The 72089-nt window shown below is 39.3% G+C and overlaps 1 protein-coding gene across 1 annotated transcript; it reads right to left on the minus strand.

Annotated features, from left to right (window-relative positions):
- Positions 1-2677: 2677 nt before the first annotated feature.
- On the minus strand, positions 2678-53041 carry IL17REL (interleukin 17 receptor E like; the record flags this gene model as incomplete). The annotated part of the gene is made up of 17 exons (XM_082493028.1): positions 2678-2705; positions 3687-3741; positions 6176-6233; positions 7273-7332; positions 9931-10076; positions 10415-10472; positions 11111-11158; positions 13480-13643; positions 17012-17066; positions 19348-19419; positions 19582-19721; positions 20607-20651; positions 22274-22388; positions 23823-23932; positions 24702-24851; positions 31698-31725; positions 52940-53041. 17 exons carry the CDS (start codon positions 53039-53041, stop codon positions 2678-2680), a joined length of 1434 nt encoding a protein of 477 aa, XP_082349154.1.
- Positions 53042-72089: the final 19048 nt, after the last annotated feature.

Consider the following 72089-nt stretch of genomic DNA (forward strand, 5'->3'; position numbering starts at 1 on the left):
AAAACTGCTTTAATTTATGTGATAACTTTAAATGTTAGTTTCAGGTTTGTGCAATGCACTAGACACAACTGAAAGTCTTTTGAAGAGATTACTACAAAGCATCTATCAGTGCTTTCGCTGTACCTCGATATTCTGATATATGCTAGTATGTCAGAAGAACTGGGTCATTGATGCTCTGTGATAATAGTAAGAATGTACATGTGAAATGAAAACCAAATAACTGTGGGTTGTCTCAAAATAGGGTGATTGGACTGGGCCCATAATAAGCAAGATGTGAGTTTCCTTCAACAAAAGAATGGAGGCTCTATAGAATTAGCCAAGCCTATAGGCAATCACATAGGGGATTTTCACATTTGACTGTTATTACAGCACGTTTACTTGTGTGTTTGTCAATATTGCAAAACTATTTCATAGTTTGGGTAAGAAAAAGAAAACATTTCAGTCATCAGCAGAGTGAAATGAATACTTTTAGAGTTGGGAAAAATTCTCATACCTTCTTTCAGGATGGACTTACCAATGTTTAAAATGCCTTGTGAAAAAGGGAAAAAAAAAAAAAAAAAAAAAAAAAAAAGCCAACACTTTATTTTTACAGCTGTAATGTCACAAGGTCAGCAGTGCCTGGTAGCTTAGTAGTGCAGAACTCTAACTTCTCTAGAAAAGGCACCACCTGAGTGGAACTCCTTCCAGTGCATCACATGTATAGGGTGGTCCAGTCACTATTTGAGAGAGTGGGACGAGCTGGTCTCAGCTGGAGCAGGAATTTTGTAATCAGAAGAGACAATGGTGACCTGACGTAGTGTATTGGAAACAGGACTCAAAGATCAGGTTGGGAGTCAATCAGAAAAGCTACCAACAATTTTCTCACTACACCATTGCAAACAGGCAGACCTGAGCCAAGGTATGAAAATACTATTAAGGCTTATTTGCAAACATTGCCGTAAGCAGGAATGTCTCAAAGGTAAGCATTAAGGTTTAGTGTCTAGGATCCCTCTAAAACCATTTTTTTTTCTATCCAAGCAGAATGAAATACGCTGGGGAAGTACCTGTCTCTCTGCAGTGGCCATCATGGGAGCCTAGACTACTACCTTTGAATGAACACTTTACTTTCAGGCAGTTAATTTAAGTGACGTCTGCTGTGTTCACCATTCAAGCTTTCCTGTAATGCGGTACCAAAGCGATCAGGGCCATGGCTGGTCACATTCGCTTTGGTATTTCCATTGCTGCAGCCAACAACAGAACATATACTGCAGAAGATTTAGTGTCTGTGCAGATGAAACAGGATCTTATCTGATGATATATTCAAAAGGTTGATTTTAAGACTTTGCTGCAATAAAAAACACACTGTACGATTCAACCTCTCCTACAGAAAAGACTTTTCCACTGGAGGGGAGTGAAGAGAGTAATGTTATGATGCTCTCTCAGTTGAATGGCTGAATGTCTTGTTTCCGGCTGCAGTCTGGAGGGTATTAAAGGAAGAACAGATGTCTGAATAGATCAGTGCTTCTACTTCACAGCCAAAGAAGTAACTAAATTCTTTAGGAAAGCTGCCTTGCCGCCTCTGCTTTTGGAGCTGTAGCACTGCTTGGAATAGGGATATATCTAATGGATGTGCGGTCTACACAATGAAGCTTTGATATCAAAGGACCCAAGCAGACTTTATCCTTTTCAGGGTGCCTCAAAAACCTTGTGTTTCAACACAGCAGATACGTCTCTTACAATATTTCTTTGAAAGTATTGAAACAAAAAAAACCACATTCCGATTAAAAATATTTTTTTATTGATCAGCTTCTTGTTCCAGACCCTCACTCCCCACCCATATTCCTGATCCCACATGAGCAATTCCACATGGTTTCAGGGTTTGCTATTAATCATCTTTTAGTTGACTTTATTTCCTTGTTACACAACAGGAAGTAAGGATGTTTGACAAGAGTATTCAGTGAAATAAAGGCCAAATGTTTGATAATCAGTACAGTGTGTAATATTATTCTCAACAATTGAGTATAAATACTGTTATAATGGAAAAAAAAATACTTCAATTCTTTCCACTAAACTGTTTCCTTCTAGGCTGGATTTCCACATGACAGTTTTAAATAGCTATCAAACCAAAGACCAAAGACATGTACCTCCTCAGACATATGGGAAAGCTATCTCCAAGTCAAATACAAATGCAAACACAGGAAGCAGTTGTTAGATATATTTAAGGAATATGGTCTGTCATGGTGAGATCACCAGAATGGCAACAGAAAACAAAGGAAATAGCAAATAAGGATAATGTAACAAAGCTGAGAAAACTTCTTCCATTCTTCATTTCTCAAAAACTTTTGCTTATGATTTAAAAATGAAGGTTACAAACAAGAAAATCTGAAAGAATAGGTACACATGGTACTATGAAAGTACTCCTTTATAGCATATTGTATATAAAATATTAATTTAGAAAGTGATCTAAGATATTTTTTGTTTTGAAATACTGGGAAATGAGGACTCATAATCCAGCCTCTTTTGGACATGTTAGAATAGGATTAACTTGCTAAATTCTTCACTCATGAGAATAATCTCACAGTAAGTAGCAGAAACTACTAACATGAGAGATGACCAGTTGGACAAGATTTGCAAGTTACCCCAAAATACAACTTGACATTGAGAAGATACTAAGGACCTTGAAAATGCGTTGTTAAATTCAATGCAAGGAATGCACACTCTTCATTCTGGGGGAAAAACAGAAGAGGAAAGAAGATTGGGTTTTTTTGTCTGACGTGTAATACAGTCCACTACATTCATATATAGTTGGAGTTAAATAACAAATCTAACCATTTGTCTACAGCTTGCGGACTTGACTGTCACAATCCAAACAGCAGTCATATGAACAAATGAACAAAACCAAGATTCTTTATTCCTGAATGGTATCTTCTGACAAGGGAAAAGCCAAAGACTGCCTCAAAGCCAAGATGGTAGCCCCTTCTCAACCAAATGACTCGCATACCTTCTGCAAGGCTGCTTTTTTTTGCCATCTTTGAACAAGGGCTTTTCAGAGCACCTCTACTTGCTCTGGAGTTCTGGGTTGTTTCCACTACCCTAGGTTGCCACTGAAAGGGTATCCTTAAAAGAAGAGCGTTTTTAAGATCTCAGGGTCTACCAAATCATACATCCATGAGCTGCATTAATTACTGATTTGTTTACAGCCTAGGAATAGGTGTTTTGCAAAGGGCTGTGGGTATGAAAAGAAGCACTGGAACAGCTGAGCAGACACGTCTAATGAGTGAGAGCACAGAGGGGACTGATCTGCCTGCAAGTGTCAGGGAGAAAGCAGGGGCAGGTGGTAATGATGTGAACATCATACTCAGCAAATCTGAGATTGTTCCAGGGCTCTTGAAGGTTGTCTTGTTACTTTACAAACTTCTCACTTCCACTGCTCATTTGTCTCTCTTTTTGGCAGCAAGGCAGGTACCTCTGATGCTGGACTGCACTGTGGTGCGAGAGAGAGAGAACAAGAGGAGAGAGAGCCCAAGAGCAAGTGATGTTTTCAGTGGTGACAAGGAAAGGGGAGAGATAGGAACCTGATATTCCTGCTGGCTAGAGAAAAATTCACTCAGACGTTGCTTCTGTTCTTTAGAGTGGCCAATGGTACGTTTCAGGATTAAAAACTATCAACTCTCGAAGATGTTTTAAACTATACATTGGATGGATACCTGTGTGCCATGGACTTTGCTGGGTTTCCATCACCGTATGTCTGACCACGAAAACCTGAAGAAACAAGTGCAAATACAGGTTGCCATTGTATTTTCATTATGATTCACATACTAATTCTCAAATTAACTGATTTGAGTTATTGTTTCATTTAGAATAGATGAGTTTCTTTTTTAATAGGGGAAATAATGTCTCAAAATGTTTGGCTAAATTAAATGGAATCCAGAGAAGTAGCCAAAAGAAAAATAAAATTTAAAAAGAACACAAAGTTTTGTCTCTAAGTCAATTAAATGGAAAAAAAAAAAAAAGGATTTTCCCATTTCCATCCTCTGTAGAGCAAATAAGGCTATGCCATTCTATTTCCAAAGCACAGCTACTAATAGAAAAATGCAATACATTGCAGTATAACGCATTCTACATGCCAGAAATCTCTTCTTGTATATGGAAAGAGAATAGCCTTCATGATGGTTAGCTACACTGACTTTTTTATAATAGATACTGTCTTCACTGGAATCTTGGTTTTGAGTAACAAAACACATGTTAATAATATCATAGCTCTTTTGCTGCTTGGTATCTTTAACAGTGATACTTAATAATCTAAATTTCTATTTTACAAAGACATATGCAGCAAATATTTTCACTGTTTTCACTATGGCATTATAAGATCGTTTCTCATTTACTTTGACATTTGTTATAATCCAAATTGTCACAAATTATGGAAATATATCTTAGGTTTTATATTTCCTTCACCTTTATGTGGATTGTTTTTCTCAACATCTTAGGTTCAAACACAATAGCATCCCAGTGTAAGAATTATCATCCTCGGTGACATTGTCTTTAAGAAACTTTCATCATCTGATTTTGAAAAGCTGGTGCTTGAGAAAATGTCTTTGTTATAGAAAACAAGCATTTAAGAATACGAAAGTCCTTAGTAGTAATACTATTACTGTTACATTAAAGATCTTTCAGATGATAAGCAGTTGATGGCTCCTGACGAGTCATTAAGAACACAGGAATTACAGTAGTGAGTTGAACCCACCTAATTCAGTGTCCCATCTCTGACACTGACCTGTACCATCTGCCTCAGAGGGAGGTTTTGGGAAGCGCCTCCTGGTCAGCTGGCAGAGATGCAATTATCCGCCCGCTAACGCAGACGGCATTATCCCAAAAATATAAAGTATGGCAGAATCCATGGAGCACGAGGTTAATGTCTTAAATGTAACAAACACAGCAATCGTGTATTGCAGTTCTGATATTCTTGATAGGCATACAGATTTTTTTTCTGAATCTCCACAAATTCTTGATCAGAACAAAACCTTGTGACAAAACATTCCACATTTAAATCAATTGCTGTTCTTTACTTAGTTTTCAGTGTTCCACCATTTTCATTGAATACAGAGAGCCATTCTCTCCTACTACAAGGCAGAGGGAAGTTCCCAGACTGCCATCTCTAGAGGCTTTCATTATTTTACATGTTTTTGTCATACCATTCACATTTGTTAAAAGGAAAATATGAATAAGGAAAATGCATCTAGACTGTGTGAATCACAACACTCTGACTATTTAATTGATTCACCTTGAGTGGGCTTGTCACAAGTCTTTAAGTGGAAAAGAAACCTGAACGAGGATTATGCAAGTGCTTGCACAGAGAACTACATTTAGACCACAAATTCAAGACCCCTCCTTTTCAGTACCAAGCTTTCAAATCTGAAGCTATAGTTAACTATATTTTTAGACAACAGAGAAAATCTGTCATATGAATCATCATGTTTACAATGAACTGGGAAGGCAGGTTGTTTGTTTGGGTGGGTTTGGGGAGGTGTTTTTGGCAATGCTCAGATTGAGCCTTCTCTCAGCTTGACTCCTTTTAGACTTTTTCATTCTAAACTAGTCAATCCACTCCTGCGCTCTTCACCATAAACCCCACAGCCTTAGTTCACTCTGAACTCACTAACTTCTACAACACCTTACTCTCAGGGCATGGAGATTTCGGAATATTCTGACTCCGTGAGCGTATCTGAGTGTAGCTCAAATCATAATAATACCCGCCCCATACTTGTGCAGTGGAGGGAAGTACTACTGTCCCGTTTGCAGCGGTGATGAAGTAGCAGTAGGGCTGTGCTGCAATGACTACAACAACAGCACCGTGTGCCTACTTGCCAAGGATTGTTTTTAACTAGTTACCTCATATACCGACAGCAAGGTAAATAGAGGTGTGGCATGCAGAACTTGGCACAGGATGGAAAATTCACCCAGGTAACAGAGCAATCAGCCAGCTGCACAAGTTGCCCTTGCAGAAGTTAATTAAAAGCTAGTCGAGGTATGTGAGTCCGTTGTCTATAAAGGAAGCTGCGCATGTCTAGCTCACGTGCAGACATCTCCATTCAGTCAGGTGAATCCCAGCTCCGTTTCCCAATGAAAACACACTTCACCTGAGATGCTCTCCTCTATACAGTCAAGATCTAATTATTTTGTTATCATTCATACTTACCGCAGTAGACATCACAGATCTGCAGTGGAACTGAATAATCTACATCTGTCCTCCAGCCCTGTTAAAAGAGAGAATTGAGGCTTATTCCCCTTTCAGCAGAACTGTTACTAAACATTTGTGTTGACAAAATGAAATTGCTTTATTGTTAACTCAAGTGACTGCAAATTTAATCTGTTTTTAAATAAATGCATATGGAGACTGCTGGTCTAGTGTATACTTAGTGAGTTGCAATCACTTTTAGGTTTCTAAATGATAAAGCTAATCAGGTATTAGGGGGGGGAGAACTGTATTGTGACAGATAATGTCTTACTTACAAAAGAAATGATTTATGCAGGAAAACATCCATTTCACCACCAAATCTGACTTTTCATTAGGGAAAGAAGAATAACTCTCATTACCCAGAAGGCTCTTGCCAATCTCACTTTCATCTTGCCCCTTTCTTCCTAGCAGCAGAAAGTGAAGCTAACAAGGGCCTTCCAGGGCAGCTGCTGGAGCCTCACAGCTTCGGCTGTCAGCCTCTCTTGGCCCGGTCTCTGCTGAGAACATTAACTCCAGAGAGGAATAAACCTATCAGCTTCATGCTCATTTCCTATTAATGATGTCTTAATAAAGTTCAGCTACGGAAATAGTGTGCAAAAATGTCAGAAATCATTTTCTCGGCTCTGCTTTCAGGAGTGCTAATTCTCGCGTACTATGCCCTTACTGTGCCACTTGCCATATGCCTGACCTTTTCCAGCCAATGTCAATTTTTGAAAAATTCATCTGTGATTTACTTGGATCTTTTGATACCTTGGAACTTTTTATTACAAAGGAACATTTAAAGACAGGATTAACAATTTCCTGATGATATCCCTTTATCTGCTACTGACAAAGGAGCAAGATCATGGAGAGCAACTTCCCTGTTAATTAATGTCATCTCAACAAGAGGTGGTGGCAGCACATCAAGCTATAAATAATGCTCTTTGCCAACTCTGTTCACACAGTAATCAGATTTGGCTGGGAGGAGAAAGCAGTGAGAGTGCCTGCTGGTTCTCTTTTTTTTTTTTTTTTCCTGGGATGATGATTTGTTTATTTTGTACAGAGATCAAGACACATACCTTAATGCAAATTGTTGACCCACACATTTCCCGTGACATAGTGATTGATACAGAATCTCCCTAATGAAAAGAAAAAAAAAAAGAAAACTATTATTTCCCATACCCTGGAACAATGAAAATGTATTGTGTCTCTCCAGCTCTTTGGTTTGTTTGCCAATAATGCTACACATCCTACTGTGTCAGAAAATTAATGAAGTGTATATTCATTATGGAAGGCTATTTATTTTCACAGAAATCCCCACATATCAATGACCATAAGCAGCTGCTGTAGTTTTGCCAAGCACAATTTGGGCAGCACTGGAAGAGGGCTAATGTTCCTGCATTTTATGAAGCATCAAAAGGCAGTATGCCCTCCCTGACGTGGCTGCTCCCACGTTAGCCAATGAGCATCTTCACTTCTTTTCCCTGGTGTACATGAGTTGAAGGAATGACCCTTTTATTACAGTTGTTCTGGATTTCCCATCACATTGTATGCTGAGAACAAGTTCAGCCTTAGGGTAAAATTGTCCTAAATGACTGTTCTGACACTTAACTTCTGATTGTTTATGGTTTGTCCTCAAAATAATGTTAGTTACCCCACTAATAGCAACAAATCCTACGCTGCTCTCTCTAGTGTGGCAAAATCCTAAAATAACTTGGGGCAAATTAGGTGAATGTGTTCTTTTTCAGGCACAAGTGAACAGGGATTACTAGGTAGAGAATGAACATCGGTTTCTGGGAACACAGAGCTAAGTCAAAGTGAAAACTTTGTGTATATTGCTCATGGAGTTGAGACAGGAACTGTATGTAATTTATGTGGGCCCCCATTCTGTCACAGTAGCAGAGGACATAACAGCTTTGTACCGGAGGGAAGAAAACAGCATTTTTAAATGCATCAGTGCCCTTCATGAAACACACACTTCAATACCTCACTGTGATTTATTGGTGCTCCGCCATTACCCTTCTCACTCAGCAATTCACACAGGAAAACTTTAAAACCAGAAAGTCTAAACTCTACAGATTTCATAGGAAATAAGACGGTTGAAGGGAAGTGCCACTCTAAGTGTTCACTGAACATAGTGTTTGACAACACTTCTACTGTACAGATCTCCATCTCTGCCAGTAATACAGTATTTCCCCAGACATCTTGCCCCATTACGACAGACTCTTGATAGCACCACCAATGCCCTCTGTAATCTGTGTTGATTAGGAGGGCTATTTTTTTCCCTGGCCTTTCCCTGTGATTATTCAGCTCTGGGATCTCCTACAGGAGCAGTTATCATGTTCCACTTAAGCATGTCCTCAGCTTGAGCAGCAAAGCCAAGTTGGGAAACTCTGTTTTTAACAGCTGCTCTGTTACATTCAGCACCAGAGATGTAATAAAGACATAAAATGATTCATTAGAAAATAAATTCAGCTTTCAGTGTCCACCTCTTTGAGTTTCAGAAGTCCTTATTCATAGGTGCCTGCTTGTCAGCCAATGCCTGGTATGTGTACCCTGCACACTGAAAGCACCTTGAAAAAGTCACAGTTGCAGCAGGTACCTGCATACAGTGGCAAAGAAAGAAGTATAGCTGGAATATATCCTCAAAAGAGGACAGCTGTAGGAGCTACAGCACACTTGTGTCTTCTAAAGCACATACCCCTACAGCGGAATGAAATCAATGGGCACAGTCAGGAATAACAGTAGAAATCACAGTATCGGGTTTTCTTTTAGCTTTCTCAAAATCCATGATATGACATCTCATATACCTGCTCAGTGGAGCAGAAAGCTGGAGCACACATTTAGAGGTGGGCATAAGATTACGGAAGAGCTGGCTGCTGAACCAGTAGGATGGCTTTCAGCATGGTGGTCCTAGTAGCTCCAAGGACCTATCCTGCTCATATTCTCCTATTTCAAAAATAATGCTATATGGCCACTCCTCTGCTCTTTGGCCCCACTTTCCAGATGTACCTCTCAGTAGATCACAGGTCAGGCCAACAAGGTAACTCTGGTAGGCAGGGTAGAAGGGCAAGAGCAAGCCACAGTGCTGCGCTGAAAATGTATGAGATACAGGCTTAGTTGCAAAATAGGAATGAGGCTCCCATTTCCTGATAAGCTGCTGCCTGAAACAGAAATCTCAGCCTCCCATAATCTTTTCCCTCTCTCCCCTACTTTGCTGGAAGAAGCAGTTGGGTAGTCACATAGTCAACCAGCTCAAAAAGCTAATTTGGCTGAAAACTTACCTTTTTTTGTGTGCTGAGTTTGTTTTGGCAGGTGTGAGATTTATAGTGGCTCAAGATCATCATAGATTTATGCCTGAAGTCTTGCATTTCATTATGTGAGATTTGCCAGGTCAGCTGTACCAGTGACCCATACATGAAACACTAACATTTGCTATATACATAATAGAAATACTACACCGCAAAAATGATGTTAAAAGAATATTAAGGTCCCACTCAATAGTCACTTCCTTTGATGTGACTCACTTGCCTTCAGGATCCTTATTTAGTTCTTGCTTCAGTGTGAGATCAGAATTAGAACTATATACTTTAAAAATGTTCCAGTAATTGTTCCAATATGTACATGCATGGGTTTATTAATGCTTTCAAGCTGCAGAGCAATAAATGGAATAATAAATGAATGCAGTTAGATATGTTTAAAAGTCTTACAATGTTTAAAAAATAATGTATACAAACCACAGAGACTGAATGGTGCATCCCAACAGATTCACATGAGGCCAGCTGCGTCCTGTTACACACAAGCACTGAGAACTGTGCCTTGGTTTGGGATGTGAAGAAAACTTGAATTTGTTCTGCAACTGCAGCAGTTCTCATTTTCCAAGCTGATATTAGGGGAAAAGACTTACTTTTAGATTTACAAGGACCAAATATTATATTCTAAATTGTTATATTTAAAATAAATGCCTTTTTTTTTTAGTTAAGTCGCATCAAATGATATGCAAGTAATTCTTTTGGTTCCCACAAGTTACTTTTTCTACTGATAAATGCTTGATCTACTGCAGAAACACAGAAGTAGCAAGCTGACAAATCTGTTTGCCATAATTTACAAGCTACGGTGATGTGAACACATCTCACTTCCTTACTGGAGAAGACTAATATCTAGTGACTGATTTAAATATTTTTCCCAATTTAATATTAGGTGATTAAAAAAATATATTACCTGGAAATTCACCATGAGCAAATGGACATTTAACCCAAGAGCCTTGCTTGGTTGTAAACTGAAAGCAGAGAAATCTGTTAGGAAAACTGATTTTTCAGTTTCAATCTGTGGCTACAGATTCAACTAGAGATGACCAGTGCATTCCAGAAAGTTGCAGAGGTGAATTCACAGCTTTCCTGGTCTATGGTATCCCTTGATTTAAATTAGGTCCCCCAATTCTTCAGATATTTATGCACATATTTATTTTACAGAAACATTTAATTCTACTGACTTAAAAGTAATCTAAAATAAAACAATAATATGCTTATATTAACCTTTAGTGGCATTTTTTCTCAACTAGAACAATAAAAGGCACTTCAGTAAATGTAGTGTATTGACCACTTTTATTACCGAATATTTAATATGTAAAATTTTATACGCTCTTTAGTGCATGCTTCAGAGTTTGCATTGACTTTAAATGATTTTTCCCTGCTTTTCTTAAGCAAACAGATGGTGCAATCTGACCTGTCCTATCTATGCTGCTGCGGCACTTCCAAAGAACCTCCTTTTAATCTAATCTTTCACATTTCCTTCATTCTTACTTCCCATTCATCAGAGCTATGAAAAACAATATCGCTCCTAAAGAACGTCAGCAACAACGTTATTGCTGACAGAGAGGGGGCAGTTAATAGTTGTTTTACAAAGAAATCCCTTTACCTTCATGCAAAGTCTTGGGTGAGTGTCCACACGAGAATATTTAACCTGCTTGAAAAGAGAGCACTCAGTATCAGCTAGTTTCATTAACTAGTTTCACAAAGTCAATTACCCAAAATTTTCGTGGTTTGATTACTGAGGAAGGAACTCATTTATTCCATCCTAGCAAGTTAATAACATAAAATAGTAAGAATAGAAACAACTGCTACTTCGGATAACTGAATAATATGCTTCTTTTTATCTGTAACATGTCACATTTTTTATAGTCAGTCTGACCCATTAGAGCTAAATTAATTGATTCTATGGTGGGTTGTGTGCAAAATTCTGATTACACAGTCATTTTGTTTCAGTCCCTTATTACCATTCATCAACGACTCAGAACAACATTTAAACATACACCCAAAAACTTTTTTCCACCTTCAGTTCAGAGATTTTTCCATTTTCTGTATCCCTATTCCAGAAAAGACTTAAACATAGACTGAATTTTAGACGTTCACTTAAGTGACCTACAAAAAGTTGCGTTCTTAATTAACTGCTTACCCGCCAAGGAAATCACATTAAAAAGCCTTTTCTTATGTAAACAATTGCTACACATGTAAGTGATCTTACTTAAATAAACACCATTGCTCAATTGACTGAGCACAATGGACCCTACACACAACACATGGCATCGTGACCAAAGTAGCACGTCTTTCCTGTAACTTTTTGGAGAAGAACATAACGGGTGTCTTCGGGTATGTCTACAACAGAGTCACAGAAGATAGTTCTGTAAGAGTCCACTCATATATGGAGACAGCACTGCCATCGACAGAGAAAGCCCCACCCTAATTAGAGAGAAGAGTTATGTAGCTATTGGACCTAAGTCAGTACATGTGCATAGTATTAGAGTGTGCGGCATTGTGTGGATTTACTGGGAGAACTGGCACTATGTGAGGAATCTCTGCAGTAGTCTCCAGCACACTATAGAGATGTTCTTCAGGGTTAAAGTACAAGAAATGGACTAAATTCAACATCAACCCATTTAGGATAAATTAGAAAAGAGGGGAAATTCATTGTGTCCATGAATATTAATAAGTACAGGAAAACATTCATAGTTTATAATTAACTAATCTTGGACCGTGTTCTGGGCAACAGATCGGACCATTACCAGCCAAGCCTCATTTTAGGCTTCTTTCTTTCTTTTTTGTTTCTTTTATTTCTTTTCTTATTTCTTTCCTGCAAGCAATGAGTTGTGCTTGTTGTCAGCAGATGATGAATCCCACAGGGACCACTCACATGTATAAACTTGAAAATATTTGTTTTTGCAAGATCAAAGCTTTGTTGAAACCCATAAAATGGTGAATCTGAACAATCGCTAAACACTTGGACAGGAGTTCCTAATCAAAAAAGCATTCAACAGTCTTGAGTCAGCCCAATTGTGTTGTCAGAATAATACTCATAAAGTTTCAAAAGCTATGAATTTGTATTCGATTTTATTTGCCTTTTCAGTTTTTACCTCAAGTTTACTGGCTTCTCTCCACAATCAGGAAAGCCTGAAACCTACTTTTCAAGATGAAAGCCAGAATTCTAACCAACCTCATACATCCAGTGCATTCAGCATCCTGAGACTTCAGATTGAAGCCTTAAGTGGTTCAAGATACATGCAATGAAAACCCTTTTCAACTTTAGAACATCAGTGCTGGAAGAGCTGAGGAACCCGACATTGCAACACCCACAATTTCAAGACATTGGACCAGGTTGAGAAAGGCACTTCAAAGAGATCTTAATAGAGTACAAAATAATTGTGTCCTACCAAAGTACTGCTACGTCTCCAGTACGAGATTTAGCTTCACCTCACTTACATTTTAGATGTCTAAATGTTAAATATCCAAATCTGATCTAATCACAACAGACTCATGTGATAGTCAGTGAAAAGAGAGAGGTATCTTCAGAGAGAACATTTCTTATATGCCTGTCTTCAGGTGAGAAGAGTTGTCCTCTCAGTGTGTCTGCTTCACTCACTTACTTTAAAGGGAATCTGACAGGAATAGCGTAGACTTAAACACCTATCTTTTAGACAGCAAAAACAGAGCAGATGAATCATGCCTTTGCTATAAATGAAAAGCAGACCTTATTTACCCCAAAGAATTTAGCAAACATTACTAGCTTCACAGTCATCTCCACTTTTTATTTCTTAATAGTGAGTCAGTGAGCTCTTTGAATATATCATGTGGTTAGCGTACAAGAACAGACTGTGATTATGAATAGTTTTAACTATCAGAGAAGAAGAGAGGAATTTGCAACTGCTCTTATTCCAAAGTCTATTTTTTCACATTATGCCTTTGGTCACGGCCTTCAATCTCACAGTTTGAATAAATCTGCATAGCTCTTACTTTCTCAGGAGAATTTTTGGAAGAGTTTTGTATATCTTCACAGTAGTCATTAGACTTCGTTAACCTGCACAGGTTAACCACGACAAGCACAGGACAGGCTGGCTCCCAAGCTAGGGTTTGTGTCGCTGGGTTGTAAACGATATTATCCCATAGCGCCTTCGTATCTGTGCACAAAGAGTGGAAATATTATTCAAGATGTCTTAAAATGAATCAAAATTGTTCATAAATCTGGTACTGATACATGCGCTTAAACCCAAAAAGGACTGTTTTTCCATTTCCTCATCATTTTCACCAATCAGTACTGCAGTGTTTCACATTGTAACAGTGTCAAACTTGCATTCATCCCACCAAAGTGTTGGCATTTACCAGAGGTACTCAACCCAAGAGCTTAGTCTTACCAATCTCCCACTACGGTGATGGATAGGCATCACCTGGGAATGACGCCTCGGCTCTTAAGTAGGTTGCACAGGATCCTGGAAGTGCATTCTGTGCCCATCAATCACAGAGGGAGTGTAACACAAGTAAATTCCTAACCAAGGACCTTCAGTTAACTGTGTATGTTAAATGGGAATGAATCCATACATTAGTGACTAGAGGTCATGGTATTGGAGACTCAAACTCTGTGTCTTGTGTAGGACTTACATGCGCACGATGTATATATGAGAAGTAAATTCAAGCCTTTATCTGAATATCAAGAACTCAACAGTAAACAAAGCTGTGCAAGTAATTCACAAGAAATATTTTTTCTACGGCATTTATATAAATCTTCTTTCTATGTATACTGTGCACATTGTAATTTCAGAGCTAGTCAACATGTATTTGGGGATATCCTAAATAGGCACTGCTATAAAATAAAAGCTGTCTTATTTATTTGATTGGTTAAATTAGTCACTTCGTACTGACTTTCTTGTCCATTTAGCTGCGCGGGGATAAGAGAATTTCTAGCATGAAACTCAAACTGATATTTCAGTTCCTACTTCAAGAAGTAATTTGGAAAGTTTTACATTTGCCTAATAGTCAGAAGTAGGAGAAAAATATATTTCTGCAGCTATTTGTGAAGCAAAAATTTGAAAACATGGCCAGCTGGACGTTCAAGAGGAGTGAACAAACAATACCCATGACTAGAAAATGTAGCAAAGTGAAGCAGCACAGTCAATATCAAAGAATGGAAACACCAGGTATCCGAATTCAATTCCCATCAAGCTTAACAACAACTCCTATTGGTATTGCTTCTCACAGAAATGTTCTGAAATAAAACCTTTTGATATTTTCAAATAGAAACCTTCCAGACCCTTTAATTCTGCCAAGCCTCGTGCTGTCTTAACGTTGTGTCCCAATACTGAAACTTTCTATGAAGTGAAGATTTTTATTCTGTTTTGAAAAAAATGTGGGAAATTTTGATTCTTTGAAAAAAACGCTGTTTTTAATAAATGGACATGTACTATAAAGCCAATGTTCAGAGAATATTTAACCTGAGTGCAAACTCCTGGGTCCCAACAGTTCTAACAGTTTTCACAGCTATGTTTTGAATGTTATAGGAGTCTGTAATGATGTAGATATACTGTAAATGTAATCCTAATAGTTAAGAGAATAGCACCACAATTAAGACTTCTCAGGTTTGTTTCCAGGCCTGTTCATTGACTTATTACCTGAGTTTCTTTCTGTTTTACTCCTGCGTGGCATCTACTTATTTCTATCATAATAAGATGCTTATTCATCTTCAGTCTCATACAATTACATTGTTTAGTAACCAATAGACATTCTTTTTTCCTTTTTTTCTTCTTAGTTACATTAATCCAAAAGAGTTATTATATATAGGAGCTTCTTTCTGATACACAACTGTTAATTACATTGATAATAAATGAGCCAAAAAAGAACCACTCTACTTTAGATATTCCAGCAAATAGACCAGTCAGTTAGGAAAAAGAAAGATTTAAAAAGAAAACAGTGTGGCTCAAAAGCTGGAACTCCTTATATACTTAAATAACTGGGTGCTACAGTCTGAAAAATTGCTTGAAATTCCTGCAAGGGGGATAGTTAAGTAAATGAAAAGTATAGCTGTAAAATGGTATTTCCCATATTCATGTCCTTGTCAAAGCTATAAGTTAAGTTTTCAATTGTAATTGTCCATTGGAACCTCCTAAATGGACAAAAATAATCTTCAAGAGCTTCAGTGTGCCAAAGCACATACTGCTTTTCCTCTGACTCCCTAAAGCTGTGTAACCTATGCTTCAGCTATCCCCATAGTCCTGATTCAATGGCATCAGTGAGGAGAATGACTGCAGTAGGAGGGGAAGGAAAAGAAGCAGGATACAGAAGGAAGGAAGGAGTCATGGGATTCACGAGCCCGGTTTCCTGCACTTGCAAAGCATCACCATTTCAAGCACAGGAAACAGGTAGAGGTGGGAGAAATTTTGGAAGAAAACAACCTGTGCTCCATGAGACCCAGCCTCAGGCTGAACAGCTGCTAAGAACAGAGGTTAGGACTTCATACTGCAGATGGCCAACAGGCTTTGCTTTGACCACCTTAAAGCCAGATCTGACTACATGACATAGACATAGCTACAGAGCTTGAGCATTCCTATAAGCACTCTCTATTACATAAATAGAGAAAAAAGAAATTCCCTTTTTATTTAGTCAAACTATACTCCATTGCTACAAAGGAATGGTAATGTTACAAACACTATATTCTGCCACAATAAAATAAATCAGAAATTAAGGTTGAGCTAACTAAAGAGGAAATTGCTTCCATTCTAACACAAATGCATTGGCCCTGCAAGAATGTGAAAAGATTGCAGTAAATGCCTATGCAGTTTAATAGCGTTTGGATGCGCTGTTATGTGTAGGTGTTTTTATTCTCTTTCATGTATTTTTTTCTTAAATCAAATACTAAAATCTCTTAATGGGCTTCTTAGCATAGTCTGAGGAAAAAATATTGTTTTACTTATGTTGGACTTAGTAAAACACTTTTTCAGGCTACTTTTTTTTCTATCTGCCCAGTAAAACTTTCAGTAAAGACTTATATAATATGACAACTTCTTTTTCAGCTGTCATCTCAGACCAAACTGACTTTGCTGGAACACTTTGTGTGAATAGTTTCCCATTAAGTATGGGAATTCCCATATACAGTTAACTGTCTTTTTTTTTCAACTCCCTGTTGCCTCCTTTAAGTTGGGTGTCGGACACCGTCTTCAAATCTCTCCTTGAAGCCCTCTTCTTACATCAGCATTTCAAAGTTGATCTCAGTGGTTTTTATTCCTTCTGGCCAGTTTGCATGTGACTTAAGAAAATGTGGGAAATGACTAGAAGGTTACTTAGTGTTTACATTGGCATACCCTTGGTGAACAATTTGGTCTGAAAGTTAATGTCGTAGTTTAGGTTATTTCGTCTACCCACAGTATAACAAACCAATATGACAATTTCCTTGAAGTTTTGCAATGTATGGTTTTCACCTTAGATGAATTTCAAATTGTGACATACTACTGGAGCTGCTGAAAATCACTCATATAAAGAGTAATCACATAATACTTGCCATTTTCAAAGGGGCAAAGTTGTATCCTCCTTGCATCTGGAATTGCCAGCCAACCCTACAACCCAAAAAGTGGCCATTAGCTTGAGATTCTCAGATACGCTGGCTTTTAACTTTTCAGAGAGAATGTGACAGAAAACCTTTCCACCAAAGATAAAGACGCTATGTTTATTAGAAAGCTTTGGAAGTAGCTTTTTTTGAAGATGTTTTGCACTATATATCTATTTTATTGTTCATCATTAGGGGGATTAGAGCTGATGAACTAAGGTGATCCCTTCTAGCACTACATTCCTACTACTCCTGAGTGCAATTTCATTTAGAAAGTCTTCCAGATAGATATTCATGAAGTTTCTTACAGTGTCATTACTTTCTAGGGGTATCAAAAGATATTCAAGAATCATAATATCAGATCTCCTGACCTTAGTTTTGGTAAAGAATGTATCCTTAAAATCTGAGGACTAACACAGCCCAATCTGCAAGTATATGTGCACGGCTGTTACTATACCCTAATTATTTAGATTCACTATTACTCACAGTTCCCATCTGTTTGCTCAGCAATCGTATTGTGGAATTCTCTATGTATATCTTGAGAGGAATAATATCTTTCCAGTGACCTCATACCTAGGCAAGGAAATCCCTAGGCAAGGAAAAGACCTTGTGGTTCAACTCACATATTAAGGTATGTGATTTTAGGTACCTACAATGTACACATCAGAGTGCGACTAAAGTGCCCAATTTACTATTACAACAGCCATAAGATCTAGCCAATGCAGCCAGCGGAGTCTACAGTGCTATCCAGCACATCCCAAAATAGCCATCTACATTTGGTCAGTTGAGTAACTGACTGCATTAACTAGATCTCCATTGACTATAAGAGTCTGCACATCTAATTCAAATGTAGATATCTACATCTATCCATTCTGTGATCTGGACATCTACATTTAGGTATCTTAATCTGTAAGGTAAATCATACCCCAAAATTCACTGAGAAACTAGGTCATGTAGTATCTTTATATGTTACCGAGATCATTTTAAATTGGTTTGGTGACCTTTTATTCCTTTTTATGAAAGATATTCCAAAATATCACTTCTCAGATTATCAGGAAAAAAAAAATCATAGCTATCCTGAAAATATTCATGCAATAATTTATTCCCCTTCGTTCTTGTGGCAAGAATGGCTTTAGTTTAAAAAATCTGTCCTTTTTCTTTCTAAGTGACCCTTCCGACATGTATTTAGACAACAAGCATATTTTCTCATTGCATGTGTTTTACCAGGCTAATGAAAACATGTTCTTTGAATCTCCTGTATAAGACAGTCCTTCCATTCCTCAACCATTCTAGATTTTTATGTACGTTTTCCATTTGAATTAATAATTCTTGAATATGGATACAAGAATTGCCTGCAGTAGCGCAAAGAAGGCCTTGCCCATACTTTCCTGTTAACTTGGAATAATCTAACCCACCAGACCTTTGTTCACGTTTGCACCATGTAAGCACGTTAGTTTAATCATCCTGCAATGAACTACTACACCCAGATGTTTTTTCCTCCACTGTTATTTCTAAACGAGGACTCACATCTTACAGCAAGAATTCTTTTTATGAGACCAAGTGCATGAACTTGCACGTCATACGTTATACTTCATCCTCCGTTAGTTATTTCATGTACGAACATCTCTAGTCTCTTCCAATTATTCTGACCCCCTTCCATTTTGATTACATCTCTCAACTGTATTATCAGCAAATCTCATGGGGCTGATGATTTGGCACAAGTCACTCCACCACCTGTACCGGCACAAAACCACAATACATGTTCCCACCTTTTGTCCCCATGTCATTGATGAAAATATTTCTATAAGAACTGCTCTAAGTGTGGTCCTTAACTGACCTTCCTACTAGCACAGCCCCATTCAACAGGAGTAATTGAGTTAGCCCTCCAGCTACGTGTTATCTACCATGCAAACCTTGTTCTCACCCCCAGCTTCCTCAATTCCTCTACTAGTTTCTCATGCAATACTATATCAAAGTCTGTGCTGCAATGCAGTCAGATTAAATTTTCTGTCTTTTCATTGCTTATAAAAAAATCAGTCAAATTAATCTTACACAATACTTCCCATAAATTAACGTAAATTGCATCCCATTTTCTTATCTCCATGTTTTAATTAGTGTTTCCTAAAAAATCTCTTCTGCGTTTACATAATCATAAGGTCAGACAAGCCTTAGTCAAAAACGTAGGTCTCGAGCCTTTTTCTACAGATTTTTCCTCCTTTCCTAGCCCAAATCCCAGATAAACTTTCTTTAATCGGAAACACAGGTATATACCCAATTCCAGACTGTATTACCTCAATGCAGAGACAAGGGAGGAGCTGAGAATATTTCAGAGAAACTGATTTCAAAGATTCCTTGCCTTTTATCTGAAATGAAAAATATGGTCATGAATCCAGGACAATAAATGACTTTTAATAAAGCTAATAAAGACATAGAAGGGCATTTCCTATAACTATGTCCTCAGTCAGCATTTCAAGCTACAAGTCCCCCTCCACCAGTTCAACAAACTGCTTTGAAGTTTAACTCACCACAGCAAATGCCCCTACATCTTCACAGGTAAACCATTTGTGGCACAGGCGAACATAATAATCTTGATCTCGAAGAAAGTTGGATACATTCACTGATATAATTTTCCTTGCCCTGTCTACATTATAATTAAACTTTCCGGCTGTAAAAGAAAATTCAAGCATGAAATTATCACATCTCTTTCTTTATTAGTTTATTATTTCTGATTTTGTTATTTCTTTATAAAAGGTACAGAATGTATTTCATAACTTGATGAAGATAAAATTCAACATCTACAGATTCTTACCTAGAATGTATGGATTATTTTTATATCCTGAAATTCTTAAAGGTATTCTTATTTTATGATACATAATAATTTTCATGAGAATAAATTTCAATATTCTTCAGTTTTAAATTATCATGGGCAGTACTGAGAGGCCAGGACATCTACGTATTGTACCTCAACCTTAGTACTTGAAATCTTATGTAGTTCATGTACAAATACTTGAAATATACACACTAATACTACTACAAAAGCGGATTGTCGCAAGGTTGCTATTTCATTACATAGAGAATATGGGCAACTATGTTAGACAAATGCAATATGTGGCGGTATGTTTTAATTTTTTATATATTTATTATTTTATATTCATTTTATTCATTTTCATTTTATTCATTATTTCTGTACGCCAAAATCAGGATAGCAGTTTGGCAAATTAATTTCAATCTATTTATGAGGTCTGGCTATAGACAAAATATAAAACCAGCAATCCGAAGTGTATGAAAAGGACACAAACTTATTTGCAGAAGTTGTCTACTGCAACCTGCATAGCAGGTTGTCAATATCTTTATCTGCTATCTAGCATTTACAAGTCAATACAAAGAAACACATTTTCCAGGACATTACCTGTCAACTACATGGTAATTATAAGTAGTGGTAGTTGTGAATCATCTTTTTTTTTCCTGCTTATTCAGCTATGAAAACATATCATTGTACAGGTCACCACAAATATCTCAGACCTTTAAGTTATATAGAGGATCAGCTCACCCGAACAAGCTGGAATATGTTTTCCCACATCACTGTTTCTGCAATCTGCAAAATAGAAATCGCAGTTTTCTTCAGTGCTGCTTTATCTACATAAATGTGTAAATAAACTGCCAAATTATCCAACAGCTTCCCAACAGGAAACCTATGTCTTATACCCCTTTTTAAAGGCAGATTTGCATCCACTTCTAGATAAACAGCAAGAAAGAAAAGTACCCTTACCACACACAGAGATTATATCACAACTTGCCTTAAGGAGCTCTCTCACTAGTGTGGAGTTTCTACTGGAAAACCTCATCAGCAGTTTAAGGTGGCAATCTAGGATATAACATTGCACTTCTTTACCTAGTACCTAACAAAAATTTAAGTAATAGTAATAACAATAAAAATAATAATGATTTAAGTTATTCTTTCCTTGAAAGCTACTCCTGTTGTTTACCAGGCTTGTTCCTCTGTTACAAACAACTGTGTACTTTTGCTATTCTGACTCCGCTCTAGGATTGCAAAGAAATACCCTATTTAGCTTCCAGGGAGCTTACCAGAATTAGAGGCCAGACGACACTTTCAGAACTAATATCTAATATTTGTATCTTCAAAACTTAAATCTTGATATAAGAACACTAAATCAGTTCATAACATGCTGCCTACTGTTTTCACCAGTCCTTGCTGAACTCAGTATTAGAGCGCACTTCTCTCTCATTTCCCCACACAGTTCTTTTCCCCAGAGAAATATTTCCTATATTCATTTGTTTACTCGCCCTTGCGAAGTATCTTAAAACTGGACTTTATAAAACCTTATTTTCCCCCCTCTTTATTCACAAAGTACATATCTACTTCAGTAGTGAATCGGGACTTATCAAGAAGATGAAAGGCTTTTTAAATACAAAAAGGCTTTACTTCCATGAAAGCGTGACACAGCCACAACGTGTCTGATGCTGTGTGCAAGGGATGATACTGTACCGAGGGCGAGAGCCGCCCACCCACAGGCTCTGGAGATGGGAAGGCAGAGGAAGCCTGGGCACCCGACCAAACCAGGGGTCATATTTCATCTTTTGCACCACCATTTGGTGCACTTGTAACCACCAGCCACACTGTGTCTTGGCTGGACATCAGTGCTGAACCTATTTTTATAAGCATATGGTAGGCACTTTACCCCGAAAACATGGAAAAATGCCACCTTATCTTATCCAGGTACATGAAACAGGCGATAGAACAGCTAGCTATTGAAAGCAAAAAGAAATTTCTTTACACTTTCTCATTAAGCTTTCCACGATCTCTGAAACCACCTGTGGCCCAACTATGAAGAGAAGCAGAGGCTCAGTCTTATGCACAGAGAGCACATGGGACTGAACCTGCAGGCAGAGAAAGAGCACGTGCCAATCACGAGAAGGCCAATTAGCACAAATGCATAGTGTAGCTCAGTTTTGCATGTACTTTTAGATATAAACTCTGTTTTCTGGGGTTTTTTTATAGCAAGTCAGACATACGCACAAAATAAATCATTGAAATGTAGAATAAGACTGGTCCTGGCATGCACGACCTACCATCAGTTAGATCAGTGTATCCCAGAACATGATTTGGCTTTGCATTTGGGGTTTTACAGTTTGGTTTGGTTTCTTTCTTTGAAAAGATGTTTCGTGAAAAACATCTGGTTTAAGATGTTTTCCTACCTTCAACATAGTATTCCTGACTCAGCTTGACTTCACAGTAATTTGGTACTGTTTTCATGGTCACATAGATGTGTTGTGCTACATTGACTTCAATGCAATTGAATTGTACTTGCACCTGTTTAAAACATTTATAAAATAAAGTTTGCGCATGACTTCCAGAACACATGAAGACCACTGGTTATCAGAGTTAAACAATATTCTCGGTTCAGATTTATTTATATTTACAAGGAGCATTAAGCGGTCTCAGATATCGTATTGTTAAGAATGTAAAAGAAGCAGATACCACTTAATAAAAGGATTTCAAAGAGTATCATTGCTTATATTCCAGGATGCTTCCATCTTCTTCACTTCCAGAAATCCAAATACCTACAAGCTATCAAATAATCCTAAGAGCATAGAAATACAGGTACCCGATGCTTATTGAACTTCAAAAGCAAAAAGGTCCTTCATACTACCAAAAGTCTCAGTTTGTAGGCATTTTTAAAAGCACAGACACTTGCAGAATAGTAAAAAAAAAAGTCTGTTTAAACATATAATGGCAACTTCAGCAAATTTATTAATTCCAGAAACAGTTTGTGAGAAAGTAATTTAGGAGATAAAAGTTGAGGTCCTGTTATAGCAGGTCATTCCCTCACTGATAGCAGTAACTATTAAATTAAAGTGAAACAAAGACAATTTCATTAAATAAGTTTGTTGAGTCTTGCCTATAAACTTACCTTACCCTAAAAGCTAACAGTTGTTCATCGCTGGCCCTGCATTGCCTATAGGGTCATCTGAGCATCAAGTGATACAGAGCGTAAACTGCAATAGCAGTTTGGGAGAAGAACTTTGTTTCACATGTGCAATCAATATCACATGTACAGAGCACATGAAGTAACACATTTTTTGTGTGGAATTAATAACAGTTATCCACCAGTAACTGAAAGCAAAAATTCATCTCTTTTAAACAGTTGGTCAAGGAGGGTTTTTTTCTTTTTCTCCCAGTTGCAAATTTTAATAACAAAGACTTCTGAGTTTAGTTTTTTTTTAGTAAAATTTTAGTAAAATTTTTTTAGTAAAAAATTGTACTCTGCTGTTGCAATTATTACCATGAATTTAGGGCAGATGTGCACAAGTGCTTAGGCACTTGGCTGTCTTGTGTATGTGCGAATTCCACTGACATGGTTGGACTTAAGTAAATCATATGTATCCACTTAAAATCCCTGTGGCATTCTGCTTCCTAGCAGTTGGAGTTACAAAAGCTTCCCCACAATGTGGTGGGCACAAAAAGAAAGCTAGCAAGACTGATATGAAAATTAGGCTTTGCAGAGGCACCTTCTCTCGCAAAAAGGTAGGTGGAAGAAGTACAAAAATGATGCAGAATTTAATTTACACATTAGGTTTTAAAAGGGCATTTTGTTATGGAGTTTCATTTGACAATGCTGAAGCAAACATTTCATTGCATTTTTCCACAAAGTCAGTAAAAGAAGAAAATAAAAGATACAAAATATATTTTTTTCCCAAGGCTCATAAACATTTAAATGAACAAAACAACCAAAAAGGAGTCTACCTTCTTTCCATTAAGCATCTTGCTTTTTTTCCTAGCAAATCTCACATTTGTGCACTGAGATTGCTGTGTATCCAGTGAAAGGGAACATATTTCCAGCCCACGGATGTTTTCTGAAATGAGTTAGGAATAGATTTCCAAAATACAATTTGAGCATCTTTAAGAAAAGCAAAAAATAAATTAAAATATACCATATCATAAGCTTTCCTTCTAAGTGGAAGGCACATGTATTTTCTCTCTGTTAAAAAAGGGGCATTATATATAACACACACATGGGGGTAGGAGCAAGGATTTAATATAGATTGCTATAAATTCAAGCTTTAATTATGCAAATTATTATGCAAATATTAAAAATAAACCTATTAACTTTGAGTGAAGCACACCAGGAAATAACTAAATGGTAACACACTAAGCACATGAATGGCAAGGTGTTCGTAAAAATAGACCATGTTTGAGTGCTTTCATTTTATTTTAGTGCAGAATTGTAACTTCAGACACATAAACTCTTTCTCCTTCTGTTGGGGCAGTCACTCATGTCTGAGTTACCAGGGCAGACAGAATTTGTGTGTGTGTGCATGGACGCGTGTCAGAGCAAGAAAGACAAGGGCAGCAGTCCGCTTGGGGCGCCAATAGAGGACAAGTGTATTATGTTAAAAGTAAAAATTCAGTTGTCTTTAATTCATTATCTTAGTTCTCATTCCCTTGAGAAGGGCCAGGGCTTTATCCTGGATTGCAGTAAAATGGTTTCAGAAATAATATCTTTCTGATATAACTACATGAAAACAGCTTGGACAGAAACATTGCAACATGGAACTAAATTTGGCTGAACACCTATAAACAAAAAGTAAACAGAAATGATTCAGTAGCAAATCTGTTTCCTACCATCCAGACTCAGAGTTCCTTTAATGTTTAAATGAAGAGAGCATGGGCTTCCTTGGACACATTTCATCACTGTTGAGATCTTCATGCTTTTCAGTACCATAGAAGATAAAGATGCAGGAGCGTCATGGCAGAAGCTGTTAAAAATGTCACCTGCAAATGCAAATACAAAGATAGAGAAATCTCATTGTGCAGAGGATATCTGGGGGAGAGAAAGCACCAAAAGCAAAGCTCCAGCTCTACTGAAATCAGTAGAAAAGTCACCATTGACTTTAGCAAAGCCAGTAATTTACCGAAGACTTTTACACGGCCAAGATAGCTAGTTGGCTTCACTACCAATACTGTGAGGTTGGAAAGAACTACATTACAGATGGGGTTTGATAATAAATTTCCTGGCTCAGGGGTCAGTACTGGGACCGGTGCTGTTTAACATCTTTGTCAGTGACATGGACAGTGGGATCGAGTGCACCCTCAGCAAGTTTGGCGATGACACCAAGCTGTGTGGTGTGGTTGACACACTGTAGGGAAGGGATGCCATCCAGAGGCACATGGACAGGCTGGAGAGGTGAGCCTGTGTGAAACTCATGAAATTCAACAAGGCCAAGTGCAGGGTCCTGCACGTGGGTTGAGGCAATCCCATGCACAGATACAGTCTGGGTGGAGAATGGATTGAAAGCAGCCCTGAGGAGAAGGACTTGGTGTTGGTTGACGGGAAGCTCAACATGAGCTGGCAATGTGCACTCACAGCCGAGAAAGCCAACCACATCCTGGTCTGCATCAAAAGAAGCGTGGCCAGCAGGTCAAGGGAAGTGATTCTGCACCTCTACTCTGCTCTGGTGAGACTCCACCTGGAGTACTGCGTCCACCTCTGGAGGCCCAACATTAGAAGGACATGGACCTGTTGGAGCAGGTCCAGAGGAGGGCCACAAAGATGATCAGAGGGCTGGAGCACCTCTCCTGTGAGGACAGACTGAGTGAGTTGGGGTTATTCGTCCTGGACAAAAGAAGGCTCCGGGGAGACTTTATAGCAGCCTTCCAGTACCTAAAGGGGTTCTACAAGAAAGCTGGAGAGGGACATTTTACAAGGGCATTTAGTGATAGGACGAGGGGCAATGTCTTTAAACTGAAAGAGAGTAGATTTAGATTAGATATTAGGAAGAAATTTTTCACTTTGAGGGTGGTGAGACACTGGCACAGGTTGCCCAGAGAAGCTGTGGATGCCCCATCCCTGGAGGTGTTCAAGGCCACGCTGGATGGGGCTTTGAGCAACCTGGTCTAGTGTGAGGTGTCCCTGCCCATGGCAGGGGGTTTGGAACCAGATGATCTTTAAGGTCTCTTCCAACTCTAACCATTCTGTGATTCTGTGTTAATCCACAAAAGGAAGAAATCACACTTCTGAGGGTTAAGGCTAGCAGAGCATAACGAGACTAATAGTGGCTTTAAATAATCAGATCTGCTAGATTGTGGCTAGACTAATATTTTATTTAAACTTTTTTTTTTTTTTTTTCAAAACCATTACCTGTATATTGTGAGCACGCTCATAGGTAGTATTTCAAATTTAGGGTTGACTGATGGTCCCAACTGCTGTTAAAATATCCTTTTCACACAAGAGGGCACTATTGCATTCCTAGTCGCGGAAAAATCCCTCACACCTACATGACTTCCTTCTCCTTTAGACCAGAACAGCAAAAGCAGAAGAAATATTATCCAGGCCTTCTTCAAGGTGTAAATAGTAAGTACAGAAAACAGCTACTACGTCTCATCTTATTTTCCTATGCAAATTTAGCCATCCCAAAGCCTTAGGACATCAGTCTGCACAGCCGCCTTCTGTAGGGTAATGTAAAAGAAAAAAACAATCTTAAGGCCTCAGATCTCATCAGTTGGCCATATTTCATCTCTTTCTACTTCTCAGACTGCCCTGCACAGAAATCGGTTATTTATTTATGAATTTATGTTGGTACAGTGGATTTAATCCCCAATGCATTCCTTGGGCTTCTCTACCTTACATACATTGTTTGTAGTTCCAAAAATTAAGAGTTCAAGAAATTATCAGAACAAGTACCCAAGGAATTGGGTTTTGTCCCTTGGCGTTGTGGTGTACAATGAAGCACACCTCATTTTAGCTGTAAGTACGTCATAGCAATTTCTTTTAAACATTTCTTACCCTGGTACCTTTCATGTATAGCATGAAAGTTAAAAGACACTGAAGTAAAACAAAGCATTTCACTGCATATTTCTTCCCCCCCCCCCCGGGGAGAGGCTGGAAGAACAAAAAAAACCATTTGACTGTTATCAGTCATACTGCTGAACATACTTCTAGGAGGAGTTCAACTATTATGGCGAAGAGCACAGTATGAAACAGCAGTGCCACGATACTGTGCTTGCCATAAAGTACAGGATAACACTCAACTCAAAAGGTGCATCCCTCAGTGTCTAGCCAAGAACTGTAGTCAAGCATGGATGCTCACTGACTCACATGGAAGACACATCCACAGTTCTCACAGAGGAAAGGTAGGGTGTGGAGCAGGAGGAAGGGTAAATCTTATCCTCGCTTACCCCTCCAATGCCTCCAATGAAGGAAACTGTCTAAATTTAAAGACTGAAAGTGTATTAACCTGCACAGGACCACTTTCTATATTATGAGATCCTCACTTTCAGAGTGTCCAGTTGCTGCTGAAGCCCATTGTCAGGGACTGGATACTGATACATGCAGGATGTGAAGACAGGCTGGCATAAATGAGGTTCCTTGGCTTGAATCTGCCAGGCCTTAATCTGCCCTCACACTTGGTATCAGGATAAGTCAGTCCTGCATGATACATATCAAAAGTCAGGAAAGACAAATGCTTCACACCTGAATCTCCACTCTGTTATGCTGGGTTTTATGCCATTAAGCATCTTTTGGAGGCAACCAGACATGCTGGTATGAAATAAGTGGAGAAGAATGGAAAAACAAGGATACTTAACCTCAACTGACAGTAGCATCAACTCTCAATTATCCAAGGCAATATTGGCAACAAGAGAAGACAATTTATGCAAACCAAAGAAAAAACACAGATCATTCAAACTATGAAAATTAGGCATTAAGAGCAGTGGAGTACACTGACTTTTGAAGAATTTGTAAACGTGTTTCCTCAGAGATGAGGCAGCCTTAAGAAGTACAGTGCACAGCAGCCAGATGTGAACACTATATTCCATGTTCCAAGAACGGGTCGTGTAATAATCCTGAAAGTATCCCAGGATGGAGTTATTGTACAACACCCAATCAATCCACCCACAGTTAACTGGGAGGTTATTATATTGAAGAACTACCTGATAATTAATACTAATAACGTGATGAGTGACGATTAGTTTTAGCTCTGTCTCTTTGCTCAAAAAGGCATTTTCTTGACTGCATTGTATGACATGCAGTTGTGGATACCAAATATCCAGGAACAACTGTTTCTGCTTAATTTCTTGGTTGTTGGTGTAAATGTCTTGATCCAGGCCTAAGCTTGCCTATTCCCATGTATCTGTAGAAATGATTCAAGGGGAGAGCAATGTATATATATATACAATGTGTGTGTGTGTATATATATATACAATGTGTATATATATACACATTGCTCTTCCCTTGAATCACTGTCAGCTTTGACAATGTATGTGTGTCACTGTCAGCTTTGACAATGTATGTGTGTGTGTATATATATATATACATACACATATTGTCAAGGCTGACAGTTGTTCACAAAATATTCTCTTTGGGTGAATTTGACCCTACTTATTTTTAGGAGAGATTATCGTGACTTAATTGAATTTGGTCCTTAGTTATTACTGCCTGAGGTATGGTATTATCAGATGTCACAGGCCTGGAACTATCTCAGGAGAATCCTAAATCATATGTAGGTTCCTTACTGACATTGGATCATTATCAGGCAGGTGCACAAACACAGTTTTAGGGACTACTGTCTGTCCATAAGTAGGGACACTGTCTTCCGTGATTACGGTTCCTACCTTTAAACTGAGAACAAATAAGTAATACACTGGATAACATGAAATGACTCTTCCACTTTGGGTTTTTTTCTCCATTAATTTTATGACATATTTTGAGAATTGCAAAAGATGCTGCAAAACTCATTTATAATTTAAATGGATATCATTCATAAGGATATTCGTTTTGGATCACAATAAATATATGATACAAGCCAAAGCTGACAGAAAATAATTTTCATTCTATAAATCATCACAGTATGAGACTTATTTCTGACTAATTCTTCAGTAATCTCTTACCTTATCATCTTTCAATCCCCCCCTTAGATAGTTTCCTCTGGAACACACACCTCTTTCCTTTTCTCACGAGTAGTTCAGTCTACACCCCAGAAGACATAAAGATACATCTTGCTACACGAAACATTTGCTGAGTAAATCTTGCCTAAACTTTATGTTTATGAATTATAACTGTAATTAGCCCTACATGAGAGAGGGATTGTTGCTGTAATAAAAGATTCCTTAATTACGGACACATATAAGCCCAGGCATAAAGAAGCCAAGGCTTATTATTCAGCATGTAGACACTTTCCTTGTACTACTGCCATCAGCTCAATCACAGCAGATTATTTTTTTTTATCTGATGATGCAGCAATCAACCCAGAACTGTCACGACAGCAAAACACACCTTGTGTACACTTGGATAATAGAAGCCAGAGCTGAGCCATGAATACGCAATAGAAATGGTTAGATGGATAATTTGAAGCCTCAGGTAAGAAGATTACATTAGAGAACAGCAAAAAGAATTGCAGAGAAAACCCATTAATAATAGGTCCAGGCCAACACCCAATAGACAATCCTAACTGGTTTTTTGTCAGGTATTTCTTCCCTACAAGAATTGTAAGAATCTGAACTACTTAGGGTATTGACAGTACTAAATCTGTGAGCATATCTAAAGCACACTAAAATTGCTTCACTGGAGCATCATTCCATGAGTATAAATTACAGTAGTATTTCAAATCTATTTGCATATGATTTACCACAGTATCTGCTGCATCTGTGCATTACGATGATTCAACAAAATTCATAAACAAACTAGATATGCTCTCCTAAGATAACCACATGGTGCACTTCAGTTAATAAACACCAAAATTCACAACTTAAAAGTACTTACATCAATTATGAAATTGATTAAATTTCAGGATGACAGCCTCTCTTTCACAATAGATTTCAATGCACAGTATATTAGAAGGGTTTCACAGCTGTACGTTCAGAAAGTACTTCAAACTTTCAAGGATAATGGACAACACGGTGATATATTGTGCCAAATACATTTTCTGAGAATGTCAGGCTTTTTTAAAGTCATTGATATATTGACATCAGTGTCTGGATGTATTACAGTGAATTTTAAATACTACAGTAGCCCTTATGTACTACTAATAGTCTAGAAGAGCAGGAAGGAGAAGGCAGAGTCAAAGCTACATTGCCAAATACAACTGAGGTGATAGCTGCAAATTCTAGGAAATAAAGTCATCTTTTTGTTGCAGCTAAAAGCGATGACTACTGCAAAGGTGCTCTATTATACAGTTAAGGTCTCTTAAGGTAATTTTACCTCAAATAATAAATAATAAAAAGAATGACTATAGAAAAGGAAGTATGGAAATGAGTATACACCCACTGTTGCACAAGTGAATAAGGATGAATACTAAAAAAATGTTTTTTCATCACCCCTGTAAGGCTGAGTCATCCTACATGTTACTTGTATTAAAGATAGCTGATAAGTCATTTTCAGGCAGCACTGAAAACCTACAACCAGCTCTGCTTCATATATATTATCTTGAAAGATAAGGATCTTTACTTTACAAACTCTTCAGTGCCCAAAGTCTATATCCAGCTAAGAGCTAAACATCTAGTTTAAGCTTAGGTGCATCATCTAAGTACCTCTGGCAGTTAGCAAAGAGGGATAACCCCTCTTACCTCCCTCCCAGCACATAATTCACCTTGTCCTAAGATGGGTGTAATGAATCACCACCTTGTGCTACCTGTAGTGAATCTCCACTATCTAGATCTGCATTTGTGTAATCCCAGCACAGATTTTAACTCATAATCAACAGTATTGCAGGTGTCCTTCCCTTTGAGGCCAGGGTTGAAGGCTCTGGTTTCCTCAGCCTGTGCTGCCCAAGGGCATGAAGGCATGCTTCAGCTGGGCAGAGCAAAGGTCAACGCCCCTCTTTCTCTCCTCATCTACAATTCCTTCCACGTAGTTTGTCTAACTAGCAGCTCAGCTGCCTAATCCTAAAAAGATTCATTCACAGTCCTTGAACCAGCCACCAACGGTTCGCTCTGCTCATCAGTAGAAGGCTAGAGACTTTTTCAGGTGGCACTTTTAGCTACATCCCTTCCACAGCCATGTTCTTTCTCTCCACCTCAACACGTGTGCCATAAATGCCATGCCTTCAGAGTAAGACTCATGAGAACTGACGTTCAGCTCTCAGCCCACGCCATAGCGTCAGCATCTCACACGCTTGTGGCTCAGGGCTGCAGCTTCTCCCTGTCTGTGGATGCTTTGCCTCATCGATCCAGGAAAGACACCGTGGAGACAAGCGGTGCTCAAAGCTGAGCCTCTGGTTAGGACTCTCCTCTCAGAGGGCACTGCCTGCAAAGCAGCTGCCTCGCATTTCCCTATCAAGTGACCATGTGGAGGCTTCAGAGTTCAGGTAGTTCAAGATCCTGTATTATTACTGTAGGCAATAATAATAAGTAGAAGCAATAAAAACCCATGAAATGACTAAGCAAATTCTCCCAATGACCATCTATGGTAAGGAAAATTATAAAGCAATAATGTACAATCGTTACTAACTTATTATTTATCAGAGCCCACCAATTTCCTATGTTTTGTACAAGGAAACTGGTGGTAAATACCCTGTCAAATGACAGTGATCTGAGGTCACCAGGAAAGTGGATTTATTATCTGCAATAAATTATCTTTATCTTCCAAAAGTAAATGTAGTAAAAATGTGAATGATGTATACTCACTGGAAGGTTTGCTTTTACAATGAATCCCCTGCAAACAGAAACAAAAATATTATAAAAGCTGAGGTAATAATAAAACATAAATATTGCTTAATCATTGTACACAAATATAAGCATATCTTAAACAAGTAAACATATTCACAGTTCACAACAGAAATCATTTTCAAGATAAAAAAAAAGATTCTCAAATACAGGAAAAATGCACATCACTTGTATACGACAGCCTGATACATATGGGGACACAAGATCAGCATTATCCTTATTTTCAAGTATTTCTACTGAGGTGTAATTGTTATAACAAGTGTAGCAGTTCCATCAAATACAGGCATCATTTTATCAGGTACTGCCATTAATACTGACCAATAGCTTATTTATTGTTTTGTCAAACTTTACAGCGGACTGCTTTGTGGCCAAAGAAACCAAGTGATTTTTTTAGTGGAAGACATCTAGAGCACTGTTGAATATTACATAATTTTTAAAAGATCACACTAGGCCAATGGAAGGAATTGTTACAGTAACTGCAAGTGAACTGTAGAGCTAAGACTTGCCTTTTTATTTCTGAGAACTCTCTGGCTCAGAATCCTGAAAATGAAATTACTCAGGCCCAGTACTTACCATGTTCAACTGGGAAAGTGTTTTTGTAAGAGACAAAGTGAACCTGACACTAAGGTTTTAACAAGTTTCTAGCTATCTTTCAGGTGGACTACATCCATTTTCCCAGTAAAATAAACACTTAACCACACACTAAAATTCCCTAGAGGACAAAAATAACAAATCTTATTCTGAATAATATGCATGACATTCTAAAGAAAGGCTATTACTTAGCCAGCAAATACTGTTTTCTGCTGTTCTAGCATGCAAGTTTCTGACATAGCAGTATTCCTTTGTATATGGCATATATGTTTCCCTCTGCTTTCCTTTAAAATCAGTGTCTCATTCACAGAGACGCTTTTGTCCCACCCACAAAAGGAGCAGGCAGCATCCTCTGCTCTCAATCAGACTGGCAGCTCTCAGTCTTTTCAAAAGATTTTAGCATCTTGTCAATAAGCCAACAATCTGCTAGTCGCAGAGCCAGCAAAAGTTTCTCAGTGGACATTGGAAGTTTTCGAGTTGTAGACAAACACAGAGGCTGCAGCCCGGGTAAGCATTAGCACATCGTAAAATAACTATTGCTTGGTCTTCCACCAAGCTTTCCTCCACCGGTAATTCTGTCCTCCTCATAAATACAGCTGTAGAGCAAAATCCTATTATCGCTGCAGGTGAGAAATGACAGAACTGTGTCTTCTGTCCTTCATTGCTGCTTTTAAGTTTTCAGTTAGATAAGCTTGTTTTTAAAGAAGACCTTTAGAACACCAGTCACCAGTATCTAACCTGTCTTAGTTCTCATTCCTTTGTCCTTTTGGCACTTTCATTTTTAATAATGATTTCTGGAGGTGAGTTGTCATCTTTTACAATTGGCAGTTTGTCACTGTGACTCATGAAAGTGCAGATGCCTAAAAGGTGGTATTTTAAACCACTTTTTATAATAAGACAGAGATGGTCATATACTTTCACAGACTGAAGATTATAAAAATTACTTGTTACATTGTTAAAGATATTGCTTTGGCTGCTTCTACACAATAATACATAGACACTCAAAGAAGGAAATCCAAAGGAAATCAAGCTTCTTTACATAACTGTTCTACAACTGGGGTACCTCTATTTCAATTCATAAATTCGTCAAATCCCCCTGAAGGACTGAAAAATGTAACCGATGTGACCTCATTTCTGTTGCAATATGTTCATGGAAATATTTCTCATTTATGAATTATTTCTCCCCTCCCCCCCCCAAAAAAAAAGAGTCGTCGGTAGTATTCTCCCAAAGCAGATTCATCAATACAAAGAAGAAGACTATGGCTTTCTGCATAATTCAGTGCAACACTAAATCAATAAAAATGCAACATGCCAGCTCGTATAAAACTCCACTGGAATTTTAACTGCCGTTTCAGAGCCCTAATTTTGAATTATTTCTAATCAAACCCTGCAGGAATATGCAGAAGGACAATTTGAATTCAGTCTCTTTACTTGAGGTTCTCCATGGCCTTAGGGAGTGGAATAGACAAATATACAAAATGACTGCAAAAAATTGAGGGAGTGAGTTAGGGAGCGAGCTTTCTTGGTGAGAAAACCTAACTGTTGGATCAACTAATTGCTGAGCTACTGCTTACTGGAAGAAATTAATCTCTCATGAGGTTGATAATTTAGCAAATTGCTTCCGTATTTTTAACTTCCAACTCTGCAGCCAAACTATTGAAAATATTTTGGTTAGGTGGCTTGAGAGAGTTCCCAATTGCCGGTCAAAATTTCTTAGAGTATCATCTTTAAACTAACTGTTCTTTCTGGTTACAATCACGGTGCAAAAATACAGCAGAAAAAAATCAAGATCTCATTGAAGTAAACAACAAAAATCTCACAAAACTCAGAGTATTCAGCCTTTTACTTAAAGAATGCCAGTGCTTTGGAGTCCCTGTTATGACACCTGAAAAATGCAAATCATATGTAAATAAAGTACCTTAGGTTACAAACATGAAAAAACCCCACCCACTTCTGGAGGGCTGTGGGACGATGCAGAAATCCTCCTATACTTTCTGGTCTATCGCAATTAAATCTTGTTTTTCACTATTGCTCAGATGAATCCTACCATCTGAGAACTTTCCAGTACCATCTTGTGTTTATTTTCTCATTTTCTCTATGGGAAAAAAGAAACAAATCCTTCAGTGATTTTTGTTCTGGTAGGGAGATGTTTTGTTGTTCTTGGGCACTTGGTTTTGTTCTGGGTGAGGAGTTGTTGGGAAGGTTTACATAAATAATCAAACATTTGCACAAACACTTGCCAGTTACAGTGAGCATTTGGTCACAGCTCAATTCCTTTTTTTTAAATAAGTGTTTCTTTTTATTGTACAATACCAAGGGGGGTGGGGGTGGTATTTTCTTTTATAATCATTTTGCAAAATAGTCAAAAGAGACCATTTGTCTCAAAGAAGAACTCAAATAAATTAACCAAGTTCCTCTCCCACTTTCTATATCTTTTGTTTTCAGGAATTTTCAGTGATGAATGCAATAGAAAAACATAGCACACTAAAACCAGAATGGAAATTTTCCTCCCCTTTCACAAATGCTGTGGGTGTCTTATGCAAAAATGAGATCCTGAACATGATAGTACATTTTACTCCTATACAGACAGCATCTTTGATTTATATCTGCTTTGGCAAAGAGCCTAAGCGAAATATACTTACACAATGCACAAACAGTTAGGGATTTTCCTATTTCTCTAGGGTTTTCCCCGTTTGTGGCATTACTCAACTGTAGCTAGAGGTTATCTGAACAGACACCACCAATGCGCAGCATTCTGAATAGAAGGTGTGGTGCCAAATTTTTAGCTAGCACAGCAACTTCTCCTCAATCTAAGCCAATTGTAATATCACATTGTTTTGTTAAAAGACTGTAGAGAAGAAAGTGAGATCAGCAGAGGAAGACTTGGACTTGGGAGCACAGGGAGTATTTTCATGAATTAAAATTGCAAAGGAAAAGAAACAAAGATTAGACCTGCTTCCCACTTCCTTTCATATCTCCAGGCACTGAATCAAGCGCAGAAGTGTGGAAATTCTTCCCTGAGTGTTCGGTCACGCAGGAAAGAGCTTGGGGCAAATTTGGTTTCAGGGTCTACCTGTTAGCTCTGTTGTATCTCGTTCATAGAAGAGTTGGTGGCAGCTCTTCCACAATTCCAGAAGGAAGAGTAATACGCCTGCAAATGACTTAAAACGTATTCTTTAATTGGGACCAGGTTGTCGTATACTTAACACTCATTCATTAAGGTGCCCACATTCAAGTCAGTGAATATACAGTGAACAGTTTTTCCCCATTTTGAAAGATCCTCAGTCACAAAGCTATTACCTACATTCCTACTTTAGGTTCAACTGTCAGAGAGGGCAGACAACAAGGAACATGACCATCTTGTGATGTTCCCCTCTATTCCAGCAATTTCTGTTCTTTGACCACCATTAAAAGCAAGCATGGGACTGTACGTAGTCTTACAACACAGGCAAAGTGTCTTAATGTGGTGTGGTCTTGCAATAACCGATGCACAAACTGTAGCCAAAAGGCTGATAAAGATGATGAATCTAATCATGTTCTTTTAGATTTCCAGAGAGAGGATTCTCTGCACAAATCCATCTTATTCTGCACACAATTAGAACGGATTTCCCAAATCACTGGTTCTAGTTCACTGATAAGCACAGATGCCACATCGTCTAATCCCTTTCAACAAACTAGTGAAGCTTCATTTTAAAATCAGTCCAGCTTTTGTGTGTGCACTGCTCCAATATCCAAGGCTATTCCAGAAGCCCTGTTCTGTGACAGCACTCATCTTTTAATTTCTAATGTAAACACAATAATGGTTAGCTTGTATTGACTTTTGGTTGTGCACATTATCTTTTCACTTAAATAGATGTTTTCCACCCTGGAATTTACTTTCCATTTATCTACAGCCAGTAACATACCTTTTCTCAGCTTTTTTGCTGGACTATAAAAGCCAAGCTCTTTTATTCCTCTCTAATAAACCAGGCTTTCCTTCTTACCATCACCCTCCTCAGCAGCTATTACTACTTTAATGCATCTTTCCAAATGGAGTGACCAGAACCATGCACAGTTCTGACGACAGTTTCCCACTAGGGTTTATTTGGTGCCTTGCAAAGTGGTAATATTCTTTGTCTCAATTGGGAGCACCACAACCATGTCAAATCAGTAGTTATCCTCTAACAGAGAGAGACAGCTACTTACCCCTTTCTATGTAGGAAAACCCGCCAGTCGTCTTTTCTCTGTCTGCTCATCCCATTCAATTCATGGAGGGAAGAGCCTACAGATGCTGTCCTAAATGATTTCTCATGGCTTGTAGTGAAAAACCTGATAATGCTAACGTGATCTCAGTCACTTCCATAAAGAAAAGGGTCTTTGACCAGTGGACAGCCACAGTCAAAGTGCTATGGATCTGCACAATTTAAGAACTTTGGATGGAAACAGAGAGGATTCAGACCTGTATTGTAAGCTCCTCAGACTACCAACAAATGACAGTAATTTCTTTCATAGAGACATTCAGCCCCAGAAAATATCTAGGGAGAACTTCACAAATGGAAACAACAGAGTATGCTTTAGCTTTTTCCAGAGCTATTTTCATAGGCAAAGGAGATAATGGCTTTGCACTTTACATGACGTTGAGGCTGGTGGGGATTGGAACCTCACAGGACTTTCCTCATTCTATTCTTGTGAAGGTGTTTATCTTACCAAATGTAAGAAAAGAGAATTCTTTACAGTAAGAGAAAGCACAGAGATAATATGATTCCTGTCCCACTAAAAAAAAAGAAAAAAAAAAAGTCTTAACTATATCAAGGTCAAGTATTTATACAAAAAAGCGTGTTATTGGAAATGGGTGAAAAGGAAAAATAATACAGAACACACTTGGCAATTGAATAAAATTGTGGTTATATTTACTGAGAACCAGAAGAATTATAATCAGTAATACACATAATATGAAAATTTAGAACTTTTAAAAAATCATAGTTCGTACTGCTCATATAGTGTCCCCAAAAGACCTTTTGTCAAAAGGAGCATCTGTATTTGTTTTGACGTCATGTGTAATTACTTTCATTGCCAAGGTAAAACTATCTTACTGATGAACCTTTTTAACTTTTGGCAAACCACAAGATTGTTCTTCAACTTTTACTGACAATGTGGTAATCGGATACATGTAAACAGTGTGCAATGGGATCAGCTAAGCAACCGTACAAGGAAACATTTAGACTGTTATCCATGCAGAAAAGAAACAGGCACCTGAACTTACGGCAAAGCATTACTATGGGCTACTTTGAACTACCGCTTCTACAAGACCGCCTGGATGTTGCTGGATTTTTTTACAGAATGCTAAAAACAGAACATCTGACTCATGTCCATGCATTATCCAGCTCCGAGCCTTTCTGTGTGCTGAACAAAAACAATCCCATCACTTTAGTGCAGTGCTGAACCTGAGAGGATAAGTAGTACTGAGAAGTGGGATATTGAGCTCAGACTCAGTACGGTGCTAACGGGGTCACACACGTTTTGGATGAGAGCTGTCTTGTCTCAAACAGACCCAGGTAAGGTCTCCCTGTGTTAACACCACATTGATGTGCTCTCAACTAAACAGTGAACTGACAATGAACAAACAGGGAAGAGATTATTTGGTTTATTGAAGATTATTGTACAATCTTCAGTAAGGCTTCACAGTGGTCTAAAGCATAGCCTTTTACCAATTTTTGTTTCCTGCAATATTTGCCATTTCACATGCACATGCAAATGTATGGACCCTGTCCTTCACAACCTGCTGTTTGTCACAAGGCCAACACTTCCATTACACTCTAGCAGTACTTCAGTAATGCAGGAACACATGACTAACACAAGAACCTCGGGCCCCTTAGATTTTTGTGCTTCTGTTTACCTGCTACTATTCAGGTATAACAGAGATTTCTGTCTTCAAGTCAGTATGTACTTCCTCCTGCACTGTATACGATCATAGAATACCAGGATGGAAGGGACCTCAAGGATCATCTGGTCCAACCTTTCTTGGCAAAAGCATGGTCTAGACAAGAAGGCCCAGCACCCTGTCAAGCTGAATCTTAAAAGTGTCCAATGTTGGGGAATCCACCACTTCCCTGGGGAGATTACTCCGATGGCTGATTGTTCTCATGGTAAAAAATGTTCCTCTTGTGTCCAATTGGAATCTCCCCAAGAGTAACTTGTATCCATTAGCCCTGGTCTTTTCTATGTGACCCCTGTAAAAAGGGAGTCTCCACCTTTTTTGTAGACACCCTTTAACTACTGGAACACGGTGATAAGGTGTCCTCTAAGCCTTCTTTTCTAAAGGCTGAACAAACACAGTTATCTCAGCCTTTCCTGATATGACAGGCTTCCCAGTCCTTTGATCATCTTGGTAGCTGTTCTCTGGACCCTCTCCAGCCTGTCCACATCTTTTTTGTATAGCAGGGACCAAAACTGAATGCAGTATTCCAGGTGTGGCCTGACAAGCACTGAGTAAAGTGGGATAATGACTTCTTCACCTCTGCTGGTGATGCCCTTGTTGATGCAACCCAGCATCCTGTTGGCTTTCTTTGCCACAGCAGCACACTTTTCACTCATGTTGAGCTTGTTGTTCACCATCACCAGGACCCCCAGTTCCCTTTCCAAAGAGCTGCTCCCCAGCCAGGTAGATCCCAGCCTGTGCTGCACCCCTGGATTATCAACCAAGAAGGTTACTTTGTTGTAGAAGGCATCAGGTTTGTCAATCATGATTTGCCCTCAGTGAATCCATGCTGGCTTTTCCCAATTATGTGCTTCATTTGACTTGTGATAGCCCCCAGCGGGATTTGTTCCATAACTTTCCCAGGGACTGAAGCAAGACTCATCTGCCTATAATTTCCTGGATCCTCCTTTAAGCCCTTGTTGTAGATGGGGGTGACATTAGCCTTCTTCCAGTCTTCTGGGATATTCCCTGATCTCCATGACTTCTCAAAAATTATGGAGAGTGGCCTCACAACGACATCAGCCAGCTCTCTTAACACCCTCAGATGGATAATGTCAGGGCCCATTGATTTGTGGGGGTCAAGCTCCTGTAATAGTTAACATACCAACTCTTCATTCACTGGCAGTGGGTCTGTGCATCAACATGGATTTTTGTTCCCAAGTCCTGAGGCCCAACAGTGCTGGTAAAAACAGAGGTGAAGAAAGTTTGAGAACCTCTGTCTTTTCAGCATTGTTGGTGACTAATTCACCTCTCCTGTGAATTAGGTGAGTGGGCCAATATTTTCCTTCTGTTTCTGCTTGTTGATGCTTACACACTGAAGGAACCCTTTCTTGTAGTTTTTAACACCTCTGCCCAATTTCAATTCGAGCTGAGCTTTTGCTTTTCTAACTGCATCTCTGGCAGTGCCCTTGTAGGTCTCACTGGGTATTCTTCCACTTTTCCATCTCTGGTACACTTCTTTTTTGGTTTTGAGCAGACTCAGAAGCTCTCAATTAAGCCAAGGGGATCTCTTGCTCTGCCTAATTCCTTTACCCTTAAAGGGGATGAACTGGGTTGTGCTTCCAGGAGAGCAATCTTGAAAAACTCCCAGCACTTGCTAGCTCCTTTATCCTCCATGGAAGCTTCCCATGGAATCCCTCCCAGCTGAGCTCTGAGAGAGCTGAAGTTTGCTCTTCTAACAGCATATGCAGAGGAATCCTGTCCCATATTTTAGCTGGACTGCATGTGGCATATAATGTCTTCTGACCACTACCGTGGCTGCATGGCTGTATCCCTTCTACAGAACAGAACAAGTGAAAGAGTTGGCAGCACAGTAATTATATTTCTGGGAACTCTTTGCAGTGACATGCATTTATCCTATAAGTGAATGTCCAGTCAAAACAATATTGCTTTGAGGTCTCACAACTGGGAAGAATATTCTCCCCTTGTATTTTAAGTGATTTGTATGTAAAAATAATGCTGTGATACAAAAAGGGCCTACACAAAAACCAATTGCTTTTAAATTTATTGGACCAAAGGGAGCTATGACAGTCTGAAATAAAAGCTGCCTCTTCTATTGTATGCTTCAACTCCAGGACTAGAAGCAGAATTTGCTTGAAGCAACAGCATGCTCTAGCTTTTTTTTTTTAGAAATTAAAAAAAAAAAAAAACACAAACAAAAAATGTCAATCATTTTGATGTCATGTTTCCTAAAATATTAATACAAGTTGTTAACAAAACAGAAATGCATACAATAGACAAAGTAAAATTATAATGCACTTTGAATGCCATACCCTCAAGCTGGTATAAATCAGCACTATCCCATACATAGAGTGTCAAAAATTTCAGACCACTCAGCTACTTGAAAGGACAACTAATCTACCAAATCAGCACTTCTAGTATAACAATGAGACAGGGACATTCAAGTACAGCATTAATGGTTATTTCAGTGAATGACTGGAGATCTCATACGGTGGATGATAAAATGGAATCAAAGAAATTTAGGGTGGAAGGGATCTCTGGAGGTCGCCAAGTCCAGCCTCCTGCTAGAAGCAGTACTGTCATCAACACCACACCAAATCAGATATTACTTTGGCCATTTCTTGAAAAACTGGAGGACTTTGATTCCACAAACTCCCCAGACAACCATAGGTACCCCATGCTTTGAGGGTAGGATGGTATAATGATCTCAGCAGCACAGAAGAGGTTAAAAGAAAAACTTAGTCTAGATCCCTCAGCAGTACTGACAGCACTGAGACTCGCAGCTTCAGAGGTGACTGGAACCAGTGGGCCATGACATTGCCACAGAAAAGGAACAAGATTAAAAAAAAAAGCAAGAACTGAAGTGAAGATTATGAGAAGAGACCCTCCTGGATAGAATTGCTCCTCCTGCTCTTCCTGAAGGAAGTAGTTACTGCTTTTGGAAATATGTATTTTTCTTCTGGCTTCAAAATCTTTTTCTATTCCAGTTACTATCTTCTCATACATCCTAACACTATTGATCAGCAAAATAGGGAATATATTGCAGGCCTGGCTTCAAGTGCTTTGGCATACACGGTGGCCTCACCATTTTGCTCTAGGCAACTACTCATTTTGCTTATGTTTAGAGTCAGTCCCAGGAGTAGAACAGCAGAGTGCTCTGCTGTACACTATGACCTTTACAAATTATAGTCATAGAATCCAAAAGGACCTTTAAGATCATCAAGTCCAACCATTAACCTAACACTGCCGAGTCCACCACTAAACCATGCCCCTAAGCACCACATCTACGCATCTTATAAATACCTCCAGGGATAGTGACTCAACCACTTCCCCAGGCAGCCTGTTCCAGTGCTTGATAACCCATTCTGATGAAGAAATTTTTTCTAATATTCAAGCTAAACCTCCCCTGGAGCAACTTGATGCCATTTCCTCTTGCCCTATCACTTGTAACTTGGGAGAAGAGACCAACCCCCACCACGCTACAACCTCCTTTCAGGTAGCTGTAGACAGCAATAAGGTCTCCCCTCAGCCTCCTTTTCTCCAGGCTAAACAACCCCAGTTCCCTCAACCACTCCTCATGAGACTTGTGCTCTGGACCCTTCACCAGCTTTGCTGCTCTTCTTTGGATACGCTCCAGAACCTTAATGCCTTTTTTGTAGTGAGGGGCCCAAAACTGAACACAGTACTTGAGGTGCAACCCCACCAGTGCTAAGTACAGCAGGACAATCACTTCCCTCATCCTGCTGGCCACACTATTCCTAATACAAGCCAGGATGCTGTTGGCTATCTTAGCCACCTAGGAACGTTGATGGCTCATCTTAAGCTGGCTGTTGACCAACACCCCCAGGTTTTCTTCTGCCAGGCAGGTTTCCAGCCACTCTTCCACAAGCCTGTAGCGCTGCATGGGGTTGCTGTGACCCAGCTGCAGGACCCGGCACTTGGTCTTGTTGAACCTCACACCACTGACCTTGGCCCATCAATCCAGCCTGTCCAGATCCCTCTCTAGAACCATCCCACCCTTAAGCAGATCAACACTCCTGCCCAACTTGGCAGCATCTGCAAATTTACTGAGGGTGCACTCAATCCCCTCATGCAGATCATTGATAAAGATAGTAAACAGAACTGGCCCCAAGACTGAGCCCTGGGGAACACCACTTATGACCAGCTGCCAACTGGATTTAACTCCATTCACAACTCTTTGGGCCCAGCCATCCAGACAGTTTTTTACCCAGCAAAGTGTATGCTCATCCAAGCCATGAGCAGCCAGTTTCTCCAGGAGAATGCTGTGGGAAATGGTGTCAAAGGCTTTATTGAAGTCCAGGTAGACAACATCCACAGCCCTTTCCTCATCTACTAAGCAGGTCACCTTGTCATAGAAGGAGATCAGGTTAGTCAAGCAGGACCTGCCTTTCATAAACCCATGCTGACTGGGCCTGATCACCTGGTTGTCCTGTACACGCTGCATGATGGCACTCAAGATGATCCGTTCCATAACCTTCCCCGGCACTGAGGTCAGAATGACAGGCCTGTAGTTCCCCAAATCCTCCTTCTGGTCCTTCTTGTAGATAAGTGTCACATTTGCTAAACTCCAGTCAACTGGGACTTCCCTGATTAGCCAGTACTGATGATAAATGATGGAAAGTGGCTTGGTGAGCACTTCTGCCAGCTCCCTGTAATTGGGTTTTCATGGCAAGGTTTTGGTAGAGGGGGGGCTACAGGGGTGGCTTCTGTGAGGAGCTGCTAGAAGGTTCTCCTATGTCCAATAGAGCCAATGCCAGCCACCTCCAAGACAGACCCGCCACTGGCCAAGGCTGAGCCAATAAGTGATAGTGATAGCGCCTCTGTGATAACATATTTAAGGGGGGGGGGGGGGCGGAGAACTGCACAGGAAATTGCAGCAGGAGAGAGGAGTGAGAATGTGCGAGAGAAAAAACTCTGCAGACACCAAGGTCAGTGAAGAAGGAGGGGAATGAGGTGCTCCAGGCACCAGAGCAGTGATTTCCCTGCAGCCCGTGGTGAAGACCATGGTGAGGTAGGCTGTCCTGCTGCAGCCCATGGAGGTTAACAGTGGAGCAGATATCCACTTGCAGCCCATGGAGGACCCCATGCCAGAGCAGGTGGATGCGCCCAAAAGAGACTGTGACCCTGTTCTTCCTCATTGGAGCAGGCTCTTGGCAGGACCTGTGGCCCCATGGAGAGAGGAGCCCACACTGGAGCAGGTTTGCTGGCAGGACTTGTGGTGCTGTGGAGAATCCACACTGGAGCAGTCTGTTCCTGAAGGACTGCACCCTGTGGAAAGAACCCACGCTGGGGCTGTTTGTGAAGAACTGCAGCCTGTGGAAAGGACTCACGTTGCAGAAGTTCACGGAGGACTGTCTCCCGTGGGAGGGACCCCACATGAGAGCAGGGGAAGAGTGTGAGTAGTCCTCCCCCCAAAAGGAGGAAGGAGTGGCAGGGACAACATGTGATAAACTGACCGCAAACCCCATTCCCTGTCCCTCTGTGCCACTTGCAGGGAGGGGGTAGAGAATTCATGAGCAAAGTTAAGCCCAGGAAGAAGGGGACGGGGGGGGGGGGGGGAAGGTGTTTTAAGATTTAGGTTTTATTTCTCATTATCCTACTCTGATTTGATTGGTAAAAAATAAATTAATTTGCCCCAAGTCGAGTCTGGCACTTACCTTTCCAATCTGAAAGCTCCCTGGATGCACGTGGTTTTGTGTCTAATTCATGACCAGAACAAAGCTGGAATGACATCTAGCTCATGCCAAAGGTCTTTGGGATAGCATACATTCACTTGTGAGACATCTCCCCAGCATAGCAGGTGGCTGGAGACAATTTCATAATAACAGAGGTCAAACTAACAAAGCTCAGGCCTAGCTTCTTTCAAACTGGAAATATTAGAAGAGGAAAGCAGAATATGGGCATGTTCCAGCTTTTATACTCTAGCTTTCAAGACCTTACCTCACAGGACAGCCAGGTTCAACATCCTCCTTAACCCGAAGCAGTTCTAACCCTAAGATGTCTGTTTGCCATGCTGCCCAGTAAAATGAGAGGGCTTCCCGGGCCTCCTGTCAAAGCAGTGATACTGAGTAGAGAGGAAATGAAAGAATGATGGTCTGAGAGAAGGACAGGCAAGACGCAGTATAATTTTTAAACATGAGTGCTTTCAACATTCAAATGGGAGATCTGTTTCCTACTTCAAAGGCCATTTACATTTTATTTTAAGCAGTCATAAGAAAACAACCCAGAAACTGAAACTTTGGAAAAGTGGCTTCAGCAGCTACTCTGAAGAGAGAGCGTCAAACTCTGGCTCATAACTCAGGTGCCTGGGCTCTAGAGAGTGGGGTTCAGAGTAACCCAGTGCTTAACTTTTTCCCTTGGCTAACTTGAGGCAGTACCATGCTGAGCATGCAGGTTTCTCATACTGCCCTGACAAGTCGCTAATGCTTTCTCATGATCTCCATTTAATCTGTATTTAATAACCTGGAACCATAGGAAAGCAGCAGGGTCACAGAATGGGTGAACGTTGCACAGATACTATCCTGAAATGTTGGAGGCGGAGGGGCTTAAAAACAAAAATGAACTTGCTAATCCCAATCCTGCCGGTGTGGACCACAAAGTCACACTAAAATTTAAAACAACAAAGAACACTTGGCAATAATTTCTTATAACAGTTTCAAGACTTTTGAGGCCATGTGTCAGGGCTGAGACGCCCTTCAAAATCATGGAGAGAAATTAAGGAGTGCATGTTTCTGGTTTTTGTAGATCCCATAAAAATAGTGTTTCTCTCTCTTATCTTTAAAGAGAGAAAAATCTCAAACCTAAATAAACTTGGAACCACCCCTGATTATACCTTATCCTGCTAAGAAATATTTTTAAATGTTGACTTTGGTTTTATTCTAGCCTTAGCTTGTTATGTTGTTGTGTAAGGATGTAAGGCGATACAAATGATCCCTCAGGCCATGCTAGAATCAGTGGTAGAGCAGTCTTGGATGGCAAACCTGAGGGGTCATGGCATTCCTTCCTGGTGCCACAGTATCAGTTAAGGAACTGCTTCTATTAAAGACTTAATGATAAAAGATGTCTGACTAGCTCTAATTGTGCTACAGAAACACTCTAGCCACAGCAAAATGAGGAAAATCTTCTTGGTACATGCAGGTGAAAAACTTTTTTTCGCAGCTGTATACTTGAAAATTTTGGAGAGAGAGGATTATTTCCTAACTATTCATATTTGTATAATTATGGCATCTGAAAGTCTTAATCCTACATCAGAAATCTTATACCAGAATCCCTACATACATGCCTTTCCTCTCATACCAAGACCAATAAAAGCCAAAAACACCTTTCCCTGAAAGAGCTAGCAGTGTGAGTACAAGAAAAATTAAAAACCATTCAAAATTTGCCCCATAGAAAAGCCCTACTGAAAATATCTATACAGTACCCTCCAGCTGAAACTTTTGCAGTTTGAGATAACTGATACAGATGCTACTTACAAATAAATTTGGAAATGCTAAGGAAGAATAAATCATATAAAATACAAAAAATTATTACTCAAAAAAGTCATCATATAGTCTATTTATCTTTTTATTGCTAACTCATAATTTTGTGGGACCTTTAGGAAGTAAAAAAAAAGAAAAAAAACCAGCAAAACTATGGAAAAATCACATAGTTTGGCTTTATCTAGTGTATCTTCCACGTACTGTAGTTGCTAAAGTTAGCACACTCCAATTAAAGGAGGCAGAGGTCCAAAAGAAGGGCTTCCAAAGAGGCAGGATTCTACCAACTTTACAACAGCAGCATTGTTTCACCTAACCCTCCTCATCACGTTGTTGTCCCTAGAGGCAGCAATAATTCCTGGGCATGGCCTCAGCTTAATAAACCCATCAGTGTTCAGTACCTTCATATGTTGCTTCACCCTATGTCTCATATTTAATGATAGCACTTACTCACTGAAAATCACCTATGCCACACATTCGCCTAAAAAGTGTATGTGTTTTTTCCCCCTAAGAGGAAGAGAAAATAAGCTACAAAGGCAGACTGAATGATAACACAGATACGACCATGTTCTAAAAATTATTCTATCATATACAAATATAGTATATTGAAAGTGAGAAGAAAAAATTAAAAGAAAGCATACTACTGACCAAAACCAGGCATGAAGCATGATACTATAATGAGAATTGCAAAACTAGATGTGAAAAAAACAAAACAAAACAAAAAAAAAACACAAATGGGGAAAAACTATAATACAAAGATATTAAAATTTGAAAGGCAATGGAGGAAACATAGTCATGGAAGGAAGAACAGCAGGTCAGGGAGATGAGGAAGTGGGAAAAAGATCAAGGAAGTTTGCATATGTAGGGATGAAAGGGAAAAACAAATCTGGAGACAGTGCAATGTATTAACTGCAATAAATTCTATTTCCTCAAAGTTTTTCCAAGAAAAGACAATGAATGCACATCTAGTACTGTACAATGTTGTTTATATGATTCATACTTTCTGAAAATATGCAGGCAAGTAGAGGCAACTCCCAGACAATCAGTTTTCCAGAAATGATTGAAATTTACCACACATATTCAAAGCAACTAAGTTGAAACAATTTCTTGCAAGAGAAAAAGCCACAGATAATTTGCAAACTAAAACTAAAACTCTCTTCATTTTTGCATAGATACTTCCTGAATGAGATTGTATGTCTCATACAGTTGTCACGGTGAGTCCCATATTTTGCATGCTAAAAAGGCAGGATATGCAAACAGCCAGACAGGTCTGTTCACTTTTCCAAAGGAATAAGTTAAATACGACTTGAAAGACCATCTTTAGATCCCACAGAAGAGAAAATGATGAATGAAAGCAGAGATATTAAGGTTAGAAAAGAATTCAAGGTGCCATCTACTCTACATTTTTGCCTTAGGAAGAATGACCTTTATCTGAGACATATCTGAGAGATATTTGCTTAGCATGCGTGGAGATCTCTGTAAGCTCCGCAGGCAATCTATTCCAGCGCTCAGCATCATTAGTTACTGTGACTTTCCAGCTTTTTCGTGCCCTCAGAAAATTCTGGCTCAGTGAATTCCTACAATTGTGAAGGCAGGGTCAGGGCTGTGACGTGTCCATATCACATCTGAGTATACATGAATTTAACAGTCATTCCTACCCAAGTAGTTTAGAGCTGGTCTGGAACTTCCTCAGCAATGCACTGCTGTTCGGGGCATATTTTCTGTTTTGTGTTTTTAACATGGCAAATAATTTCATAGTTCTCAAAAAACAGCTAATAACTGTTAACAAAATCAAAAAAAAAGTTTTACAAGGAAAAATATTTTTACTGAGAATATCAAAACTACTATAAAAACATCTCTGCCAGAGTTGATATAGAAAATCTAGGGATCTCTCATGAGGATGAGGTAAGGCAATGCATAGAACTTCAAATGTGGGTTCCTGGTTTGAACAGCCTGGTAACCACGGCATGATGCACAGGAATTCATGGCTCCCAGAAATCAAATGTTTTTCAGTCAGAGATAGGAGGAAACTCCTTTCTTAGGTCCAAATTACCCACCTATCTGGGCCTGAGGCCTAGCTTCTCAATGATGAGCCAAAAAGCCAGGAGAGTATCCAAAGCTATCCTTAGAAAGAAGTCTTTTAAAACCTCTTTTTGGTCCTTCTCATTTTTGACCAACCTTTGTTCTCTCCCGTGCACAGGCATTCTGGCAAGAGAGGAAGAATGGGACAGTATAAACAAACATGACAAAGTAACAGGTACAGCAGTGCCAGCTCCAGCAAATGTATGAATTAAGCTAATCCTAGACTTTACTGCAAGAATTCCAGCTACATCACACCACATGGCCTTGTTAAAGCTATTACCGCTCCTAAAAAATTTGTCCTGACTAGATTTGATCAAATTACAAGTAGCTTTCCAACTGCAAAGCAGTCAGTCAGACAGCAATATTCTGCAGCTATGGAAAGCACCTACTCCCAAATCTCAATATTCGCCACTGAGCTTTGGGTCCAAATGGAGCTGAAGGATATATTACCTCCCTAAGATGAGGGCTGAGAGAGATTTGTGAGCTAAAATTTGCTGCAATAATAAAGGTTAGCTACTCCTATCTCCTGCTAAGCTTACTCTCTTTTTTTTTTGTTATTTACCTCCTGCTATGTGTACTGATTGCACACACTTATGTTGACGTCTCATGGTGGTGAAGCTTCTAGCGCTACCTTGGATTTCAGTTTCAGGACATCTTATCAGGTCCAATTCCTACATTTGTCAATTTTGTGCCCCCAGCTTTCATGATTGACTGTAGTGCCTCTACTCTTGCTACTCCAGTGGCTTACCTCTTTCCAGACCTTGTAACCTTTTTCCAGAGTTCCTGAGGAAGGGAGAAGTAAGAAAGAAAAAAACAAGAGCTACCATTGCTTTTTTTTGCAAGTTCTGAATTGCAGAGCTTTCTCCATCTCCACCTCTCCCACAAGAAGTGGTGGTAGGTGCTCTAATAATGAGGAACGCTGGAGAGTTTTGTAACTTCCTGCTCGTACCTGTCACTGGCTGTTTTCTTTTCAGGGGGTGAGGAAATGGGATGGCAACCAACCAGTGGCATAGGATGCAGCAGGAAACATGGAAGCTAAGTGTCTGTTGTCGTTGCCAAGCTATTTTTGATCCTAAGAGCAAATGTAAAACACAGACCAAGACAGAAGTCACCTAAACTTGCTAAACTGCAGCTCTCCTGACTACCAGCAGAGAAGGCAAGCAGGGATATCTAAGCAAATTGGTTAATATCACTCTAATACAGTGACTCAACATGACTGAGCTCCTTAAGTGTGACAGCTTTGACTGATGAGTACTCAACACTTAATTATAGTATTCAAAGTACTTAATTAAAAAACATAATTAAGATACATCACACAGAAAGGTCAGCAATATTTTGTACTTGTGAAAACTGGAGAAAGGAAATTACTTCAATAGGGCCACACAAGCGAGTCAATGACAGGCAGGGATGCAAAACCCGGGCTTTCTATTTTACCCAGGCATGCTCTCATGGCTTGCACTGCATCTCAGCAAATATTAGCATCTCCTCCAGTCACCAGGTATATCGATACATAGACAAAGATTTCTGTGATGAATCATCTTCCTACGTTGGGACTTCACACTGTATCTCTCTCTCTCACTGACTCTGAGGAAGCCAGGTCTCTGATCAGCCTCTTTTGACAATTTCCATGTCTAAAATTAGTTTTTCAAACAGATTTTAGAGAACAACTGAACTATGTCACCTTGATTGTCACGTCCATTTTTTAGAGGCTTGGGATCACTTTTAAAATACGAATTGCTTACCCTAATAATGAACAAAGAATGCCAATTTATGTCAGCTGAGTTAGTGTCCTAAGGGCTGTATTATATCACTGGTTTTGCAGCGTGTAGTATTCAGCAAGAATGCACTTATCCATGGCATAAATATCCAGTAAAGAAATACCACATACTTCAACTATGAATAGCATGAACAGGCAGCAGCTATATCAAGAATTTGCTGCCAATAACCTTTATAATTGCAGGGAAATCCCAGATTCAGTTTAGGGTTTCCTTCTTTATCCATGGACTTTGGAAACGTTACTACATTTAATGGCAGACAATACAAATACTATTTCATAGTTTTCTGGAGAGTTTTTTTTTTTTAATGTAGTGCTCTTGATCTTTACCAGCTGTTGAGTCAAATTTGGCATAAGCCTGTTTCTTTGTGTACAGCCTGCAAACAATGCAGATTGTAAAATGAGTAGGGCACAAACACAATTTCAATTGCAGGCTGGGATTCCCCTACGCTTTTACAGTGAAACTTGGTTGATAACTGTGTTTGCTATTGGGTGAGGCTTGGAGACCAAGCCCATTGTATTTAACCTTTGAATACCAGAATATCATGTGAGCTTTAAAGCTAAGCGATTAAATTAAGGAAGAAGAAATAAATCATAATACATAATAAAAGTCTGACTGTTCCTTTGCCATCACTCATCCCACAATTGCATATTTTCATGCTGTTCAAATTTTCATGTAATACTTGCATAAACACCCGATGTTCTTCTGGTTTTTTCCTTTTACTTTTACAGAAGTACAGTTTGTGGTACAGTAATGAAACCTGGATATTGCCTCATACAAGGCAATGCAAGGATATCTTGCTGAATACTCACGGTAAACTAAGAATGATTCATAAAGTTGTAAGAAGACCCAAAATCTAAACAGTTCAGTGTGAAGGGTTTTTAAGTCACATACCTCAGAACAGTTATGTCACTATTTCCCTCTTGAGTACAACCAATGCTTTACTTTGATATGGAGTACCCAAGGAGGTCAAAACTGCTTATAAATATTCAAGGGACATAGCCACCTTAAAAAGTAGTCTGCTGGTCAAACTTAAACCTTATAAAACCCACTGAAAACCTTCTGACAATATCCACCATTTTGAAAATGCAGAAAAATGCAAATTAATTGCTTTTCATTCCCCTATTGCTTTATGAAGAACCACACAACCTCAGGGTGGTTGACTCTGCAGAAGAGGAATCTGCTATACAAATTTATGGAAAAACACCATAAAAAACCAATTTTCTCTAATACTCACTTGTAGCAATAGCAGCTACAGAAAACTTATGATAGTTTTTAAATTAGAATATCCCATTATCACATTAAGCAAATTGCTAGAAAAAACAGCATTGATACTCTACTCTGTGATCTCATGTGCTACAACAGAAAGCAGCACACATACATTGCACATAGACAAAGGCAAATTGTAACCCCTGGTTAGTGCCCCTGTAAAGACCATTGGGTTATAAACTACGGAGAAGACAAACTGCGCCCTTTTGAAGTAACTCAAGTAGGAATGGGATTGAGGCCACAAATTGTAGTACATTATGCAGGGAAATTGAAGTTACTTCCAAAGGAAAAGGAAGAAGGAGCTTTGTCTAACAAGCTACTCATAAGACTCAAGTTCATGTAGCTAAAATGCTTTGCACTAAATTGAAAATGCTACGCTAGCAGTAATTTGTCCTGTTGAGATCATTATTGTTCCCAGTGAGAAAACATTTTTGTCTTAAAAAGTCATTAATGCATTCAAGATTCTACCAAATACAACCAGCAGAAACATTACATAGAGAACATGAACTGAATCCTTTCTCTAACATCACAAATGATTAATTGATTTCATTATACTGGAAACAATGTACTTCCCCCATGAATTAAAAAAAAATACACCTTTGTCAGTTATCCAGCCTTCAGTATTGGAAAAGTTTTAAGACAAACTCGTGAAGGCAAAAAAAGGGATCCAGTCTACCAAACCTCAGAGTTCTGTCCATATCTTAGGCATCTAGTGAATCAGCCTTCTTAACGTAGATACCTAAAATATGACAGAGAAAGGTGCACTTTAAGGTCGCCAGTGGTAAATCCTATTCCCTAGACTGAATCCCACTGAAAAAGGTTGATATTGCTTTTTATATGCTGAGTCTGATCGTCATATGTTCCTTGGAGGGATAAATTAGAATGGTAAATCATTTCTATTTTAAACTTTCATTCAAGCAGACTAAGGAGCATAAAATATTTAAAATACACGTGTTTGCATTCATAAACATAAGTACATAAAAATTCTTGAAAAGTGCTCAGGTACCTCTAGAGATTAATCTCTTATGAATATATTTTATTGTTATAAAAACATTATCTAAGTGGATACAGACTACAGAATTTGAATGCCAGAATATTAAACAACTTTAAAAACAGAGGTGGTTTTTTTTCCCCTGAATCTAGTATTTTATAAGCATCTTTATTCCTGATATATTCTAGGACACACATATAAAATATAGAATAAATTGCTGTAACATGTATTAACTTAATATCTGGACAGTACCACCACATTTAGACAATCTTTAGTATGTCTCATTGCCTGTCCTAAACACTGAAAAATCTTCAAGCAGAAGTCTGTCCCGACAGCCAAATTCTTTCACGCCATCAACTCCACTTCTCTGTAGCAAGTACATAGTTATCATCCTCTACTGAGACTGAAAGTCAGATTCCCTATTATTTTGTCCTTTCTTAAATTTATCTTTCAATTTATTCTGGTCTTAGAATTTCAGAATGCCAACAGAAGCAGAATATCTCCATACTGCCCCTTTGTGGGGATATTTGGAAACATGCAAAATTCAAAGCTGTTAAAGAGATGGTATGGTTCACACTCCACTTTTATGCACATACATAAGTCATTAAATTTAATACTGCAGTTACATTCATCCCACAAAATGAAAAACAAGTTCTACTCTTTCTCAAGCATAATTCATTTATTCACAGGGAAGTCAGTGTTTCGTATATTCCTAACAGAATTAGCAATTTCTGAAACCTCCCGTACTTTCCTCCCTCCCTCATCTCTTTGCACCACTGCTCTTGTAAAAACTGACTCTCCAAAGTAATCAATATGAACTAAATATTTCATTAAAAAACACAAAAGACAGATTTTAAAAAGTACTAACAGCAGCAGTTGGAAATAGTGTAAGATGCACTTTCTTACTCCCTCCTTAACAGTCATCTTTGTATACTTAATTCAGAATGACAGGAATATAAAGTCAATGTTCAGGACAGATGAAATATTTTTCCTTTTTTGCTTTCTTGCTTTTCTCACAATTATTTTGGCAGCATACAACTACTATATTAACAGATAGCAAATAGGAACAAGTAAGAGATTACCTGAGAACATGAAAGTCCACATTCTTCAATCCTGGGAATAATCTGACAATCAGAATTCCAAAAAAGAATTATTAGAAGAATCTGAACATAAATACTTATCATCCTAAACTGAAAAAAAAAAAGGCAAAACCTCAGAAGAAGCCTTCTACTCTGACAATTCTCCCTCTCATGCCAAAACTTTAATATGAATTTTAGTCCCTCCCACAGCACCTCTGAGCTCCTCCCTCTAAAACTTTCCAAAGACAGAAAATTGCTAGTTGTGGGAAATATAAAGCATGTTCAACTAATTTCTTATGTTCCATAGTGAAAAATGAGAATCCAGTAAAAGCCTCTTCCCTCTGGATTTCATCATGTCAGCATTTGATCAGTTTTAGCAAACTTCTTTTCTGTAAATTCTATGTATAAATGGGAATTTTGTTTCTAGAGTGATGTAGAAGGAAAGTTCACTGGAATCCAAATGCATTCTTATGTCTACTTATTTTCCTGTTTTTCTATTGCATTGAATAAAAAGAAAAACAGCTTTGCTGAGGTGGGTAGTCTTGGAAGACTGGTTTCTTGGTTTTCATCAGCAGGAAAACCAGATTCTTTTACCCTAGAAACCTGTGCCTTGAACTTATTTCACTTATTATTTAATTGTATCAACAGAAGCCTCTTGCTGTATAGCCTATCTCCAGTTTTTGGATCTTCAACACACCCAGGGAGTATGCCTGCTTTGCCAAAGCAGCTCAACACCACCAGCTCTGAAAGCAGGGTAGGAGTGAGTCACAACACCTCAATATCCGTTAGTATAACCAATTGCCCAGGAATGCCTTTCCAGGTGTTACCTTGCATAGTCCCACTACCCATCACAAGGAACAAGTATTCCAAAAAACACACTCTCTGGTTCATATGGAGGCTATATGTGGTGTGTTATACCCATAGGTGGAACAGGGAGTTCTTCCTCCCCAGAGAGGGCTTGGTCATAACTGAAAGAGATATCTTTCCGTAGGACAGTGCCAGAACCCAGGTCCTCAGCGTTCTTGCAACACCTTTTACATCAGTTAAAGTAGGGAATACACAATTAACGCTATCTGCTAGGATCTGGCTTTACCAATATTTTTTTAATAAACAGGTAAAAGACAACGTCTACTCTGCCAGTGTATCTACTATACTTGCGTTTTAAATACTTTCATGTGAGTCCTGTTTGTCGATTTTCCAATAAGATTTTATTTTTGGAAGATAAAAAGCAGTATCAATCCCAGTACTGAACAAATTGTTATTTAATTATTTTGGTTAAAAAATAACAATTAAATTTTGTCATCTATACATAAAAATACACCACATCAAAGATCTGCCCAGTCCACTCTCCTGTACCTTACAGGATCAGTAGCAGATGCTAGAAAGAAGTTCAATATGCTACTTCCAGGGATTATTTTAGCATATATGCTGCCAAATTCCAATGACCCAGGTTTTAGGGATATCCTGAACTGAAAGCCATGTGCACATCACTGTTTTTAATAGCCGTTTCTGGACCTTTCTTGCATGAATTTGTACAAAACTCTTTGCATCTATTTATCTTTTTGGTTTTCAAAACTTCTTGTGGCAATGAGTTACACAATTAAACTGTTTATTTGTTTTGTTTTGATTTTAAAGCTGCTGCCAAAGAGTTCAATTGTGTTCCCCCCTTGGTATTGCTTTAATAAAAATAGAGAATATCCATTCTCATCTCACCTTTGCCAAAATAGTCACAATTTTATTGATTTCTAGCGTTTCTATTTTTTCTAAGATTAAGAATATACCTCTTCATTTTTACTATACCCTTTTGTAAGACAGGGGGTCCCACACACAATATTCAGGAGTGACCAGAGCAAGGATCTTTCACACAATAGCATAGTGATGTTGACTGAATCATCAGAAGCGTGATGTTCCTCTACCAAAAAAGCTATTTTGACTCTCCTTAGTGTATCATTTACCAGTATGTCTACTGTAACCAAGCCAGTTCAGCACACAACACAGTTAGGAGTTTTGCAGCTTCAGTTTCAATTGCAATCTATGGGGCCCTGCAGAATAGTGTTTGATTACTGTTTCAGATATTAACCTTATTCTTGTGGATTATTTGTTTTAAACTTAGATCTGAGACAATTCCTCCAACTCACCCCTCAGTAGGTTCCGCTGTAATGAACTCCACTGCAAGCAAGCAAGCACTTCATTTTTATATTGTGTCGTAAGATTCCTTGAGCAAAAGCTTTCATATCTCCATTATTAGTCAGCTCCATAGACTTTTTATGAGGTTTCCCTCTCATCTTTGGTTAAAAAAAGGATGGTATTGACCTTTCTTAAAAATATTGCGCTGGGAGCTGCAAGAAGATGTTCTCTTACAGGTGGCATTTTGAGGGATATCTTATATAGGTACCGTTCTGAGTTTTCCCTAGATTACTTTTAAAGAAGTTCCTTGCGCCTGGAAAGCTTCTACCATTTCAAGTGCTCCTTTTAATTTCCTTTTGGAAACTTATTCATTTATATAGTTCCTTTTTTACTTATACATTAGCATAGCACATTTTTTTTACATTGAACTTGTGCCACTATTGAAGAGCAGCGTTTTGAGTGGCTGCTTGGAAAGGGACCAAGAGTTCTTTCTCTTCCTATGGGGTCTGTGATTACTTGCTCCAAGCAAGTAATATTTGTAGTGTTTACAAATTTATTTTCTGCATCAAGCCCTAAGGTAACACTCCAGTTTCCATACAAATAACTGATGTTGCTCACTTATTAAGTTTTCTTCTCTCTTACTGTTTCTGGTATTTCTTAGCACGCCTCTGTTACCTTACAAATAAAGTGGTTAGTAGCACTGCTCTAACAGTACACTCTTTCTATGCAGGAGCAGTGTTTCAGTCCAGGCAGTTACTGTAATACCTGTTATTAGGTTCAGCAGGCAACAACCTTATTGTTACTTATGTTATTTCACAGTAAGTTTTCTAAAATCATGTCTAAACTAGTACAATCTACTTAACCATTCCCATGTAATTTGTACCCTGGAATTACACTGTTCACCCATTGTTTTTATTACATCCGTTTACAGTACCCCCCATTAGGCTAACATTCCCACTAAATGCTGGGCAGTATAATAGACCCATGCCATGTTTTTTGAAAACTATCATTTATGTGGAAGTGTCTGGGCTTGCAGCCCAGAAAGCCAACCGCATCCTGGGCTGCATCAAAAGAAGCGTGGCCAGCAGGTCCAAGGAAGGTGACTCTGCCCCTTTACTCCACTCTTCTGAGACTCCACCTGGAGTACTGCGTCCACCTCTGGGGCCCCCAACATAAGAAGGACATGGACCTGTTGGAGCAGGTCCAGAGGAGGACCATGAAGATGATCAGAGGGATGGAGCACCTCTCCTATGAGGACAGGTTGAGAGAGTTGGGGTTGTTCCACCTGGAGAACAGAAGGCTCTGGGGAGACCTTATAGCAGCCTTCCAGTACCTAAAGGGGGTCTACAAGAAAGCTGGAGAGGGACATTTTACAAGGGCATGTAGTGATAGGACGAGGGGCAATGTCTTTAAACTGAAAGAGAGTAGATCTGGATTAGATATTAGGAAGAAATTTTTCACTTTGAGGGTGGTAAGGCACTGGCACAGGTTGCACAGAGAAGCTGTGGAAGCTCCATCTCTGGAGGTGTTCAACCAGGCTGGATGGGGCTTTGAGCAGCCTGGTCTAGTGGGAGGTGTCCCTGCCCATGGTGGGGGGGTTGGAACTAGATGATCTTTAAGGTCCCTTCCAATCCAAACCATTCTGTGATTCTGTGATCTATGCATGTGAAATTTATATGGGCATTAGCTCCCTGCTTAAATAGGGCTCTAATTCTTGATAATAATTCTTGAAAATAATTTCTTGATAACAGATTTCTTTTATTACTTGTTCCTCACTACACCTTACCTATATTTTAATCAACATTTGTCTTGTGCTTGACAATTTTGTCACTTCATCCCTGAAGAACAGATGATAGCAAATTATATACTGTCCTACTTCCACCAATGTTCCCTCCATCTTAAGAATAAAGACTTAAAAAAACCTTTAACAGAAGTGCCTGCTTTTGCACTTTGGTAATATAGACACTTTGCAACCTAAAGCTTTATTAGAGCCCTGGTCGAGAGTATAGAAAAGCCAAAGTCTAAACATTTCTCAGTCCAAGAAGGTTTGAGTCCAAATCTTGCACATTTCAGCATGGTAGCCTGGCTGTTCAGTTTTTTTTTAATACAATGTAGAGGTAGACCTTAGACTATGGAGCAAAATCCAGTATTTCCCCTTCCCCATCTTCTCTTGCATCAAGTTTGATCTCTGGACCATCAGCCCAGGTCCCTTCTTAATTGCTCTCTGGCTTCACAAATTTTGCAGGCTTGGCTATACACTTGGCCCATTTCAAGACAGACCACTAACATAATTCCACCATAGCTCATGTTCAAGGAGCATTATACAGAAATAAAAGTTAGGACATGTGCATCACCAGACATACCTAAGCAGCCAGACATAGATTTTGTGACTTGTGTAGGAGTTTATGCACAGATTTCTACTTTGGTTACATATTTACTGCCTTTATTGAGATGAACATATCAATGCCTAGGCTGGAAGGCAAGTCCCTGTCACATCCATACTGGAGAAGTCCCAGCCTTCCTTGAAGCACAATAGCCATATTCACACTACATTTTGCAAGAGTATCCTGTGGTACAGCACTACATACTTTCATGTCTCACCAACACAGACACACACATCTCTTATTACTATTATTCCAGCTGTCTTGAGATGAAGGGCTATGGCCAGCACAGTCCCATGGCTCCTCTTTCAACTTAGTGTGCAGTCATACTGCCTGCACCAGGCAACAGACTTCTTGCCTCAGGGCCACTCACATAAACCACAGGACGGCCAAGTGTTTATAACTTAACAGCTTCTTGTCATGTTGGGCAAGCTTTGGAGTGGAGCCGTGGGGGGGGCTACTGTCATCACAACAAAATATTCACAATGATTCAGAAATGCTTGGGAGCTGCACTTTTCCAGGAGTGTGCCTATATCTCCTGTCCAGAGTGAGCCTGCCAGGGGCAGGTACGCAGTGGAGGGTACCAGCAGGGCACATAGTTCCCACAGAGCCGCAAGACAGGTTGGTGAAACAGGAGCTGGCCAATTGCTCCTGTATCCAGCATGTTACTGCTTCACTGTCCATAAACAATTGCTCCTTATTTCATCCACATGATCCAAGGCGACCCTCACTCTCTTCCCCTAGCCTGTCCTTTTCCTACAAGAGTGACAAGAATTCAGCAATGAGAGCAAACATTACAGCAGGTAGCACCTTAGGAGCATTGCCTACAACCTGTAGAAGCAGTCAAAACACACCCAGAACTGCCAGTAGAGGCTGGAAATGTCATTCACGCACAAGTCTGCAGTACAAGGGGCAAATGAAATGCTCAGTGGGATGTGAGAAGGCTACCGTTTCACCTGGCTTAGAGCTAGACCCCATGTTGATGAGATTACACTGGTTTTGCAATTATCCTGCATTTGGACCTCTTTGGAAAATGCAACTTTCAAAATATGGCCTTAAGCAGAGGCAGGTCAGGTGCACCAGCCACCTACAGTCCTATATATGCAACTACTATTAAAATCATGTATACTGTATTTAGGCAGCAATGTCTCATTAAGAAGTGATTTACCTCCAAGTAGAACTACTAGCCATAGTATTGTGTCCAGTGACATTGCTTCCCTGCCAAAGCAAGCCAGTTTCTCCTGTGAGTAATCAAGAGTTCCTTCTTATATCTGCTTCTCCCCTCACCACCCGCAGTGCCAGGAAAAAGGCAGAAAATGATGAAGCACTGCTAGAAGGTTGTTCCTGCCCTCACCCTTCTCCCTCTGATACAAATACCCACATTAACACACTTGTCTGCTAAGTACTCTCAGTGGAGTGCGCTGACCTGAACAGACTCATGGCTGCTCCTCTGGACTCGTGTCAGCAGTCACTAACGCACTCCGTGAAAATACTTTTTTACTCAGTAGAGTCAGGATCATTCCCAAAGACGATGACCTCTAATTGGCATGGGGTTTTTTTCCTGTGTCCGATTACTTTAGTTTTAGTCTCTTCTGTCCCAGTTGCTCTGCTTCTTTTTGCATAGAATCAAGAATGGTTTGGGTAGGAAGGGACCTTAAAAATCATCTAGTTCCAACTCCCCTGCCATGGGCAGGGACACTTCCCACCAGACCAGGTTTCTCAAAGCCCCATCCAACCTGGCCTTGAACACTTCCAGGGATGGGGCATCCACAACTTTCCTGGGCAACCTATGCTAGCGCCTCACCACCCTCACAGTGAAAAATTTCTTCTAATATCTAAGCTAAATCTACCCTCTTCCAAACAGCATCCGGTCAGTACACCCGTGACATGTGACCAACCTGTGAGCATGATGAGCCCAGTCTGTCCTATCTTCTTATTGAATCCTTTCTTAATCATGTCTCCGTCATCTCACTCTGCCCTATGTGTGGAAGCGCTGTGAGGACGAGATGCCAGCACTTGGAGGGGCAGGCAGGGCTGCACTCGGTGCCAGGAACCCGAGTCAGCCCCAGGGTGCAGGCAGCCCTGGCTGGTGGCATCAGCAGCTGGAGTGGGTGGAGGTCTTGGCCACAGCCACTAGGGTGGGAATGATGTCTGTCCCAAAAAACAGTTACTGGTGGGGAAAAACATGAGTTAGTGGTGGTAAATGCATTTAAGAAATGTATTTAAGTGGTGAAAATGTATTTAAGAAAGGGCAAAACACTGCATGGCAGTGAGGAGTGAGAACAAAACTGTGACAAACTGCAGCCCTGTGACCATCAAGTTCAGACAACAAGGGGAGGAGGTACTCCAGGCACCACAGTAAAGATTCCCCTGCAACCTGGGGAGAGACCACAGCAGAGCAGTATCCACACTGCAGCTCATAGAGAGGACCATGGTGGAGCAGCTATTTCCCTGCAGCTCGTGGAGCGGGAAGGAGAGAGGAACCACTGTGTACCAACCATACTCCTGCCATCCTCCCTGCACCACTTGGGGTTGGATAGAGGAATTGGGTCTGAAAGAGTGAAGTTCATCTTGGGACAGGAGGGGATGACAGGTGTTGGTTTAAGGTTTGTTTCTCACTACCTGAAACTATTTTAATTGGCAATAAATTAATTTTCTTCAAGTCAAGTCTTTTCTTCCTGTGACAGTAAGTGGTAAGCAACCTCCCTGTCTTTATTGCGACCCAAGAGCTTTCTTGTCCTATTTTATCCCCCTGTCCCACTGAGGAGGGAAGTGAGCAGTTTGGCCCTTAGCTAAAGTTACCCCAGAACAGGTATCAGACAGGCAAGGGGTACATGCTAGTGTTTGAGAGGACACACAAGCACAGGGTGCCTGTGAGATAAGTGTGCGCATGTTTGCTAGCGCACATCAAGCTGGACCAGCTGGCAAGCAGGAGACCTGTGGAGCAGGTAAGAGGGCTTGGGATCTGGGCAGGGGTAGTGGACAAAGAAGCCATGCTGACGCTTGAGGGATCCACAAATGCCTATGTGAATAGAGTGAGTGGTGGGCGTGTGTGCTTTCGCTAGTGACCTTCAATCCTGATGAGCTGGAGAGGACAAGGGGACTTGACTGTCCGCGCTTACATGAGTCCTGGTGGTACTGTATGTGGGTGCTGTTGAATGCAGTTCCTCCTCATGGTAGTGTTCGTAGCCAGCCGTGTCAGTGTCCTCTGTGTGTGTCTCTCTGGGACACGTGCTCAGCCTTGCTGCGGGTTGAACCTGCAAACAGAAAAGCAGCAGCTCCATCCATCAGCCTGAGACAGAGACCTCAGCACAGCCCAGGCTGGGCTCCAGCAGCCAGGCAGGAGGTACCCCCATCCCCAGAGCTGCTGGAGGGGCAGCCCCTTATAACGCATCCCTTAAAAGACATTTAGCACAATCAACAGTTTGAATTAGTACGTATACAGTTATCTACATGAAGTTTTTGACTTACTGAGTGATGGCCAGTTGGTGTGTTTTTTTTCTTCCACACAGAATCTGTGAACCATTCCAATTCTTTTCCATCCAGATCTGTTTATAGATACAGCCTCAGGTATAATCTGGGTAAGACAAGCTGAGCAACTCTCACAGCCGAAGGGGCAGTGCTGCTCTTCATCTGCACGCTCCTGGCGGCACTAGTCTGACACTTCAGTAAGATGACTGAACTTTTTAAGCCTGCAAAAAAGTGCAACCGCCTTTATTCTGAGCTTTACAGACATAGAAAATTGGCTACAAATTACTGACTCGTAGATCACCTTCTGTGCCAGTCAGCAAGGATCAGGTTTTGCACTAATAATGCTGCTAAATATTTAAGGGTTCTGTTTAAAATATTGCAAGTTAGTTGTTAAAGACAAATCATCTTCTTCAACATAATTTTATTCAAGTCTTGCACAATTTATTTTAAAAAAAAACAAAACAAAACAAAACAAATGAACAACCCAGAAATAAACAAACCCCACAATTTTTTCAAAGATCAAAGTGCTCTGAATGACTTCAAACGCATGGACAGAAAACAGTTCTGTCACTTATCATCTTGTTGTCCATCTTTTCTGGATTGGGGCAGGCATTCACAAATAAATATTTTTTTATATTTATCTATGTATTTGCACTATAGCTGAGCAAAACAAGCTGCAGCATTTACTCATCTTCTGCCACCTGAAAATGTTTCCTGATACAGTTATTCTGCTTATTATTCTGTACACCTTCAGAGAGGAGAAAAAGACGCCGCAAAACATCATTTCAGTTGGATTCTACTTGAAATTCAGCTTGAAAATACTGCACTATATATCTATAGGCCATCATCATCCGAGTACAAGCGAGTGCTCTTAGACTTTCAATGGCTGTAGCTGCTTAATCTGCAAATTAGGCACTTTTTCCTCAGAAAGGAATCTGAAGCCAACTTAGATACTAGGGCTCTCCATATAGTGCATGGAGAGTGTGTGGAGGTTGAGCAGAGGGTCCGGAACCGCAATCATCCTGAGCAGAACTGCCAGACTATTGGGAAATGCTAACAAGAGGCTGTGCTTAAACCCTTTGCCCCCTCAAGAGTTCACAACTGCAAAGATACGCCTTTGTTCACTTTTCAAGTGTCACAGCTCTCTTAAAAGGCAGTTATATCTTCTCTTAAGGCACTTAAACACTGGGAAGAAAAAATAAAGCAGGGCATTTTGCATTAATTTGGATGAAAACCAAATCATGCACTAATTATATCAAAGCGAAGACTAGATACGTATGCGATCCATGGTGGCTTCCACTTATACATGATTCATCTATTTCAGCCTATTCATCTATGAAATGGCAGTTCAAAGACAGGAGATACAAGTTTAAAACCCCTCCAAGCTGAGGCTGGCTTGAAGTGCTCATCCTCTCAGGTGAGTCCTCTGATCCCCAGGCTGGTACATAAAACACAGGCGTCAGCACTTTATTTAAAGCAGTCAGAGCCACTTTTTAAATCAGACCTGATCAAAACCGTGCGTTAATCATGCTCCTAGAAGACTTTTAGGTAGACCACCACCTAGTTCTTCTCAGACTCTTGAGGAAACCTAACTTTCAGCTGGTATTAGGACACTGCCTTAAAAGAAAAAGCTGGAAAGACTGGAGCCAGCTAGACAAGTGAGGAAGCAAAGAAGGATGGTTATGATACTGTTGTGCAATAAACTAGACAACTCAACTTAACACTTACACAGTGTTATTAGCATGATACTCTTAAAATGCTGTTCATCACACTTACAGTTAAATATTTGCTAAATGGATACTAGCTGGTACTTTAGAAAACTGATGTAAAGGCCAGTTAAAAGAATGCATTCTTTGAAAGGGAAGACACATATGATCTATTTTCCAGCAAATTGCATCTTTTTCCTCTTTGCTTTTATTAATAGCTGGGAAAAGTTGTGGATCTGGAATACTCTGTAGATTGTACAGGGCAGCTGGGGAAATTGGTGTGCCCAAAGGATTTTGTCTGCACACCTTTTACTTTACATTTTTCTCTAGTTGATAACTCTAGTACATTACAATTAATTCCAGTTTAATACTGGAATAAGGATTTCATCAAGTTTCACAGGAAGTCATAGGAACATTCTCTTAATACACAATGACTTAAGTCCTCTGTTTTAAACTGAATCTACTATAGCACTAAAACATTTATTAGACTTTAAAGCAGTTTCCAGAATGATCTTTCATTGACCAGAATGTAATGCTATATTCTCCATACCTGTTTCCAGAGAAATTAAAATTTTTCTGTATCCTTTTTTTTTATTTTTTTTTTTTTTACTATTGAGAATAACCTTGTTTGTGTCTTCTTGTACCTGCATACATAATTTTGCAGTGACTGAGGCTGAAGGAAATTTGGTTGGGCTGGTGCTGACTTCCGTCATAAAATCAATCCCATTTGACTTCAAACTGTTCTTTCTGGGTTCCAAAATATATTAAGCCATCTCCATGGTATAGTCAACCTTTCTGTTTGAAAACTGAGATTTGAATTACAATAGGAATTTGGGACCTTTACTATGCTTTTCTAATATTTCTTCCTTCGTCACTACAGTTATACCGTAATTATTATAAGTTAACGTGTACAACAGTGTAAGAGTTTGCCACAATAAATTCAAATTACAACCATTTTGGTTACATCAGAGGCAAAAAAAAAAAAATCCAACAGCATTTGTCCCTTAAAAAAATGTATTCAGTACAAGCTAACACTTGGCTACTTTTAAAAACAAAACAAAATAAAACATTACTCAAGAAATACCTTTATCTGTGTCTACATCTCCTTTTTTGATTTTTTCTTTGGCCTCCTGTGGTATTCTACTGCTGGCATTTAAACAACTCACTTGAAGGAGAATACAGAAGCTGCTGTATTCCAGAAGTCCTCTAACATAAATCACATTATTGTAAATTCTGTTTCACTAAATCTAATCAATCCCTTAATAATTGCAAAGGAACTCCACTGCCTCCTTGCCCTCTGGAAATGAAACACTGGTAAATCAATCCTTTGACTAACCCTCAACCTAGTATAAAAAAAGATTCTGTTTGGCCAGTGGACTGGCACCAGCCTCCTTACTCTAAGGCATTTCTCTGAACTATATCAAGCTCTAAAATTAAAACCCTGGCAAGTTCGTCTTCCTTATGTCATCAAACATTCATTTATTTGAAATACATTTTAAGACACAGAATGCTATTCCCGTGCCAGTTAAAAAGTTCTATATGTGTGGGCTTACACTTTTGGAAGACAGTAAATCTGTGCCCATACTTTCTGAACTGTTGCATAATCTCTTTGCTTTTATACTCAACAACAATCCTCCTAATGAAAAGGAGGAAATTAGACTCTGGGGAAGTCCAGTGAAACAACCTATTATTCTGGGTGATAGTAAAAAAGGGGAGGAATTTTTTTTTAGAGGCTGTGTACACCTCCTAAAATCATCCTATGCACTGTGGCCATTTGCCACTTCAATAACAGTGAAAGTTTAGCAGCCTTTTAGTAGTGCAAAATCAGCACTGGTGACCCTGGCCAAGGCTTTACAACACTTCATCTGCTTTACCAATCCAGTTGCCTGATCAATGGAGCTATGGAGAAGCCTAAGGCAAAAGTATGTACTCTGTAAATTAGGTGTTCAGTGCAGTATGTGCCCCTTCAAACTCTTTGACCTTGTAACTGCTCTGTGTACTGATTACTCAGAGTCAAATATCATGGATCTTCCTTAGCACATGATAACAGTAAGACTATTTTAAATTAGCTTAACTTTTTTTTTCCCTGCAATGCCAATTATTTGCTATGTTTGAAGTATCTGTCATGCAAGCAATACACTTCAGTGGCAGAGAATCCCTTATCCTGAAGATTTAAAAAAGGAAGATGTTGTCTTCAGAGGATTAAGCTATTTTCAGCTTTACTACTTGTGAGCAGCATAGCTTTTAGAAAAGTAAGAAAAAAAAAAAATACGTATGCACTTTTCAAATAAACGATAGGCTATGACTAAGACCCACTAGCTGATCCATCTCAAAGGCATTGTAAAAATTACAACAGGAACGGAACTTGTGCAACTTAATAAAAGAAGCTCGCTTTGAAAAGTGAGACAATTTCATTCTTTTCTCTCACGCAATGGAAAGAAAAGGTTGCCGCTTTAAGGCCAAACTCTTTCAATATGCAAATTACACTGGACCACTAGTATTAGATAGCTGAACAACTAACGACTCTGCCTCACCTTTCTGAAAGATTCTGAGGGTAAATAAGGTATTTTGAAGATTAACATTTTTGTTTTCTCCAATATCATGATAAGAGCATTACTCTGGATTTCACCAGCATATCTAAAACAGTAAATTTTGATTGTACATACAACTCAACACAGTATTTTAGCACCCGTTTTAATGGTAATGGTTTCATTACTTCAATAGAGATATGCACGTTTTATATGGCACTTCAGTAAATATGGGCAAGTGTTCAGTACCTTCCTGCATTAAGTTGTAGGTATATAAAAATATTCCTGGTTAAACAGTCAACGGATGAAAAGATTTACCCATAAAAATCTCACTTTTCATCTTCCATGCAAATACCCTAAGAGTGGGGAAGGAAGGTAGGAAGATTTACTTGAGCATACCAGTGTAAATGTCTCAAATTTAAACAGAGTCCAATATTTAATATATATATACACACACACACATGCATCTATATACATGTGTTCTGACTTCACCACCAAGTCATAGTACCCAGAATGGGTACAACTGAAATGTGTATTTTTATAAAGCGTGCAATTGCACTAAAAGGATCCCATTTCGTGCTCTGATATGATACAGTTGTTAGCCAATCCTAGCTGCTTGCTGCTGCAAAAGAAAGGCTTAGTCCTGCTACCCCTACTTCCTTCGATCTCAGCCTTGCTCACCTGACTACCTGCCAACAGGAATCAGTTTGTTGACCTATCAGAAAACTAATCCATCCCAATAAACTGAACAGCTTCCTTTGGGTCAGCTAGCAAGTTAGCTCAGATACACAAGAACCTACAGGACAAGAGAGGAATGCATGGCTGGAACCAAGTGTAGGAGAGGTAAGGAAGGATGTTAAACTGCTTCTTCCATAAGACAGCCTGATTAGCATACAATTAAAACAGGGAACCGCAAGATTCTCCAGCATAATAGGCGCTCCTAAGAGACAGAGGAGTTTATTGAAAGATAACTCCCTACCTTATTCTACTACTTAATACATTCCTAATTCAAATGATCCTTTTCCTTATGCACAGTCAACCAGTTTTAATTTAGAAAAGGATTCAGTTAATTTAGCTAAGTATTTAAGACCTACTGCCTTCTAGCTAACATGAATGCTTTTATTATTCAGTAGTAAATCACCTGTAGCATGGACTCCTCCCACCTAACTTTAAGATTACCTATGTGCTGAGGACTCGCATTATGTCTGAACCAAATAACAGCTTATTTCTCCTCTCTCCTCCCTTCCTGGCTCTTCCCTCTTCATATTTAGTCGCACAGTTTCACTCCTCCCCCTGCCTTTGCACAGACTCTGGCACTCATTTCATCAAAAATGAATGAGTTAAATTAATCCAAGAAGGAGGAAAAAAAAAAAAAATCTATCATCTGATGCATAGTGAGTTAAACAAGTCTACTCTGAAATTAAATGAGTACCTAAGTTGACTCAAGGTAAATAAACAGCCGTGGTGCAGGCAGGGAATGGAAGCTGGGGAAGAGGAGGACATCAGGTAGAATAGTTTTAAATTTTAGCCCAGCAGTTAACCCGGTTCAAACCGTCTCATGAAACTACAGCCTATGTAACCCATCTCCTTTGACTGCCTCCCTAGTGAACAGTGAAAGATACAATCTGAAGCCCTCTGAAGGTCCTTTTCTCCCATTTCACAGGGACTAATTTCCAAACCTGGGTACTAACGCAGAAGTAATCCAACAAGTTTGACAATATGATCAAAAGTCATAACACAGTGCTGAGGCAAGTCCCAGAGCTGGGAGTCCTCAGCCTCCTGCCACCTAACTGCCATTTACACAGCACAAGAGCATCAGTTCAAGCACTTTGCACATATAGCAATTTGGCTGAATGTTGGCATGCTTTCTCAAAAAAAGAGGTCCTAAACCAAGAAAAGATTTAAAGCAAAGCAAAATCTAACCCCTAAGAATTCCATTCTTCATAGTTGCTCTCTTCCTCTTGTCCTTACTCCTCTGCCATTGTTACTTAAACAGTTATTGAGATATTAAAATTGCAAATTACTTCTCAAGCACCTAAATTATTGCCTTCTATCTGGAGCAAACAATAGAGCCAACCTGGAATTCTGAAGCCAAATCCAAATAAGCTACTTGAAATCTCACCATACATATTAACATACTTTGCTTTGTGCAAAAAAACATTTTCATATAATAAGGAATCTAATTCAGGAACATTTGGAACGTCTCTGCAATATTTCCACTCATGTTCAAATACAAAAAGCGGATATAAACATTTGAAAACAAACATGTGCCTTTGACAATTACAGCTATAAATAAGAATAAGCAGATAACTTTGTTTCAATCTCTCCCCCCCCTCATATTATGAATATGTCATAAGCTTAGCAAAATGTGAAGTTTCACGTGGACCTTATCTATAATTTTATGTGCACAGGATCCATACTGATGTAAAGATCTGACTGCTGACTAGGGCCCTGCATAGTAAAGCTAAATATATTGATATTTCTCTTAGGGCTTTTAACTTCTTATCTCACTTATTGGTAATCAATTTTACAAAGAAATTGGATCCTCTCCTGTGAAACCTAGCAGCACTAATAATTGCCATCTGCAACATGGAGACCATGTGATTTCATCAAACTACTTACTTTAGCTGTGAAGGAGAGAGTTTTTCATAATAAATCAATATCTGGTTATAGTGTAAACATGAAATTACTAGCATCCTTTCTTACAGCCAAGAACAAAGAGACATCTTTATTTCTTACCATCCTAGATTGATATAAAAAGAGAATTTGTATTATCATCATATAGATTTAAACCCTTGGAAAATACTAGACTGGAAAGAGCTTTACACCCTATTTCTGTATAAAGCCACAGAAACGATGAACAACTGCAATCACTTATTCAGAAGAACATGGTTTTCCATGGAATATAAGACTGTCTTTATAGCATACCTTAAGAGCTCCGATATATGGAGCATTCACTCTGGAGTGCACAGCAGTCAATGCTGGCAGAAGACACTTTCGCTTTGGAAGATGCAGGATGCCCAGATTATTCACATACAGGTACACACTTATAAAGACAGCCCAAATCTAGGGCACACAGAAATCCCACCTGCCTTTGAGCCATACAACATTAGAGTGCTCTCTAAGAAAAGATCCCAAAGCACTCATCAAGCCATCATAACCCCCATAATACTCTCACAAAGCCAGTGAAAGTGGTAAACATCTGGGCTAAGTGTAGGCCCAAACATACCTGAAGGGCTCAAACAATCTCTCCTCCCTACTCTTCCGAAGTTCTTAAGCACACTCAAAACTTGTACCTGAGCAGCAGTTTTGTTTACACATTGTGAAAACGAAACAAGCTAAAATATAGCCCAATGTACTGTCTACATATTGTCTGTACTACCAGAGGAACTCTTTTCGGAACTGCCTGCTCTCCAGGCACAATGAATCTTCACTTCTAGAAAATAAGCAAAGATCTCTCATCTCCCATTGTGGACAACAGGGAGACTGACACCGGCTTCTGCAAGTATGTAAGACAAGGCATGAGCCACAGATGTTGATTTGGGTGGTACATAATATCAGCTCACTGCTTAACTGCTGCAAATTAAGCATAAATTTGTCCATCGTTGCTAGCTCTGTACTTACCCATGCAACTCAATCTGATATGTAACACCTGATCCAACAAGGGCCCCACATCCTTTTTATATTTATACATGACTGATTTACTACAAAATTACATGTTGAACTTCTACAGTGCCAAGTTCTTTCCAGCATAAACAAGTATTTACTGGCATCGCTTTCTGCTACCCTTCAGGCAAATACCTGCTCTGTGTCATGTGTCTCATTCTCAGCAAAATTTGGCCCATTGTGACTGTATAGCAAAAAAAAAAACCAAACAAACAAAAAAAACCCCAACCTTTTAAAACAGGGAGAAAATTAAAGAAAGAGTTGTCATGACAGATACTGCAAGTAACAAAGATATACTTCAAAATCTATATACTATATACTTCAAAAACCTATAGACAGGTAGATAATCTTACCATTAAAGTGTGAATGTCATCTGAATCGTTAACACAAGTTGCTTCTTACCACAAGGTATTTTTGTTTCCTTAGAAACCAACAAACAAAAAACCAGTCATGTATCAATGTTATGTTATAATTTTAAAGTCTTCTGGGGAAATTTGGGAACACAATAAGGGCAACCCCAGAGGACTAAGAAATAGGCAAGAAAATAGGCAGTTCCCAAGACATTGTATAAGAGCAGCTATGTGTCCCACATTAAATCAACATATTTCTGAGTACAGACAAAACTGATTTTGCTGCCCGGAGTACGAGGAACCAGACTGCTCTTGTCATAGAGGTGGAATGGGGATGCCAAAGCCTTGGCCAGACTGGTCTGTCCCTCTTCAGCTGCTTGAGGGCAGAGAAAATAATCACTACTGTAGAAGGAAGTACCTTCACCTGCAAGCAGCAGCCCAAATACATCAAATCATTTAGAGGGCAAAGATGGTATTCTATGGATCTGGAAGAAACACTCAGGTCATGAGATCAGTTGCCACACAGAGCTCTGCTGCTCTATATACACCTGCTACTTTCCCTATGCCTAGCACTATTTTGCTCTTAAAGAGATACTTCATATTTTATTTTCCCTAAGACTCTTTTTCTAGACATCAAAATACAAATTATACTGAAGGAAGAGATGGAGTTCTTAAGTTTTGAGGTTCAGGTTGTGAGGTTTTATTTCTAAATAAAGCTGGGAATAATACATTTTACATACATATAGTGTTCAGTCCCATGGTTTTCCCACAGACCAGTATGCAGATGAATTTCTTTGCACACAACAAGTAACAAAAAGTCTTCTTTAAGGGAGGCAGATGTTTAAAACAACATTCATTTGTTACCACTGAGCTTCCCAGACACCTTTCCAAACAGGTGAAGATACATCACAGTTTTGCTTGCCAGCAGCTACCGTAGGATAGTGACGAGGAGCAAAGCTACTTTCTCTCTCTTCTGCTCCTTCTGTCACTTGTACCTTCTGTTTTCCAAACAGGACCACTTGGAATTTCTCAGCAGCCCCACATCATCAAGTCCTTTCAATCAGAAATGCCAAACAAGCAAACTACACTTAATCACTTTGAGCTGATCACCGCTATGAGTGAACAGACTTTCTCATCCACATCAGAGAGGTTGGTGAGGTACCCCACCATTCTTCCACAATGTGGAGCCACATTGTAAACTGAATAAGGCAACTGATGCAGCTTTAAAACTTCTTCAGAACAAAGAGTGATTTTATGCTATTTGAGAGATTTGGGGTTTTTTTTAGGCAGATCAGTTTGAAGCATCACAAGCATTCTGGTGGAACTCAGTGTAGTAGTAGATAGTGTGGAGTAGGTTGAAGTTTTAATGATAGCTTTTTTCCTTCCCATTTCGATCTTAAACTTCAATCTTGAACTTCAGTGTTTATATAATACAGATAAAATAATTCTGATTTTATGCAACTTTTTATATAAATCAGATGTTGGAAAGAACATAAAAATAAATACAAAAACTCCAGGATGAACCATATTGAAATAAATGAGACTTTTTCCATAGGCTTTAATGGAAATGGGTAAACATGCAGCGTAAGAACATGAATCATTTAAGCCAGGACTGCTGGCAAAGAGTACCTATCCTCAGAACTGAGCCTAAGTGAGTCAAGAAAAACAAGCTCCAGAGTAGTTGATATTAATCCTGGTTATTTGTTAAATGGCAAACGCATAAACAAGCAAGAACCAGTGATGACCCCTGCACTGTCAATTGGGACCAGTAGGAAAGACAGGCTACACCCTATGCAGACAGCATGGAAGTACAGAGGTAGGAGACATGGAGGTAGGAGGCACTCCATCAGCATCTCTCCTCTGGTGGCACTTCTGAAAACAAGCAATGTTGGGGCAACCTCCAGCAACTCAGCCCCTGCAGAAGCACTTGGCCTCTGGTAGGTGCTGGAAAGCAGAGCTGGCAATACAGGAACGCATTTCCAAATTCCTGCTGGATGCCCGAAGTCTGATGGTGTAAAGCACAAAACCATGCAATACAAAACAGCAAATCATCCTATGCATACAGTGTTACACACACACTCTTATTTTCCCTTTGCAGAACCTGGAGGTGGTAAGAATCCCCACAAACTCTGGTTATCTGGATTTCAGCCTCCATGGTTCACAATGAGCAGAGGAGAAAAGAACAGGGCCTGTTTAAACCTAAACACTCTGCCCTATGTTTGAAGAAATGGCCACTACCAAGTATCTATGTAAAAGATGTTTCTTGGATTAGGAGCTACATCAGATTTAAAAAATGGAGTCAGCTAGGGAAAAAAATTAAAAAAAAAAAATTCAGTATTAGTCTTACATTCTTTCTCCAGAAACAGTTTATCTTTACAGGACAGAAAAGAATACTTATAACTTGTTCACTAAAGAGGTTATAACTTTTGAATGAATCAAAGTAGGAAATAAATGTTAAAAAAAGTACTCCGAGGAAAACTCCAGTAAGCATTACATAAGAATATTTTATACCTGTAGACCTATCTTGTCTTGAAAAAAGAAGCATGAAAAGCAATTTTTGGTTATATTCGATGGTCGTACCCTGGTATTAACAGAACACCGATTACAAAGTAACTGGCCAATACAAACTGTTTTCATGGGCATTTCTTTCTTGACTGCTTAAAGCTAGCAGGCATGTTTTTCCTCTTGCGTGAATCTGATTCATCATAACACATGCAGCTCTATTTCACTCCTTGGCTGTTTCCCTATAAATATACAGGCAGAAAAACAGTATACTGTGAAATATCTTATTAGCATTAGACAGGTAACACCAGATAAGGAGAGGGGTTAAGGGGGTTAATAATCCAAAACTTGTCTTTTGAGGATACTTTATCTAAGATACTACTATTCATAAAATGGATGATACTAACATTTTCTTGTGTTGG

The sequence above is a fragment of the Vanellus vanellus genome (assembly GCF_965231255.1).
Source record: "Vanellus vanellus genome assembly, chromosome: 1".
Taxonomy (NCBI): domain Eukaryota; kingdom Metazoa; phylum Chordata; class Aves; order Charadriiformes; family Charadriidae; genus Vanellus; species Vanellus vanellus.